Source organism: Panicum virgatum, chromosome 4N, assembly GCF_016808335.1.
Source record: "Panicum virgatum strain AP13 chromosome 4N, P.virgatum_v5, whole genome shotgun sequence".
Taxonomy (NCBI): domain Eukaryota; kingdom Viridiplantae; phylum Streptophyta; class Magnoliopsida; order Poales; family Poaceae; genus Panicum; species Panicum virgatum.
In genome coordinates this window covers 40,547,826-40,602,094 of record NC_053148.1, presented here as the reverse complement: position 1 = coordinate 40,602,094, position 54,269 = coordinate 40,547,826, and the positions used below count along the sequence as shown (strand labels likewise).

Genomic DNA, 54,269 nt, shown 5'->3' with positions numbered 1-54,269 from the left:
TACAGTAATGCTACAGTAATTATCTTCTAATCGTGTGGTCAAAGGTCTCATTAGATTCGTCTCGCGAAGTAGCGCAGGAGTTGTGGAGTTAGTTTTATAAACTGTCTTTATTTAGTATCCTTAATTATTTGTCAAAATTTGTGCTACGTGTGCTAGGGCCCGAACCAAACAGGCCCTCCGTTTGGTTTCCTCACGCTACTGTGCTACAAAAAGAATCTTGTATGCATGAAGTACTAAATGAAGTTTATTTGCAAAACTTTTTCACAGATGGGTGCAACCTTTTGCGACGAATCTAATGATGATAATTAATCGATGATTGGCTACAGTAATACTACAATAACCATTCTCTAATTATGCGGTCAAAGGCCTCGTTAGATTCGTATCACGAAGTAGCGCTGGGGTTGTGAAGTTAGTTTTATAAACTGACTTTATTTAATACCTTTAATTAATTGTCAAAGTTTACAACAATAGCTTGTGCTACAAACAGGGCAACACATGTGTCTTTCTTTTCTAGACAACAAAAAGTTCTCGAATTCTTTTTTCGCCATTTGAGTTTTGGAAGTCGGCCCAAACTGAATCACATTGTTCCACCAAATGAATAAATACATGTGTTGCCTAGAATTTAAAAATCTACAACTTTACTATATATCAAAGTTTTGTAGATTCAAATCGTTTTCGAAATTCGTTGAACATAACATCTTATTTTGCTAAAAATTATAATATTGTACCACCATTCGTCTGTGGCTTCTCATGCTACCTCCACAATAACACGTCATATTTTAATAAAATCATTACTTTCATAAAAAATAACATATCTATTAATTGCAATATAATTTCGCAAATACATTAAGTTTCCGACTAATTGTGCTCCGCCCTCTCTAATAAATTATTTGACCCCTTTTTCACCCTAATAAATATAGCAACAAATTTCATAGCTTCATTTCAATACCCAAAATAATATACTACCTAAACAATAGCGTCACGACAATAGAATGCTCAAAATATATACTAAGTGCAACAGTGGGCTGCAGAACATAATACCTATGCGAAAATAATGAACCGACATATTTATCTTCACTGCATTGCTTAAAAACTACTATATACATCAACTAAAGTTTACTTGAACTACAATACTACGACGAGGAATGCGGGCTTTGCCGCGGGCCTTTCTAGTACCTCTAAATCTCTATTCTCCCTCCTAATCACTATGATCACCACCCAATACGGCACCATGCTTAGCTCAACACTAACATCAGCATACCACTTCATCAACTTCCAAATCCATTACATTTTCACAATACCCTTAGACCTCCTTCCTCGTCTTCTATATGGCTAGCTTCTGCCACCACACAAACCCATGCCCCTCTCCATCACTACTTAGCTAGTTGTCAAATGCCTCCGATCCAGTGCTTGGTCACATCATTGCTGCCTTGCTACATCGCTCTGCATTTTGAACCTAATCCTAAAAAGCTCATCGGATATACATATACTGAAAATGGGATGGAAGGATGAGAAAAAATGGGGCTCACTTCTCCACAATGCCTTCCTTGGGTTGGGTAATGATATAGCCTTTTCCATTACTAACTATTTATAAAAACAGTCGCCATGTAGCACAAATCTTCATGACCCACTGTGCAACTACGAGCCAGAGAGAATCTCGTTGATGGCCACAATTGTAGGAAAACTACTAGTAACCAAATGACCCAGCCGGCGGGCAGTTGGAATGGAGAACCCAAGGCCACTAGAGATAATGTTGACAAGCCACCATGAGTCCACGACCATGGCATGAGTCACTACCGAAACGGTTTATATGCCGAGTGCAAGAGAGTTTGCCGAGTGTAATATATCGGGCACTCGGCAAACCTCCTATGTACCGAGTGCCCTGTAGAAAGCACTCGGCAACATAAAGACACTCGGCAAACCTTTTGTTTGCCGAGCGGGAGCAAATGCACTCGATAAACCAATGCTATAACCGAGTGCCTACTAAGCTGCACTCGGCAAAGAGGGGCACGTGCATGCCACATGCCACAGCCGTGCCGACGCCGTGTCGGGCGTTAGCGTTTGCCGAGTGCACGTCAGTGTTTCCGAGTGTCTTTAGAAGCACTCGGCAAATTTTTTTTAAAAAAACTTCTACAAAAAACTGCCAACGTTGTACAACAGCAGCACTAGCTGGGAAAAGGCCTACCAAGGGCACCGGAGGGATCTGATCACCCGTTCGCAGCGAAGGCTCATGGCTAAGCAAGAGGTCTACACGGAGGACTAAACCACGCAATTTGCTTGCCCAAGCACCCGTGTATGGAGAACGCAAACGTGGGGGCGGCTGGAACGTGACCGGAGGCGAGTATAGCCACGACAAGGCCGGCCCACGGCCAACGAGGGAACACATAATCTCGGCCAAGGAGGCGGCGGAGCACGCCGGTGACGAGCAGATCGCTGCCTACGGCGAACACACATCAAAACTGGTGAACAAAAATTACATCTAATTATAGCGAGTCTAACAGTGGACGGAGGTTTCTCCGTCGGCTGATGAATCGGCACCCGAGAAGCAGGGGCGAAGGGGGGCGTCTATCTATCGCGCACTGCGATTTGAAGTCAATACGTCGCAGAAACGAAGAGGGCGGTCGCGACGCGCGCGAGCCGGTGCGCTCGAGGCTGTTTGGTTGTTTAGCACAAGTAGCGCGTGCAATTTTCGAAAAAAGAATCTTACATGTATGGAGTACTAAACGAAGTTTATTTGCAAAACCTTTTCACGGATGTGTGCAATTTTTCACGACGAATCTAATGACAGTAATTAATCGATGATTGGCTACAGTGATGCTACAGTAACCATCATCTGATCGCGCGGTCAAAGGCCTCATTAGGTTCGTCTCGTGAAGTAGTGCAGGGTTGTGGAGTTAGTTTTATAAATTGCCTTTATTTAGTACCCCTAATTATTGGTCAAATTTTTTGTGCTACTTGTGCTACTACAACCAAACAGGGCCCGAACGGACGCGGAACTGGAGACCCATTAAACTAACTGGATGCAAATGTTAATTCCAGAATTGTTTATTTCTTTACGTTCCAGAACGGGCGTCGACGTTGCATGCGAACATTAATTGGAGGCCTGCCATTCTTTGTTTATTTCTGTCTTTCTTTGTTGTTTCTTTATTTCTGAACAAGCCAAAGGAAATTTCTTTGAGAACCAGTCAAAGTGTTCCCAATAAAATGGTAAACAAAATGCTCACAAAAAAGTGTTTTGCACTTTTTAAATATTAGCAAACATTCCAGAAAAATGTTTCAAAATGTTGCAGAATTATTTAAAACATTTTAGAGTGTTCTGAACAAAATGTTTACCCAAAAAGACCCCCAAAAAATTATCAGCCAAAAATTCATATTGTTTATAAAAAATTTCAAAAATTCCAAATTTGTTTGAGAATAATTGTAAGTGTTCCGAATAAATGTATAACCAAAATGTTCCGAAGAAATATTTTGCACTTAATAAAATGTTCCTAAACATTCCAGAATTGTTGTTTGGAAACATTTTAGAATGTTCCAAAAAAATGTTTACCCCAAAAAGTTCACAAAAAATGATCAGCCAACTATTCAAATTGTTTATAAAAAAGTTATAGAAACTCCATATTTATTTGAGAACAATTCAATCTGTTCCGAATAATAGAAACCAAAATGTTCCCAATAGATGTTTTGCACTTTTTGAAATGTTCCTAAACATTCTAGAATGTTTAAGCGACTTCAGACCATAGCATCGCACAAGCATCAGGCGTTAGTTTTTTCAAATGTTAAACACTTTACAATGTGACAAAGTTTTGAAAACATTTTCAAATTGGTTTGAAGAAATTAGTAACTAAAAAGTTTCCCAAAAATATTTTGGATTTATGTTCATTTCAAAATGTTCGAAACTTTCTAAACATTGCATATTTGTTTGGAAACAGTTCAGAGTGTTCTGAAACATTTAGATTTGTTCTGGAACATTTTGAGATATTCAGAAACATTAAGATTTGATTTGATTTTGGGAAACATTCAAGAGTGTTGTAAGGATCGATGGACCAAGAGGGGGGTGAATTGGGCCTTTTTCAAAATTCTAAAGCAATTAAAACAACCTTAACATATGCAATGCTAGTAAGGCTCAATTCACCAACCGGCTAACTAAGCAAACTACACAAGCTACTAAAGAAAAGAAACTAAACAAGGTAGAGCTAAGTTATGATCTCTAAGGTCAAGCACATGAAAAGTTGCATGAAAGTAAATGCTTGAAATGAAAAAGTGGGCAAGAGACAACCGGATTTTTTCCCGTGGTGTCGATGTGTTGGCACACACCCCTAATCCACGTTGTGACACTCACTAAGAGTCTTGTCACCTCCCATGTCACCGAGACTTGGGCGCTCACTAAGAGTCTTCGTTCACCATCCCGGCATGGTGGAGCTCAAGCCACGTACAACCTTCTTCGGGCTCCCACAATCCTTGGCAAGCTCCGGAAGAAACACCTTCAATCACCAAGATCGCCTAGGTGCTGCCAATCACCAAGAGTAACAAGCTAGGGCCTTCACTTGAGCAAGAACCGATCACCAAGAACGGATGCACACAAGCTTCTCTCTACTCAAGTCCTTAGTCTTGCTTCTTGATTGATTGAATGAACAAGTATGTGAAAGATGAAGCTCAAGGTGGCTCTCAACAATGTATGAGTGTATGAATGTGTCCAAGTGTTAAGAGAATGCAAAATGACCCATTGGAGGGGTATATATAGGCAGCTCACACGAATAGAGCCGTTGGAGAAAAGCTGCCAGAAAACTGCGTAGCGTCGGTTAATCCGACAATCCTCCAATAGCCAGCGTCGGTTTAACCGATGAATGTAAACTGTCCCTTCTGAAAACTAGCCGTTACAACTTGGGCAGATTAACCGACGTATCATCGGTTTAACCGGTGAGTGTAGTTGTCCACTGATCAACTGAAAAACCAAGTCTCTGGACAACTGCACCGACGTTAACTCAAAATCATCGTCGGTTTAACCGGTGAGTACAACTTCAGAAATCCCTGGAAAAACCATCTCACTGGTCAATTGCACCGACGTCTTAATTCAAACAGCGTCGGTTTAACCGGTGTATAGAACCTTAAAACACCCTGGAAAAACCAACTCTGGACTAATGCACCGACGTTAAATTTAAATACGTCGGTTTAACCGGTGTATTGACTTGTCCAGACTATGCTGACTTCGTTTAACCGACGTATAGAAAAATGAAAGCGTCGGTTAAACCGGTGTTAAAGACTTTTTCTGATTTTACCTTTTCTGATTTGAGTCTTGAATGAAATCCAAATATTCTTGGGATATAAGTTGAAAACCACTTATTTGAACTTCTAGGAACCTGAGTGACCATAGTGTGCATCCATTTTTGATTGACCATGTCCATGCTCAAGTTACTTGGCCTTAACCCCTCTTAATAGTGCGATCACTACAAAACTATAAAACATATACTAACCTAAGTGTCCTTCTCATCCTTATGACACTTAGGACTAGAAAGATCCTTAGTCTTGACATATAATTGAGTTGAAAACCGAGATCGCCTTTTTGAATAATGAAATTGAGGGGCCTCTTTTTACATATGACCAAATGAGCGATAATGATCTATTAAGCTGCACAAACTCATTAGTCACAATAATGGTTGTCATTAATCACCGAAACATACCTTGAGGGCCTAGATGCTTACAAGTGTTCGGGAACATTAAGACAGTTTTCAGAAATGTTCCGGAACATTAAGATGTTTTCAAAAGTGTTCTAGATTTGATTTGGTTTTGCGAACATTTTTAAAAGTTCCTAAAAATTCAAAATTTGTTTGGAAACATTTCAGATTGTTCCGTTGGGCTTGTTTATCAAAAAACTTTTAAAAAATGTGTACATCAAATATTCCAAATTTGTTCAATAACATTTCAGAGTGTTCATGAGCATTCCTAAAAATGTTGGAAAAAGAAAATTTTAGAACTTTCTAAAGTGTTCCTAAACAAAACTTTTTAAAATGCTCCTGAACATTCAAAAAGTTCCCAAACAAGTTTGTGAACATTTCAAAGTGTCAAGTGAAAAATGTTTGAAAACAACTCACAATGTTTTGGATAATAGCTAGAAATGATCGAAAAAAGTTTTGAACTTTTTAAAATGTTTTTAAAGAATTGGTTTGGAAACACTTCAGAATGTTCCATTAGAACTTTTCAAAATGTTCCTAAACATTCAAAAAGTTCACGAACAAGTTTGTAAACATTTCAAAATGTAGTGAAAATGTTTGAGAACAACTCACATTGTTCTGGATAATTGCTAGAAATGTTCGAAAATAGTTTGAACATTTTAAATTGTTCCTGAAGAATTTGTTTGGAAACATTTCAGAATGTTCCATTAGAGTGTGAATTGAAAAATGTATGAGAACAACTCACTATTGCCAGAAATGTTCAGAAAAAAGTTTTGAACTTTTTAAAATGTTCTTGAAGAATTTGTTTGCAAACATTTCAGAATGTTCCATTAGAATTTTTTAAAATGTTTCTAAACATTCAAAAAGTTCCCAAACAAGTTTGTAAACATTTCAAAGTGTAGTGAAAAATGTTTGAGAACAACTCACAATGTCTTGGGTAATTCCTTGAAATGTTTGAAAAAAGTTTTGAACATTTTAAAATGTTCCTGAAGAATCTGTTTGAAAACATTTCAAAATGTTCCATTAGATTGTGAAGTGAAAAATGTGTGAGAACAACTCATAATGTTCTGGATAATTGCCAGAAATGTTCAGAAAAAAGTTTTGAACTTTTTAAAATGTTCAGAAGACGCGCACATGTTCCAACAAAACAAAAGGTTCTTAGCAAAAATAGAAATTCTTCTTGGAACAAAACAAATGTTCCAATAACAAAATAAAATGGTCCTAGGAAAATAAACTTTTTTGGAACAAATAATGACATAGAAAAATATTATCGAAGTATAATTAAATGCAGTCTTGTTTTGAAGATCTTGTCATAAGAAATACAACGTTGTAATCAAAATTTGATTTGGACAATCATCTTTTGAACTATGTTTGCTTACTCAAATTTTATTTGCATAAGAATCAATGCAACACTTTCATTGGTCGATGGCTGCTAGCCAATGAGACAAAAGCAGAAAGAAAGAAAAAAAAAGAAAACAACCAATGAAGAAAAATAAACTTAAGAATAAATGAAAAGAATGAATATGATTCCAAGTATGAAATAAGAATATCCAACAAAAAATGTTCCAAGAACAAAAAAAAAATATTTTGATGGTTTATTGTAAACTAAAAAATCTGAATGCATAAAAAATCAAAATATATTCATGTATGATCTTGTTTTCTTGTATTAATTGTGCACGATAATATGGTGCAAACACTTTTCAAAAATAGATAAATTTTCTATAAGGATATTTGTGTTGAAGATTGGGATTCCAAACCATTTTCTGACCAACAAATGGTCACGTGTTCTCGCGCCCCCCTTGCGTTGGAGTAGCTGCACGCCGTACACTCCTCGACTCCTCGTGGGCCATTGTCCACAGGGGCTATCATCGAACCTGCACGCATAAAAGCTCGGAAGTGGCCAGAGTGGAATCGGGAAGTCTTCTGCGTCTGCGATAGGTCGAATTCAATTCGTGCGCGCGATATATAGAACTGGCCCCCACCTTGGGCTTGCCAAGTGCACGTGCACCAAGGAAAATATAAAGATTCAGTGATTAGCTTCTAAATTTCACCATACGTGCACTCCCTAAACCCCAATTAGGTGCTTCGCACTATGGCACTGTCCGGCCCAACAGGCACAGCCCACTGCCCATCAGGCCCCCTGAGTGCCAACGGATAAATTTGAGAAATTAAGGGACTGGGTTTATGGCCACAGAGTCTGCCACGCCTAACGTTCGGTAGCGCCCCACCACCGTGGCGATCGAAATAGCCACCACACGCCGGGTATTCTAATTTACGGGTGAGCGTGCGGAGACTTCGGTACGATCGATTTCCGACCAATAGTTTTTTTCTCTTTTTATTATATTTTTATCATTTTGTGACAAAAAATTTTGAAAGAAAATTTTCAAGAAAAATATTTTGAAGAGATATAAAGGAAAAATTTGATGAGAAATTGAGACAGAAAAATTTCAGAAAAATTCGAAATAATTAGAAGAAAAACTTTTACATCCAGATCTAAACTAAAAATAAGTTTAGGAAAAAATTTCAATAAAACATTTTGATGATAGAAAAAGGTAAAAATTTGATGAGAAAAAAATTGAAACAGAAAAGTTTGAGAAAATAATGAAAAAGGTTTTGAAGAAAAACTTTTACATCCAAATCTAAACTAAAAGAAGTTGGGGAAAAAGTTTTGTAAAAAATTTTTGCATCCAAAAAGAAAAAAGAAAAATACACTACACCTCACCGTTGACGCCATCGGGGGCGAGCGCTCAGGGCGCCACCGCGCCTCCCCCGCTGCGCCGCTCCTCTCCGCCGTGCCCCTCACTATACCACAACCCCACAATGCCATCAGACATCAGCCGTCAAACCGTCAGTTGGCATAAGTGTGCATCAGACCGTCTGTCGTTATTGCACGCTATACCGACTGCACATCTGTCGGTATAGAAATTTAGATATTCCATTGAACTGTCCGTCGGCATATGGTAACGATTCAATCCAACTATCCGTCGGCATAAAAGAATTGGGCCTCCTGCGCTTAGCCAGCCGGACTCAGCCCAGTCCGGCCCCAAAATTTTGGCATGACCCCACCGGTCAGCAAACTGTGGCCAGGAGATGAAAACCTAGAATCTCTCCTGCCGCTCCTCCCTCCCTCTCAGTCTCCCCCAATTCACGCCGCCGCCCAAAAATCGCTGCCCCCCGACGCGCGCCCTCCAAAAATCACCGCCGCCTGACGCGCGCCCTCCAGATCGCCCGACGGCCCTCCAGCAGCGCCACCCCGTCACCAGACTCCTACGCGCGCGGTGCCGAACCCCCGCCCTCCACCGCTGCATGCCGCGCTGCCCCGCCGCCGCTGTGCCGGGTTGCCCCGGCCTGCCCCCTCCACCGCCGCAGTACCACGCTGCCTTGCTCCCCCACCGACGCTACAATTCCAACCTCCGCCACCAGAAATCTCCCACCCCCGCCGCAATCCCCCATCTCGATCTGCAGCTTAGTTGCCCAGCTAGCTCTGCTCCTCACCCATCCAACACAGCGCCACCCCTCCAACGTACAGGCATCCGCCCTTCGAAGTCTCAGCTCCTACAGCATGCAGGCCCCCTCACTGACTCCGAGCTGAAGTCCTCTGCCTCCCCACCAATAGGCACCCGAACTCAACCGTGGCCAAGTAACCCTAGCCCACCGTCCGGCCACCGCTAGGAGATGTGGCTCTTGGAAATCAGTATTGTGAAGTGGTTGTGAATGTTGTGCTGAAAAGAGATACAGTTCTGCATCGTCCTTATGGTTATGTGGAGACTATGGCTGATGCACATAAGATGTCAATTGCATGGCCATACAAAAGAGTACTATACTTATCTTTGCTACATTTTTTTATGTGTCATGAGAGTGACCGCAGCCACTAATTAATTATTTATATTTCTGACAGTTGAAGGTTACCAAAGGATCACAATCTACCCAAGGTACAATAGGTATTTTCTGAATTTTTGCTTTCAGCAAACAGCCCACTCTTCTACTATTACTATTTGATCTCATTTTAGTTCCAGCTTTGGGCGTGTTAGAATTTGTGGTATTCCATTAAGAAAGTACACTTAGTTGTATGAATTGCACACTAATTAGCCAATTTTCCTAGGAGTAGGCAAGTCAGCTAGCTGTAGCAACATACAACAGTTTTGTAGATTAATTTTCACTCTTCCTTTTGTTCCTGAATTTAATTTTCAGCATACTTTTAACTTGTTCAGGTGGGAGGTCTTAGAGGTGGCATGATGGTTGATCATGTAAGCAACAAGGGGATCAGCGCTCATGGACACTTATTTTGGGTAGTGCTTATGGGCATTTTTATTTTGGGTAGTACTCATTTGGAATATCTAGGCTGGCTTATATTATTTTGTAAATGTGGGTATGTGGCTGCTGCTTCTAATGTGGTCTGTGACAAACCCAACAGACTATCTAACTAGCTTGACTTGAGCACTATGACATCACAAATGATGTCTATGATGAAGCTTTGCCAACCAATTATGTATTGTTGAATATATGTAGGATTCATATGAAAACTATGAGCTCTATTTTAGTCAATACTATGTTTGATATCTGTTGGATTCAAATGAAAAACATGATCTATATATCTTTAGCCAAGTGTGCTTGATATGTACTGTTTCAAAAGATTATTGGTGCTGTATGGTCAATGAGGGATTAATTATATTATTTTTTGTGGATGCATAGCGTTGGATTGTTGGTTGCTAAAGAAAATTAGCTACTCACTATCAGTCGGCATAAACATTGTAACGGATCATCTGTTGGGAATATATGTCAGTTGGTATATCTTTGTGTGGCAACAGACTATCTGTCGGTATATGTATGTCCGTCGGTATAAGTTATACCGACGCCACTTACAACGACAAATATGTGGTGTCGGTATACATCTATACCAACTAATAGTCCGTCGGTATAATGGCTTTTACCGATAGATCATCAGTTGGTGTATCGGGGCTGTGGTATAGTGCCTCCCCCGAGGGGCAGAGCCCGCAGCCGGCCGGCCTTCCACGCCGCTCACCCTAGAGAGGAGAATCCGGCTGTGGGGATCCGGATGAAAAAGAGAGATAAGAGATAGGGGAAGGGACGGGAAGACTAGAGAGAGAGAGAGAGGCGTGGGTTTAGATGTTTGCGGCCAACCGTAGAAACAATATTAAGCCACACGTCACAGCCTTGCCACGGAATAACGACAAGTATAGGCAGAAAAACAACAGCTGTGGTGGCCGTAGCTTAAGCTGGAACCCATGACGTGCAACCAAACAACCCCTAAGGCTCACAAGAGAAGGCAAAGAGGCGTTGCTTGTTCTGCTGCTGCGTGCTTCACGACTGACAGCCTGTTCGGTTGGTTGTAACCAGCTGAGCTAGAGGCTGGGCTGATCAGCCGCTGGTGCAGCCGCTGAATCAGCTGACCAGCAGCTGAATCAGCTGATCAGCCGCAGCCCCACCAGCCAATTCAAACCGGTTGGACATCTTAAAAAAAACCCAAGCAAACAACCAATTCATAGTTGGCGCCAAAACCACGAGCTAATTCTAGTTCACATCACAACCCATAATAATCGAGTCCGTTCACAAGTCCATACAATACACAAGCATACAACATACCAGTACAATAAGTATTGTCAAATGGCTAACGTGACCTATTACATAAATATGGAAAATGGAAAAAAAATTGAGGACTTCAATAATCCACTAACCAAACAACAGATACTACACATTCCAAGCTTCAATTCATGTAAACCTTCTTCATGACATGATCTTTCCTCCATCAACTTGACTCTGCCATCATTGTGCAGGCCGAACAGCAACAGATACCAACTCCCTACTGAGGTATGAGTTGTAGTATTCATTTGCACCCACTCTGACAGATCGTAGGTCAAACCATTTCCATATTTTCGCAGCCACAAATAATTCTTCATTGCAAAGCACGATATGATGATCATTGCTTGCTTTTCCCTCTTGAAGAATGGAACCCCTTCCAAGATATGCCATCGCTCTTTGAGATGACCAAACATCTGTTCAATGATATTGTGTAGCTTCGAGTGAATGTAGTTAAATTTCTCCTGTCGATCTAATGTACGAACATCGATGCCCTTAAAATGTTTCTTATGGTACCTAGTATCCCAAAACGGAGTCATGTAACCTTGCTGGTCCATGTATCCCGAGTCCGCAAGGTAGTAACATCCTACAACAATTGAACAATTTCCAATGTTAGTACAAAAACAATCGACAACAGACCGGGTACATAAGTGCTGCAAATGAACGCTTGATAAATCAGGACAAACCTGTGGGTGGATGCGGGAACCTTTGATCCGCCAGACAATCTTGTAGCACCGCCATGTCATGACATGCACCCGCCTTCCCAGCTCCCACATAGGTGAATCGGCCATGCATGTCCACTATGGCACAAACATTAATTAAAACTTCTCCGTTCCTATTAATGAAGTCAACTTTTGCTTCTTGATTCACCTCAACCGGTATGTGAGTGCCATCTATAGCACCTATGCATCCATCAAACCATGGTGCATATTCAGCAAGTTCGCTGCTCACTTGTCTATAGTGCCTATCAGCTGGAACTACCACCTCACCAGTTTTCGGGTCATGACCGAGCCCAGTGTGGGTGCAACCGTCGCGCCAATTGAAGAACTGCCTTCTGAGATCGGTGAACTTGTTCTGGATCTGTTTCTTGAGGTAGCCTAGTTTAGTGTATTTGTTGAACGAACGATGTACATTAGTCCAGCCGATAGAGGTAGGGCCTTTGTCCGACCAGTGACAAAGTTCATTCTGTTTACCCACTAGGTCAAGCAACACAGATGTGGTGTGGTCATCCCAGTTAGCACGATCATGAGACATCTATATGAAGGTTTGGCAAATGAACGTATGTAAACTGTGCAACAGCTACCAACATGGATTTGTGGAAGGAAAAGATGACTTGCCTTTGGACAACGACGCTGGCGTTTCTCCTGGAGGTTGCATTGACTCGCTTCAGGTGGAGACCACGACGATGTTGACGAGGCAGCCAGCTGGTACTGTATTTAGTGATACATGGAACCTGAAATACACAGTTACAAAAATATGGGACACAAAACTTTATTTGAACAAAATTAGGTTCGTACTATATTTGACATGTGTTTGGAATCATATTTCGAAAAAAATTCTTTCACCGACATTTAGCTTTTAAGATAGAAGTACGGTCGGACATACTATACTCTGTTTTGTTCCAAAGCATATCAGATTGATTACAAAGTAGTGTCAGTATCAGCACGCGATGGAAATTTAGTGCAAGGGGAAAAGGAAAAGAAAAGGAGCAGTTCAAATTATTCTTCTGAGGTACTACTAGACTACCAGAGTCAGACATACACTTGAACCTGCATGCAGGATTGCATGACTGGACATTGCTCATGCAACAAGATTAAGCAATATATCAAGGTCAGTTGGAAGTAAAGTCAAAACCAAACAACAAGCAATGAAAGCAATCCACCATGCCGCAAGTTTTGCTGATCACAGCTAGCATGATTCAGCATTGCTTGATGTGTTCATGAAAAAGCATGTTACATCAGAACACAAACAATAACAGTATACATCTTACCATGGAACCAGCTCTCACCACAAATTAAACTGGAAATAACATGCATCCAACATGCCAGCAAGAGCATAGATAATTTAAATGTCCATTATACGTGTTCAGGTGCAGGATAATACTAGATTCACAGCGCGAACCATGAAAGCACAAGAGGAGGGGGGAGGCGAGGTGAAGCTCACGTGGATATCACGGGAGAGAGGGTGGGACGCGACGACCCCGTGCCGGTGCGGTTGGAGAGCTTGAGGGACGCGACGACCCCACCTTGCCTCCCCTATTGGTAGCCGCGTCGTCCTCTCCTCCTTCGTGCTGGAGGCGCGCTGGCACTCGGGAGGGGAGCACGACGGCTGTCGGGGAGGGAAGGCGCGGCGGCGACGGGTGGGCGGTGGGGCCGGCGAGGGGAGCGGCGGCGTCGACGGGTTCGGTGGTGGAAGGGGCCGGAGAGCGGACGGGCAGTGGCTCGGGCTGGGGCGGATCTGGTGGGGGAGGGGCCGGCGAGGGGGCCAGCGACGGCGCGCGGCGGCTTGGACGGCGATTCAGCGGGCGCAACCCTAGCGGCGCCCGAGCTTGAGTGCAGCGGCCGTTCGGGGGGATGGGAAGGGGCTGAGGCTCGGAAGGGGCTAAGGCAGTGGCTTATTGGCCAGCTGTTTGGCTAGGCCTGTGCAGCCGAACGGCTGGGCTGATCAGCCCAGCCAGCCCAGCTCCAGCTCAGCCAAAAATAAGCATCCGAACAGGCTGTGACATGCCGCACGAGAAGGCAAAACGATGCCCGCAAAGACGTTCACTCACGGAAGCTAATGAGGCGGCAGCATCGCAGGTGTCTGCGGCACCACTGCATGACTTGTCGCAGCAGGTTTCAGTGCTCTTTGTCAACTCCTTTTTCTCTCTGCCGCTGCTGCACATGTTTCTAGCTTCTCACTTTGCTCCACTCCACTTTATCATTCATAATCCTCTAGAATTTTTTTGGCCAATCATTTTCTTTGAAGTATTAAGGCAGACAGGCAGTGTTTCGTTTTATTGGTTATAGGTTCTCCTTACTTCAATTGAACTGCAGGATTATTTGGATCTATAGTTGAGGCGGTTTATTTTTGCAAGGATTCGTTGAGATTGGAGACTCTGAAAATTGATCTAATATACAAAAACCATGTCAAGTAAGTTTTATAGTGCATGATCAATTGATTCTTTAATTTTCTTCCCTTGATTCTTGAACAGGAGCACATAGGAAGCATGTAGCTGAAATTTTTAACAAAGTGTTGCAGGTTCGTTTAAGGAAAGATGGTTGAAAAGGAAAGCACCAGATGTTGCTGCTAATAATGTTGGTAATTCTCATCAGCGAGATGCCAATAATGTTACTTTTCATCCAATGCCATCAGCTCCTGAGAATATCATTTGGGAGGAGGAGATCCAATTTGATCCAGGCAAAAGGAAGAAAATAATTGCTTATCATTCTAGTATTAGAGACATAGTAAGAAGAAAGTACCTGGTAAATGGGCCTGGCCAACCTCGCACTCTTAATTTTCCATCAACTCGGATTGGAGATAAAAAATAGAAGGTTTAATTATTATAGGCCCTGTTTAGTTCCCAAATTTTTTTTGCATAATACCCATCACATCGAATCTTAGACACATGCATGGAGCATTAAATGCAGTTGAAAAAAATAACTAATTGCACAGTGAAAGGACCGTGATGTCGCCTAGAGGGGGGGTGAATAGGTGCACCTACAAATTTTCACTCAAATGCAGCGGATAAAATTGACTGTCTGCCAAACCCGGAACTTCCGGATTTGGACTAGACAGTAGGTGGACTCGGAACTTCCGGGTTTGTTAATCCGGAACTTCCGAGTTCACTCAGAACAGAGTGAACACAATAAGAGTAGTGCTAATAAATGAATGTAAATTCAAACCCCAATTGTAGAGTCTGCTCAGAGAAGTTCCTTGAGCAGGTTCACGCAGATCCTGCACATACGAAACAACAATATCTCCAAGACACAAGTATATAATGGAGAGCTCCTCAAATCCACAAAACAAATGTAAATGCAATGAACACAAGGATTTGTTTTACCGAAGTTCAGATTCACCCCGTGCACCCACGTGTGAATCCTAGTCTCCGTTGAGGAAGCTTATATCGACTCCAAGATCAAGTTATTTCCTCCTTCCACTATATGATCATGCGCCCTTGTGGCACAAGATCGGTGCTGCAACAAACTTGCCACTGCTCACCACAATCCTTGGGAGCTAACTAGCGACGCCTAGCCGTCTAGGAGGCTTCACCTTCAAGAGTAACAAATGCGAATCACACAAATCACGGCTAATCTCAAGTGCTCAAAGTTTGCTGCGCTCTCTAGTGCTATCAAGCATTCACTCTCTCAACCCAACTCAAGGATATACACTAATCACACAATCTCACAAAGAGAGGTTGGGGAGAGCTCAACTATGACTACCAAGCTTCTTGGGACGACCAGCAATGAACAGAATAAAGTCTGGAACAGCAGCCCACCAAGGAGGGGGCTAAGGGGTATAAATAACCGGTCCCAACAAAACTAGCCGTTATGTGACAATTAGAAACCGGAACTTCTGGATTCTACAACCCAGAACCTCCGGGTTTTCAAACCAACTAGCCGTTAGTGTCACGTGTGTCAAATCCGGAACTTCCGGATTCCAAATCCGGAATGTTAAAATGTATACGTGAGGCTTTTGTGTCTCTCTCAACTCACATGGGTTACTTGAGCACTGAGACTAAACCAAAGACCATTGTGATGCATCCCTCTTGATAGTACGACATACCTAAACTTAAGATCAAAGATAAATTACATTTCAACTTCTTGAGCTTCTCTTTTTCATCATATGCCGTGTGTTGATCAATCACAATCTGAGGTGTGCATCCAACTTGGCTTCTTTATTTTGAGCACATCTTCCTTGAGTTAGTGACCTTGAACCTTTATCCTTGAATGAAATCCACTTCTAGTTTAAGTCACCGTCTTCACAATAAGATTCTAGAAAAATTGATACTTGCCAACATGACCACCACACATGACCAAGATTCTTCAAGTTGAATCCAAAGAACATTTCGTCACCCTAGCATTGGTTCCTCGGCACAACCACAATTGCCCTTCTCCAAGCTTAGTACCTAGAAACCCATTCCCGAATTCCAACTCTTCATCCTTGCATCACATATAGCTTCATGTTGGCTTGTATCACATTTAACTTACAATGAAATCCATTTTGATCCTCAAGCTATTTTTCTTCTTCTAATGAATAATGCTTCTCAATGTGAAATTCTCCTTGTCTCTTAGAATTCTTTGATGTGAAGTTATGCTCTGATACCAATTGAAAGGACCGTGATGTCGCCTAGAGGGGGTGAATAGGCACACCTACAAATTTTCACTCAAACGTAGCGGATAAAATTGACTGTCTGCCAAATCCGGAACTTTCGGGTTTCAAATCCGGAATTTCCGGATTTGGACTAGACAGTAGGTGAACTCGGAACTTCCGGGTTTGTCAATCCGGAACTTCCGAGTTCACTCAGAACAGAGTGAACACAATAAGAGTAGTGCTAATAAATGAATGTAAATTCAAACCCCAATTGTAGAGTCTGCTTAGAGAAGTTCCTTGAGCAGGTTCACGCAGATCCTGCACATACGAAACAACAATATCTCCAAGACACAAGTGTCTAATGGAGAGCTCCTTAAATCTACAAAACAAATGTAAATGCAATGAACACAAGGATTTGTTTTACCGAAGTTCAGATTCACCCCGTGCACCCACGTGTGAATCCTAGTCTCCGTTGAGGAAGCTTATATCGACTCCAAGGTCAAGCTATTTCCTCCTTCCACTATATGATCATGCGCCCTCGTGGCACAAGATCGGTGTTGCAACAAACTTGCCGCTGCTCACCACAATCCTTGGGAGCTAACCGGCGACGCCTAGCCGTCTAGGAGTCTTCACCTCCAAGAGTAACAAATGCGAATCACACAAATCACGGCTAATCTCAAGTGCTCAAGGTTTGCTGTGCTCTCTAGTGCTCTCAAGCATTCACTCTCTCAACCCAACTCAAGAATATACACTAATCACACAATATCACAAAGAGAGGTTGGGGAGAGCTCAACTATGGCCACCAAGTTTCTTGGGACGATCAGCAATGAACAGAATAAAGCCTGGAACAGCAGCCCACCAAGGAGGGGGCTAAGGGGTATAAATAGCCGGTCCCAACAAAACTAGCCGTTATGTGACAGTTAGAACCCGAAACTTCCGGATTCTACAACCAGCACCTCCGGGTTTTCAAACCAACTAGCCGTTAGTGCCACGTGTGCCAAATCCGGAACTTCCGGATTTGCTCTGGCAGCAATGTTAAAATGTGTACGTGAGGCTTTTGTGTCTCTCTCAACTCACATGGGTTATTTGAGCACTGAGACTAAACCAAAGACCATTTTGATGCATCCCTCTTGATAGTACGGCATACCTAAACTCAAGATCAAAGATAAATTACATTTCAACTTTTTGAGCTTCTCTTTTTCATCCTATGCCGTGTGTTGATCAATCACAATCTGAGGTGTGCATCCAACTTGGCTTCTTTACTTTGATCACATCTTCTTTGAGCTAGTGACCTTGAACCTTTATCCTTGAATGCAATCCACTTCTAGTTTCGTCACCCTAGCATTGGTTCCTCGGCACAACCCCAATTGCCCTTCTCCAAGCTTAGTACCTAGAAACTCATTCCCGAATTCTAACTCTTCATCCTTGCATCACATATAGCTTTATGTAGGCTTGTATCACATTTAACTTACAATGAAATCCATTTTGATCCTCAAGCTATTTTTCTTCTTCTAATGAATAATGCTTCTCAATGTGAAATACTCCTTATCTCTTAGAACTCTTGGACTTGATCATTATCGATTTCCTTGCTCATGCCAAGCCTTTGCTTACATAGCCTCTAGAAACTCGCCTTTCGATCCCATCCATTTATTCTCAAGAGCCCTCTTGAACTCACATTGATTTTTACATTATAATGAAAACCATTTCTTTCATACTTGCTTGATCATCAAATATCACTTGCAATTCTTATGACAATTTTTCCAACATATGAGACTATGCATAAGCATACAACCTTGTCTCATTCTCAATACATTGACTTGTCATTTTGAGTACCACATACTTCAACAAGCTTCATTTAGATATGGGAGTGAATTCTTCACCAATAACACATCCCAATTAACACAATACTCATTGTTTGTTATCATTCTCATACTAGATCATGTTGTGGCATTCATCTTGTCATATGAGTTTTGTCTTGAACATTGATACATTTCATCGCATATATAACAAATATGATAATCAATTTCTGCTCATATCCTTAACAAGATGGTTAGTCCTTTAATCGTGGTGTCAATCAATCCACCAAAACACACTAGGGGTCTAGATGCACTTTCAATCTCCCCCTTTTGGTGATTGATGACAACACCGATTAAAGCTTACAAAAAGATATAATCAATTGAAGTTTTGAATTTTCAGATTTAGTAGGAGCTCTCCCTTACAATGTGCATTGAATGGAATTCAAATAATTTGGCCTCAAATGCCATTTTTCACATGTTCACAAGAAAACAAAGAGCTCCCCCTAAATCTCATCATCCATGGAGTGCAAAATACATGTGTGAACATATAATACGTGATGCATATGACAGAAATCTCACACAATAGCAAAATGAAATAAACTGATCAGTTCTGTCCACACAAACCCGGAACTTCCGGGTTCCAAATCCGGAACCTCCGGATTTGCCAGCAGAACTGGCCTAAAGCAACAAATCATCATTTCATCATATTTTATCACACTAACAAGTATCACATCTTAATTTAAAGCATCTAAATATGGTTCACCACACAATGTCACACATTACAAATTGTTCTCAAGTCCACATGGGCTAAAAAGAATTTATTACATGGCATGTGGCATACCACACCCAAATCCGGAACTTTCAGATTTGGAAACCCGGAACCTCCGGGTTTGCCAGACCAGAACCACTGAAATCTGAATAGAAGCTTTAATCTTTAACAATTTCTCCCCCTTTGTCATCCATCACCAAGAAGGGTCTATGGGGAGTTCTTCTGGAGCTTCTACTGCTGATCATCATCCTCTGGTGGTGGAAACTGAGGAGCCTGAGGCATGAAAGGAGCGGTCGAGGGGTCAACAAAAGCAGGGTTAACATAGAATGTGGTGCCACTACCATAGAGCTGCCCCCAATAATCTTCTTGCTGATATCTAGCATTCATTTGTTCCATAGTTTCAGGCTCACTTTGCTGTCCTTCTGAGCTAATGGGTGAGGGAGGATCTTTGGGCAACATGGATTCTTGCAATTTCTTTAGCCTCAAAGTGTCTTTCTTCCTCCTTTCCCTCTCCTTGTGCACCACATCATTTGTGGACTTGCACATCCCAAAAATCATGTTGAACATCTTTCTAATTGGAGAGGGAGGCTTTTCCCAATTTAGAGATATAGAGCCACCACGCCTAGAATAGGAGCGAGTAGGGACATGTGGTGCACTAGGAGCATGTGTAGGAGCATGTTGGGCTGTATCACCATCACCTGGAGCTGCAGCTTGCTCTCTAGATGCAATAATTTCAGCAAGAGTGGGTCCGGGGTGTGAGTCCATCTTGACATCAACATGAGGATGTTTGTAATCAAACTCTAATCTTTTGTTGGTCTTTTGATCAATCATGAACATGAGATAAGCTCCAAAATGACAACACTTTTGAGGTGATTCAGATATGGACTTGATTTCCTCCCATATGTAATCAAACACACTGAACTCTGGCTCACTAGGAGTTAAAGCATATAGCAAATTCTTTCCATATGACGATATATTGTGAGCATCACCCTCTATAGGAGCAAGTGTCTTCCTAAAAAACTTGTTAAGATATGCATAAAATGGAACTAGTCCTTTAGGCCCCCCAAACTCTGACTCCCTGCCAGGTAAGTACATGCATTTCATTTCTTCTTTGGGGAGAGGAGAGCTAAGGTGAAGTCTAACTCTTTCTGCATCAGCTCTCCCAAATCAAAACATGGCTGCAAACTCAACATAATTAATTTTATACCATTTTCCCTCTGTCATCCAATGGACCCATCTCATATCATCATATGTTTCAAAATAGCAAGTGGCATAAAATTGGACAATCACTTCAATGTTCCAATCATATTAAAATGCCATGATTTTGTATATGTGCTTAGCCTTGCATGTACTAATGATCTCATTAAATATTGGATCTCCCATGCTCTCAAGTTTTGGCCAATTCATAAATTGAGAGCGTGCCACTTTGTATTTCTTGCTAAGAATTTCACTCACATAGAAGTCTTGATGGAACTTGGTTTGAAATCTATAATAAACACTTCTTCCTTTCTTAGCACGCAAAGGATTCTTCAATCTTTCTTTCCTTACTTTGTCTGTCATTCCCCTCTTCATGTAATTAGTCATGATATAGTCATGGGGAACACTTGGCTTTCTCAACATGACTCCAGTCACAAAGAGTGGCTGACCGGACTGCTGTACATGTTCTTCTTCCTCCTCCTCCTCCTCATCATCATCGAGTCGAGCACCACCACTGCTAATCCCATGGCCACCACTGCTGCTGCTACCCCTCATTTGCCTACCACTCCTGTTTGTCCCATGGGGAGGTGATTCCTAATAGTTTGGATCACTTTCCTCCCCATCATCACTAGAGGTGTTGTTTTCCTCCTGAATCTCTGGCTCATCTGCAATGTGCAAGGTGCCTCTGGAAAGTTGCCTCATGGATCTCCTTGTCCCAATAGGAACATTAGGATTTTTGCTCCTCCTCCTCAAAACAAACCTTTCATCATCTGAATTATCTGTGGAAACAATGAAGGAACCTTGGATTTAGGACAGGAATGATTTTGAGCAAACGACACTGAGAATGATAGAACTGGTTTTTAGCTCTCTGGGTAAATCTGGAACTTCTGGGTTTGAAATCCGGAACTTCCGGGTTTGCCCAGAAAACCCTAGAATGGGACAACGCTTAGATCGACCAAGGAAACTTGATTCTTTTGCTAGGGATAACATCTATGGTCTAAATGTAGGTGTCCTACCAAAGGAATCGAACAGATCAATCCTAGGTAAAGAGATCAGGCAAAAAGATTGATTTTGTACCGTTGCTCATGGTGGGAAGGATTTGAAATTGATTCCGGAGGATGGATCCGGAACCTCTGGATTGTAATCACCAAGAGCCGCCCTTTAATCCTTGAAATCCTTGATCAAATGGCTGAATCGCCCCAAAATCGCCTCTCCCGAACAGTGTTTGTGTCTGGCAGTGAGTGGGAGAGAGAATGAGAGGTGAAAGGGTAAGTCACGGGCTGAATAGTGATATACCTGTTGAAATCCGGAACTTCCGGGTTTAGAAAACCGGAACTTCCGGGTTTCACATTACCCCTCGGTCAAGACTTGATTTTGGAGAATTTGTCCGAGATAAATGTGAGTTCCAACTTCTTAGATATCCATAAAAATTTTGGAACAAATATATCCATGGAAATTTCTCAGAACTTTAGTGGTGAATATTTTTACCCACTAAATCCGGAACTTCTGGGTTACAAACTCGGAACTTCCGGATTTACTGCTGTACCTGGGTAAACTTCAGAGAATCCGGGAGAAAAGCTAGAGTATCCGGGCCGCCCCAGAGTATCCGGGCTGAAACCCAGAGAATCCGGGAGAAAAGCCATAGTATCCGGGCCACCCCTGAGAATTCGGGCTGAAACCCAGAGAATCCGGACTATTCTCAGAATTGGGCAAAATATCTCAAAAGTGTTGATAGAGTTTGATTTCTAGATGAGAGGGCCTTGACAAGAGAAAGATTTTGGTATTTTCGTTCCTTTGTCTTAGATATCCATTTGAAATAGGAATCTAGGCTTGAATTTGATGAGAGAGAGCATTTCCAAAGAATATAGCCCTTGAGATGAGATTGGAATAGATCCTATGGACTTGAGAGAGTCTTGTTGTTTTGTGGTTAGCCAATAATCAAACAAGTGTAACTATAACCACAAGACAACTTGACATGGTCACAAAGACCAAGAACCAAAAGTTTCCAAAAAACACACACCTAGCATACTAGTTGGTTTTCGAAAAATCTATCCTATAACACTCATGTATCTAGTAACTCAAGTCAAGCACCGTCCTTAGCATATTTGGCTCATACCTCACAACACTTTTAAATCTTTTGACACTGAGTCAATCTTAAAAGAAGGTATCAACCAAATATCTAAAGATACAAAATGACTTGGAATTACTTGATACAAAACATGCACACACTAGCATGTAGAGGGTCTAGATGCACAACTTAAATACTTGACCCAAATAAAAACATACCTTGGTCCTTTAGATTTCATGTCCTTCACAAAAGAAGGATATCTCACACATGGTTTGCGCATGATTATCATAAATACAACTTGAACCCTTTTTGTTTGAATGAGTCATGATAAGCTCAAAAGTCCAAGTAAATCATATTAGTAGCACAAACCCTAGCTTTGTGCTTGATGACTCTTGAAGTGTGGAGGACAATGAGTCGTCAAGCAATAAAGCCTCATAACATGGACTAAGTTTCTCAAGAGTGAATAATGCACACATGTATATGGAGGCAAGTATATGTGCATCTTTTGATCGATTAAGACCAAATGAGAAACTTAAGCCATATTATGGAGAGCAGCCACACAAAGTGATAATCAATCCAATTTTGAGTTTAGATACACCTTTTTCAAGTTGGATTGGTGTCCTTGAAGTCAAGTGGCATACTCGTAGTGAAGCATATTACCCTTGTGATCATGTATATGTTTTCTACACACATGAAGCCTTGAAAGCGAGGTTAGTAGCAAGGCACAAAATATGAAATAAGCTCCCCCTAAATAAGTGCATCAAGGATAGGATTCTTGAGATATGCACTTGTGATCAATAAAGACACTTGAGGAGACTCATTTCATATCTTGGTCGGATTTAATCAAAGATTGTATCTAAAACATTGAGTAAGTCAAGAATGAGCTCACAGTCCTAAGAGTCAGGTCAAGACCACTGTCTTTCTGCAGATATTCCTCGACTGTGATTTCTTTGGAAATCCGGAACTTCCGGGTTGCGAAATCTGAAACTTCCGGATTTACCAGACTTTCTTGACGTAGTGTAATCCATGAATTCTTAACATTTCTTCATTCTTCAACACTTGTAGATGCTCCTGTAATGTTACTAAAGCACTAGCTCCACCACAGAGCTTGTTAAGAGCATCACAATTGATATTTGCATAGATAACTCAAATTTACAAAGGATGCTAAACAATTCTTCTACTTGAAACCACACTATGCAATTTCAGATATTAGAACTTGATTAGCTAAGAAGAAAATACTTGTTATCAGAGATGCATTGGATTGATGGATCGGTTTGAGTTGAACTTGGCGATTTTCTAGATGATCTTTTGGACAATGATGTTGAAGTGAAGCTTTTCTTAAGTTTGCCAAGTCCACAATGCATCTCTGAGTACCTGCTAATTCTTTTAAGCACATTTTGGTACCCAAGCCAAGTTGGGTCCACGAAGGTTAGTCAACAAAGATTTGGGAACCCAAATGTCTCTTGGGCGAGTAGTTGATGAACTCACCATCCTACCGGCACCAACACCATTTGAAGGTCTCCTATAGCATAAATGTACATTGTTGATCAAGTTTGGCTTAGGAGAGTTACCATTTGGACAATCCTTACCAAGATGTCCTTTTTCTCGATATGTATAGCAAACTTTGTGCTTAATGTTGCTTGATTGATTGTTCTTATTGTCCTTAACTGCTTTCTTCTCCAAGTATTTTTCTTGAGTCTTCTTGAAGCCTTTGTTTAGCCTGAAATGCCATTGTGATTTGAAAACCGGAACTTCTGGGTTGTACACTCCGGAACTTCCGGGTTTGCTTGACTTGTCTGGGCAAGTTGCAATTCTGTGTCCCATTTTGTAGCAGTCAAAACATCTTCTTTTGGCAAGGCTTCTTTGTCTCTTGGAGAGAGTTTGCTGGCCTTTTTGCTTGAATGAGCACATTGAAGCATAATGTCCCATGTTGGAGCACTTGAAGCATTTGACATGAGCTAAATTCTTTTTTTTTGTTTGAGACTTGCTCTCCTTTGACTTGTGTATAAGATTGCGTGAGTTTTGCACGGTGGACCCCTTCTCAAGCTTCTTCACCATGGTCTCATGGTTATCTTGAGAAGGTTGTACAACACTCTTGCCTTTCAATTTTGACAAGTCTTGTGAGAGTCTCTCAACCGCTTGCTTGAGCACTTCATTTTCTAGGGCGAGATCATCATTGCAATATTCCACGATCACTTGCTCATACCAAGATTGTTTCTCTTTGTTCTCATTTTATGAGCAAGTGTTGTCAATTTGCTTGTATGATTTCACCATTGTAAATATGACCTCATGAGCAACTTCTAGATTGACAAATGAATCCACAAGTTGGTCATTGGAGCACTTGAGTTTCTGATGCAGATTTTGAAGGTCCATATACTTGCTAGTAAGCTCATCCAATTCAGTCTTGAGAGCATGATTTCTCTCTTCTACTAGAGCAAGATATTTGATTTCATCATCCCTTTTGTTGAGAACCTTCTTTTATTTCTTTATTTCTTGATCTTGCTTCATCACCTTTTTCATCAGCCCAAGGATTGTTTCTCTGCTCTTCTTGCTTATTTTTCTAAGTTCAAGCATTAGCTCCTCGTCATCATCATCACTATCACAATCACTACCACTATCAATATCTGAATCTGAATTGTCTTCAGCTGTGTCCATAAAGCACTGATGATGACCATAATGTGATTGAGCAGAACAAATTAGAGACTGATTCATCATTTGATTGATATATTTCAGCATTATTCTCCAATCCGGAACTTCCGGGTTCTGAATCCGGAACTTTCGGGTTTGCTGAAATTTTTGGAGTTGAGTCAATGCCTTTTGAATCTTTGTCTTCCTGACTCTTGTCTGCGGCACCACTGCATGACTTGTCGCAGCAGGTTTCAGTGCTCTTTGTCAACTCCTTTTTCTCTCTGCCGCTGCTGCACATGTTTCTAGCTTCTCACTTTGCTCCACTCCACTTTATCATTCGTAATCCTCTAGAATTTTTTTGGCCAATCATTTTCTTTGAAGTATTAAGGCAGACAGGCAGTGTTTCGTTTTATTGGTTATAGGTTCTCTTTACTTCAATTGAACTGCAGGATTATTTGGATCTATAGTTGAGGCGGTTTATTTTTGCAAGGATTCGTTGAGATTGGAGACTCTGAAAATTGATCTAATATACAAAAACCATGTCAAGTAAGTTTTATAGTGCATGATCAATTGATTCTTTAATTTTCTTCCCTTGATTCTTGAACAGGAGCACATAGGAAGCATGTAGCTGAAATTTTTAACAAAGTGTTGCAGGTTCGTTTAAGGAAAGATGGTTGAAAAGGAAAGCACCAGATGTTGCTGCTAATAATGTTGGTAATTCTCATCAGCGAGATGCCAATAATGTTACTTTTCATCCAATGCCATCAGCTCCTGAGAATATCATTTGGGAGGAGGAGATCCAATTTGATCCAGGCAAAAGGAAGAAAATAATTGCTTATCATTCTAGTATTAGAGACATAGTAAGAAGAAAGTACCTGGTAAATGGGCCTGGCCAACCTCGCACTCTTAATTTTCCATCAACTCGGATTGGAGATAAAAAATAGAAGGTTTAATTATTATAGGCCCTGTTTAGTTCCCAAATTTTTTTTGCATAATACCCATCACATCGAATCTTAGACACATGCATGGAGCATTAAATGCAGTTGAAAAAATTAACTAATTGCACAGTGAAAGGACCGTGATGTCGCCTAGAGGGGGGTGAATAGGTGCACCTACAAATTTTCACTCAAATGCAGCGGATAAAATTGACTGTCTGCCAAACCCGGAACTTCCGGATTTGGACTAGACAGTAGGTGGACTCGGAACTTCCGGGTTTGTTAATCCGGAACTTCCGAGTTCACTCAGAACAGAGTGAACACAATAAGAGTAGTGCTAATAAATGAATGTAAATTCAAACCCCAATTGTAGAGTCTGCTCAGAGAAGTTCCTTGAGCAGGTTCACGCAGATCCTGCACATACGAAACAACAATATCTCCAAGACACAAGTATCTAATGGAGAGCTCCTCAAATCCACAAAACAAATGTAAATGCAATGAACACAAGGATTTGTTTTACCGAAGTTCAGATTCACCCCGTGCACCCACGTGTGAATCCTAGTCTCCGTTGAGGAAGCTTATATCGACTCCAAGATCAAGTTATTTCCTCCTTCCACTATATGATCATGCACCCTTGTGGCACAAGATCGGTGCTGCAACAAACTTGCCACTGCTCACCACAATCCTTGGGAGCTAACTAGCGACGCCTAGCCGTCTAGGAGGCTTCACCTTCAAGAGTAACAAATGCGAATCACACAAATCACGGCTAATCTCAAGTGCTCAAAGTTTGCTGCGCTCTCTAGTGCTCTCAAGCATTCACTCTCTCAACCCAACTCAAGGATATACACTAATCACACAATCTCACAAAGAGAGGTTGGGGAGAGCTCAACTATGACTACCAAGCTTCTTGGGACGACCAGCAATGAACAGAATAAAGTCTGGAACAGCAGCCCACCAAGGAGGGGGCTAAGGGGTATAAATAACCGGTCCCAACAAAACTAGCCGTTATGTGACAATTAGAAACCGGAACTTCTGGATTCTACAACCCAGAACCTCCGGGTTTTCAAACCAACTAGCCGTTAGTGTCACGTGTGTCAAATCCGGAACTTCCGGATTCCAAATCCGGAATGTTAAAATGTATACGTGAGGCTTTTGTGTCTCTCTCAACTCACATGGGTTACTTGAGCACTGAGACTAAACCAAAGACCATTGTGATGCATCCCTCTTGATAGTACGACATACCTAAACTTAAGATCAAAGATAAATTACATTTCAACTTCTTGAGCTTCTCTTTTTCATCATATGCCGTGTGTTGATCAATCACAATCTGAGGTGTGCATCCAACTTGGCTTCTTTATTTTGAGCACATCTTCCTTGAGTTAGTGACCTTGAACCTTTATCCTTGAATGAAATCCACTTCTAGTTTAAGTCACCGTCTTCACAATAAGATTCTAGAAAAATTGATACTTGCCAACATGACCACCACACATGACCAAGATTCTTCAAGTTGAATCCAAAGAACATTTCGTCACCCTAGCATTGGTTCCTCGGCACAACCACAATTGCCCTTCTCCAAGCTTAGTACCTAGAAACCCATTCCCGAATTCCAACTCTTCATCCTTGCATCACATATAGCTTCATGTTGGCTTGTATCACATTTAACTTACAATGAAATCCATTTTGATCCTCAAGCTATTTTTCTTCTTCTAATGAATAATGCTTCTCAATGTGAAATTCTCCTTGTCTCTTAGAATTCTTTGATGTGAAGTTATGCTCTGATACCAATTGAAAGGACCGTGATGTCGCCTAGAGGGGGTGAATAGGCACACCTACAAATTTTCACTCAAACGTAGCGGATAAAATTGACTGTCTGCCAAATCCGGAACTTTCGGGTTTCAAATCCGGAATTTCCGGATTTGGACTAGACAGTAGGTGAACTCGGAACTTCCGGGTTTGTCAATCCGGAACTTCCGAGTTCACTCTGAACAGAGTGAACACAATAAGAGTAGTGCTAATAAATGAATGTAAATTCAAACCCCAATTGTAGAGTCTGCTTAGAGAAGTTCCTTGAGCAGGTTCACGCAGATCCTGCACATACGAAACAACAATATCTCCAAGACACAAGTGTCTAATGGAGAGCTCCTTAAATCTACAAAACAAATGTAAATGCAATGAACACAAGGATTTGTTTTACCGAAGTTCAGATTCACCCCGTGCACCCACGTGTGAATCCTAGTCTCCGTTGAGGAAGCTTATATCGACTCCAAGGTCAAGCTATTTCCTCCTTCCACTATATGATCATGCGCCCTCGTGGCACAAGATCGGTGTTGCAACAAACTTGCCGCTGCTCACCACAATCCTTGGGAGCTAACCGGCGACGCCTAGCCGTCTAGGAGTCTTCACCTCCAAGAGTAACAAATGCGAATCACACAAATCACGGCTAATCTCAAGTGCTCAAGGTTTGCTGTGCTCTCTAGTGCTCTCAAGCATTCACTCTCTCAACCCAACTCAAGAATATACACTAATCACACAATATCACAAAGAGAGGTTGGGGAGAGCTCAACTATGGCCACCAAGTTTCTTGGGACGATCAGCAATGAACAGAATAAAGCCTGGAACAGCAGCCCACCAAGGAGGGGGCTAAGGGGTATAAATAGCCGGTCCCAACAAAACTAGTCGTTATGTGACAGTTAGAACCCGAAACTTCCGGATTCTACAACCAGCACCTCCGGGTTTTCAAACCAACTAGCCGTTAGTGCCACGTGTGCCAAATCCGGAACTTCCGGATTTGCTCTGGCAGCAATGTTAAAATGTGTACGTGAGGCTTTTGTGTCTCTCTCAACTCACATGGGTTATTTGAGCACTGAGACTAAACCAAAGACCATTTTGATGCATCCCTCTTGATAGTACGGCATACCTAAACTCAAGATCAAAGATAAATTACATTTCAACTTTTTGAGCTTCTCTTTTTCATCCTATGCCGTGTGTTGATCAATCACAATCTGAGGTGTGCATCCAACTTGGCTTCTTTACTTTGATCACATCTTCTTTGAGCTAGTGACCTTGAACCTTTATCCTTGAATGCAATCCACTTCTAGTTTCGTCACCCTAGCATTGGTTCCTCGGCACAACCCCAATTGCCCTTCTCCAAGCTTAGTACCTAGAAACTCATTCCCGAATTCTAACTCTTCATCCTTGCATCACATATAGCTTTATGTAGGCTTGTATCACATTTAACTTACAATGAAATCCATTTTGATCCTCAAGCTATTTTTCTTCTTCTAATGAATAATGCTTCTCAATGTGAAATACTCCTTATCTCTTAGAACTCTTGGACTTGATCATTATCGATTTCCTTGCTCATGCCAAGCCTTTGCTTACATAGCCTCTAGAAACTCGCCTTTCGATCCCATCCATTTATTCTCAAGTGCCCTCTTGAACTCACATTGATTTTTACATTATAATGAAAATTATTTCTTTCATACTTGCTTGATCATCAAATATCACTTGCAATTTTTATGACAATTTTTCCAATATATGAGACTATACATAAGCATACAACCTTGTCTCATTCTCAATACCTTGACTTGTCATTTTGAGTACCACATACTTCAACAAGCTTCATTTAGATATGAGAGTGAATTCTTCACCAATAACACATATCCCAATTCACACAATACTCATTGTTTGTTATCATTCTCATACTAGATCATGTTGTGGCATTCATCTTGTCATATGAGTTTTGTCTTGAATATTGATATATTTCATCGCATATATAACAAATATGATAATCAATTTCTACTCATATACTTAATAAGATGGTTAGTCCTTTAATCGTGGTGTCAATCAATCCACCAAAACACACTAGGAGCCTAGATGCACTTTCATACAATCTAACTGATTAGCACGAGCTGAATCTTTTAAGCCTAATGTTGGGGACGCCACCTTCGCCCGATGGCGAAGCCCGTCGTCGAAGGCGTTCGGCTCCGAGCGAGGAAGCGGACGAACGACGATGTGTACCACGAAGGCAAAGAGGGTGGACCCGAGGGGCTCGGAGCGAAGCCTACCAAACGAAGGCTTGAGTTGCTCGAAGCCGCCCGAAGAGGAGCGAAGAGGCGGCGCCCGCAGCGTGGGGGAGCGTGCGTGCCGAAGAGGCAGACGGCGAGGCGAAAGCCCCGTTGTGCGGAGTAGCGAAGACCCACAGTCGCTTAGAGACGCGAAGTGGAGCGGCCCCACTATCAGAATTCTGTACGAGATGTACAGTTGTAATTCCACTAAGTTATGTCGAGTGTTGTAACATTATGTTTTTGCCCAAGGAATATTCCAAGATGCTGGCAGTTAGGGGGTAGAAAGGGAATTTTGGGTGGGGAGTAGTTGAGTTTCTGAGCTATAAATACTCCTCCTGTAACTATTGAAGAGATTTGAAATACAGAGCAAATTGCTGTTGCTTTGATTTTCGTGTCATAATCATGTCCGCTGCTATTTATTTAATGACTTCGCCCTCCACTTCTCTAGCTGTTGTGACCTCTTCGCCCCGAAGAGTGTCTTACACCGACACCTAATTAGTCTGTAATTGGATATTATTTGTCAAATAACAACGAAATGTACTACAGTACCAAAACCCAAACATTTTCACCAACTAAACACACACTAAAACTAGCCCGGGTCGAACCATACAAAGATCAGATGCTAGGCCTTTTAACACGGATCAACACATAGGGCCTGTTTAGTTCATTTTGCAAAATAATTTTGCAAAGGAATCTTGGTTTTTGAAGTACTAAATGAAGTCTATTTGTAAAACTTTTTGCATAGATGGGTTGTAAATCGCGAGACGAATCTAATGATGCTAATTAATCCATGATTAATTAATAATTAGCGGATGGTACTGTAGCATCACTATTGTAAATCATGAATTAAGTAGACTCATTAGAATCGTCTCGCGATTTACAGCCCATCCATACAAAAAGTTTTGTAAATAGACTTCATTTAGTACTTCAAATTAGCAAGATTCCTTTTCACTTTAATGTGTTTACGATTTTTTTGCGTTTACCTGTAAAGAACTAAACAGGGTCATAATCCTTTAGACCTCGCATAACAGCTGTTTGGCGTTGGCCCAATAATAAAATGAATGCCGGGGCCCAATAATAAAATGAATGCCGTCGCATCCACGTTCCACCTACCAACCTGCTGCTGCCTCCAGACAGCTGCGGAGAGCCCGGGGAGATCTCATCTTGGCTTGGGCTTCTCCGCCGCCGTCGCCGCCATGCCTCCGTCCCCATCCTCCGCCGGCGCGGGCGCCGCCTCGCCGTCCCCCTCCGCCTCCGCATCAGCCTCAGCCTCGGACCCGACCCCGTCATGGTGGGAGTCGGTCTCGCAGGCGCGGTCCCGCATCCAGGCGCTCTCCTCCATCCTGCCCCCGGCCGCGTCCCAGGACGTCGCGGCGCTGGCGGACTCCGATCGCCCCGCGCGCGCGCTCCTCCGGTCGCCCGCCGCCTACGCGGCGCTCTCCGACGCGCTCCGCGCGGGCGGGGGTGCCGACGACCCCGCCTGCCACTGGCTCTACGACACGCTCCTCTCCGCTGACCCCGACCTCCGCCTCGCCGCGCTCGCGTTCCTGCCCCTACTGGCGGCGCTCTACCTCCGCCGCCTCCCGCCCGAGCTACCCTCGTCGCTCTCCGGCTTCGAGGCGGTGCTCCTCGCCGTCTACTCCTCTGAGGCCAAGAATCGTCAGGGGAAGCCCGTCCTCGTCCAGGTCCCGGACCTCTCCGTCCCCTCGCTCTACCACACGCCGGCGTCCAGCCCCAGCTCCAAGTCCCCTCGCCGGCCGCAGCCCCCGCCGATCCCCCCTCCACAGGCAACTCCCGTGGTGGGTGTGCTCTCACCACCGTTGGAGCCGCAGGCTGCTGTGAAGTCCACGAAGCGCGCTGGGATAATTGGGGTCGCGTTCGAAGCTTACTATTCCAAGATTCTGCAGATGCCTGCTGCATCGAAGGTGGATGCCTGCAATGCTGTGGCGGCGTGGGCGGGGCAGTACTGCAAATGCCGTTTTGAGCTTGATGACAAGGAGCTGGAGGAAGAGGAAGGAGACTCTCTGGGGTCTGTGTCACCAATGTCATCAGAGGCTGAGAATGGGAAGGAATTGGAGGAGGAACTGGCAGGGATGCACATCAATGGAGATACCAGTGGGCGGAATTGCCGTGAGGATTATGACAAGGAGGCAAGGGTGCCGCTACCCTGGGAGCTGCTCCAGCCGGTGATGAGGGTTCTTGGGCACTGCTTGCTTGCACCGCTGAACCCAGTCGAGGTGCGGGATGCAGCTGCAGGCGCTGTGAGGGTTGTCTATGCTCGTGCATGTCACGACCTTGTGCCACAGGCGATCTTAGCAGCCCGGAGCTTGATTGAGCTTGACAAGAGTGCACGGAAGGCTGCAAAGGCAGCAGCTGCGGCGGCTTCTGGGACAATTGTGGCTGCTGGCACTGCTGGAAGCACTGCGTCGAGCTCGAGGCCAAGTTCAAAGCCAAACACACCCAGCAAGCAGCGCAAGCCTGACACACTACTCGTGTCCAAATGAACTCAACTGTATCCAGGGAGTGTTTGCATGGTGGTAACGTGTTTCTTTCAGATGATTATTGCCTATGTGTGCAACTTGAATATCTGTGAAAGTTAAGTAGACCTTGCAATGTGGGAAAACTGTAATATGGCTGGATGACAATTGGCTGAAGTTTCCAACTTGCCGTTGTATTTTTTTTTTTTTTTGGTTAGCATTTATATGAAACTAGAGAAAGCAACTAGGGTTAAATATTTTACCACTTTACCAGTTACTACTGGATCTTGTGCTATACTACCATTGCACATTGCCATGTTGTATGCATTTTCTGTGTCTATCTGCAGAAGCAGATTTATCCTGCAGTTACAGAGATGATTAGCATCCAATAATATGTCATTTCTGTAACTATCAATATACAAAGGTCCTTAGTTTTTTTGGCGTTGTTGAATCACGAATATGACACACCATCATCTTGTTTCTTTTCTCATGGAAAAACATTGTAATTACTGTAAACAACTGTATGCGCCAGTCATTCATCACTCAGGATGATTCCGACCGTGACTACATGGTTAGACAAATGAAGAAGTATGGCATCCCTGTTCTGAACTATGCTGGTGAACGTACAAGGACATGGCCGCTAAACATTACTCCAGAGTTAAGCAGATTGGACCAAGCATTTGTCCCTATTTTTTCCATCCTCTTTTCTAACTTTTATTCATGCACGCTAACCATCTTCCCTTGTTCCTGATTATTATGGTCACTCCTTTTTGTGATATCACCAATCCTAATGTTTTCTTGATATTCACACTTAAAGCATGCCTGGGAACTGCGCGATAGTAATATTGACTGTTCTGTTTATTCTCCTATGGCAGATGAAGCAACTTGGGATTTACTCCCGACTTGATCAAGAATTTAATGCCCCTGATGCTGTAAAAGAGGTTTTGATTAGTCAGGCGATTTTGGATGATTCGGTATAACTACATTTGTTGTGTTCATAAATCTGTACCATATTATTACTCCCTCCAGTTACAACAGATTGTCTTTTTGGACATTGGCATGGTCCTTAGAAATAACTTTCACTACTAATTTCTTCTAGAATATATCTCCAAATCACAGCAAATTATATGATTATGAGACCTTTGTTGTTACAAATTTACCCGTACCATTATCAGATGTTCGATTTCAGTGCACAAATTGTAATTCGTGATCACAGTTTTGATAAGCTAAACAGTTTACTGAATGGAATAAATGAACCTTGCACTCAAAATGTTGTTTTTTTTAATCTCATTGACGCCCTTTATATGTTTATTTAGTACAAGATACAGATGAAACTCATCGCAGAGAAAATGAGGTATCAAAGATAGCTATTTCGGACTTTTGGACTCCGGATAACCATTACCGTTGGTCCAAATCGAGATATGGTGGCCATATTTCAGGATTCGTTGATGCAGTCCATCCTTGACTTTTTGTGTCCAGTATGTGCTATAATCTCTGCCTTGATAAATTTGTCATTTATATAATTCACCTGTCATTTGTTATTCTTGTCAGTCTTACACGCAGATCTTGATGTAAGCGACATCGAAAATCTTCAACTTCAGAAAGAACAACACAAAAAGAATATTGAAGGAATGAATGAAGCTATAACAAAGTTTCGGAAGAAACAGAGGCATTTAGAAGATGAAGAGGCAAATATACTCAAGCAAAAGGTTCTATTTATTTTAATCTATTCCCTTCCATTTTTTATTTTTTAGTTGTTTCTGGTGATTCTTACCTTTTGATGATTACATTTTCTAGGAAGAAATTATTAACATGATGAGGTTCCAAAAGAAGACACGAGAAGAAAGACAAAGTCGTGTTGGTACGAGACTTTCTCGGTTTCTCCTGTGAAATTTTCTCCTTTCCTTCTCCATGTACAGTCTATAACAGTTGGTTTTCTTTTTAGATATGAGAAGGAGACTGCTTGAAGACTTATTCCAAGAGGATGATGTGGAATCCAGCACAAGAAAAGCTGGTTGATCAGGTGGCTAAGTTAAATGACAAGAGGTTTCAAGCAATGATAAAACTTAAGGTTAGCGGGGCCCTTATGCTAATTACCAATATCTGTAGCTGTTTATCTTGAGAAACATCAAGTTACTTTGTACTTCAGTTCCATTTCAATTGCCTTAGGATTTGCTTACTGAAACTGTTGCTCTCAAATGGAGTCACACAGAAAAGCACATGGCTTCCATTGAACTCGATGCAAAGGTATGTCCTCAATTACATTTGCAAAAGTAGAATTCTTAGAAGGGATTTCCTTTGCATACTACATTTCAAAATATAAGGCATGGTTTGGCTTGTGGCTGGTGACAACAAAATTATAATACTTGTAACATGAATCTGGCGGTACTACTTCCGTGTCACAAAACCAACAAATTGTTATGCTTGTTTGTAAAAAGCCATAAAGTTTGAATCTTGAATAACATGCACGAAATGAACAGTCAATAAGTTGTGAAGTGTGTACATGAACAGTTGGATGTGAATATTGGAGAGAATCACCGGGCAGTTTTTATTTTCATTCTATTTTTATAATCATGCAGAAAACTGTGCAGATGCACATGAAAGAACTGGAACCAAAAAAGGAGAGCCCCAAAGAGTACAAAATACAGAAACAGTTTAGACAGACAAACATTTGTGTGCATTGAAGTTCTATTTCAGCTTGCAGTCTTCTTTCTTTCAGTGCAGGAGATTGTCTCTTCCCATATTTTTCTTGCCGTGTTCTTCCATAGCATCTACGTTTCAAAGCAGTTTTGTTTGATAACTTGTTCTGGTATGGTGATCCCACAAAAAGTCCTCCTGTTCCTTGCTAACCTAATACTATATTCCAAGCTATCACTATGTCTCTATGGGTCAGTGCTCGGCTTGGAGATGACAATGGGTCAGTGCTCGGCTTGGAGATGACAATGCAGTATTCGTACCAATTTGTGGGATCGTTGACAATTGTAATCGTGTCCAGAATTGAGATGCATGCGGGCATCTGAATAACATGCGGTTTATCTTTCTGACATTGTCCACGCTGGTGTTGGCTTATTCACTTTATGCCCAAGACGTTTACCATCGACATACATTGTTGTATTGTCCATCTTACCCAACGGAAGTTTGGTTGTGTGCCAATCTTGTGTAAAAACTTTTAAGAGCAAACTGATGTTTTGCTGCTCTATATTTTTTATCGCCCAATAACCACCTTCAGTTAACGCCGGTCACACGCAGTTTTCCCATGCTACCATGCAGATACAGAAAATCCCAAGATACTATGTCAAAAGCTGTCGTAAAGTCCAGTTTTTTTTTTTCTTTTGAGACAAAGGCAGGAGATCTGCCCCTCAAATAAGATGAAAAAGAGTTTAGGTACAAGAAAGGATAGCTCAGTGAGGGGCCAAACAAAGACGAAAGGATAGCTCAGTGAGGGGCCAAACAAAGACTTCTGAGGGGCTAACCAGTAACCAACCCACACAATATGATTAAGCACAAACATGACACACTGCAATAAGTCATCATTGCCGAGTTGCCAGCAGCTCCAACTTCCCATGGCAGCCAGTAGCTCCAACTTTCCATAGTAGGTCGGTCACGAACTATGCACCGAGGGTCACGAAAAAAGCGGCCACAACCGGTTATTGATGCGGAAAGCAGCTCTGACTTTCGATCATGGACCCACGCCTCGTCTCCGGTGGATGTAGACCCCAGCAAAGTCTATCCACTCCGATTTCATCTGCTAATGACGCCATCCAAATGCGACGCCTTTAAGGGAGTGACGCTAATGATGCCACCATAGCATGACCATGTTTTCACCCTTGGATGTCAACGCTAATGACACCACTGCTGCCATCGCTATCGAGACCTGCGCCCTCCTGAAGAGCAACCTCCGTTCTCGCTGCCCGCCCAGGCCCCGGAGGCTGCCTCGGAGGCGCCCGCACCGCGAGCCGCTTACCTGCCAACTGTTACCCCCGGCCGATCCGCAAGGGCTAGGCCCAATCATCGTAGATGAGGACGGCAGGCGTCAGATCAGCGACCACCATCGCCATATCTACGCCCCACCGGCGAAGGACGGCGGCGGCGGTCTCCAGCCAGCAAACCAACTCCGGTGAGAAGATGAAGGGCGAAGGAATCCACAAGGGGGGGGGGGGGGGGGCGGTGCCTGCCGCCACCCTCATTGCGGCCCGGTGGGCTTCCACCGGCGAGGCGAGGCAAGGCGGAGGGGAGGAAGGAGCAGGGTGCTCTGAGGGAGGGGGGCGGCTGTGCAATTACCAAGCAAAATAATCCACTTTAGCTTTCAAAATGCAATCTATGCAACCAACAAGCTTAGTGTAGTGCTCAGCATTATGCAGTGACTTAAAGTGAGCTGAACGCGCTCTCACCAAAAATAAGAAGTGTGATTGCATAAGTAACATAAAACTTATTGTTCTGGAACACTTTGGCAGTGCAGTGCAGTGCAGACTAGTCTCAACCCTCCACCTCAGCTAGTGTTCATTGAATTAACTACACTGCCATGTAAGTAAAAATCTGATGTGGCAAATAAATTAAGGATTGCCTGGCTGCTTTCAAACATAGTAAAGTACACATCAATTGGTACCAAATGATGCATTAGCTCGATGCTGTACTTGAAGTTAGTTTTCATGATAATAACTTTTTATCAGGTTTACCATGGCTCTTAGTGGTGTGTGTGTGGGGGGGGGTTGATGCATGTTCTTATGGAGCCTTATCCATACCACCTGGGCCAATGCTTTACAGACTTGCATCCTATTGAAGATCTACAATCTGATGAAAATACGGCATGAAGTCAGGCACATATTTGGCTTCTCACCTGCCAATTTACGTGGGGGATTTTGTGATTCTCTATAATAACAGGTCATCATTTGTTTGCATATTCCAGTTCATGTTTAAAGTACTTAATTACATGAAGGCCAGTTGAAGCCACCAGAAACTGAAAGCAAGATATTGGCGGCTTTCATTTGTTTGCACATTGTAACTCTAATCTGGACTAATTTTCCAAGCAGGGGCGGACCCAGAATTCACCAAAGACTAAGACTATGATCAATTGATCATAGCCCTAGTGGCCCTAGTGCTAGGTCCGCCACTGTTTCGAAGTATATATTTTGACTGTAACTATAATGACCGTAATAAAGTTACTATTAGAATGGTTAGATGATACTGTAACCGGAAACTATGAATTGGAAACAATTGGTACAAAGCTGGAATCAGTTGTAACTATATTGTACCAGTTTTTATACCAACGGTCATTGTTTAACTGTTTGCCATGACTTCCAAGCACATTAATTTATTCTTATGGTTATGATAGGTCACGCAAAGTACTGAATGTTCTAGTTCTACTGATTGAGAGGTATCCACTCCAGCTCCAGATCCACCTCCCCGGACTCCACGTTCTGTAGCTTCAACGAGACCTCCTGCTTCACCTTACCATTGACGACATTGACGGGGCTGTCCCTGGCAAGCGCATTGTCCGGGGACTTGAGCCACTTGCCGATCTGCATGTCCGCGAGCAGGTCAGCATCACCGAACGCAGTCGCTGCACTGATCATCGGCTGCAGGTCAATCTCAGCCTCGCCCATTTTGTCGTCCTTCGATAGCATGTCATAGTCAAACACTTGCTGGTTGCAAAAGGGATAAAAGGAGTTTATTAGATGTCTTTATCAATGTAATTTTGAATCCAAAGTTTATGGTTAAGAAGTTTGTGCCAAGGAGTCTAACAAGCTTGAGAGGTCCATATTGCTGAGGAACTGACAGCTTAAGTTCTTCATTCCAAACAGGATTTAGGTTACGTTTAATCACTGATGTCTTTGCTTTCTGCAGAGAGCAATACTGTTATCAATTAACATGAATACATGATCTGAAAGAGATGAGGGTAAACAATCAGGAATCTATCTGACGAGGATTGCTCAAGTTGGTGAAATGCAATACCTGCTGCCCTAGAGTCAGTACAACATAGGGGTCACTACTTATCAGGTCTCTTACAGCTAATTTAGTCCCTCTTATTACTTTAACTTTTAGTATTCCAATAAACTCAACCATGCCAGCCTGCAAAATATATAAACCAAAGAATACTAAAATAGCATTATGTAACTAAAGGTAAAATTGGCAATATCATATGGTTAAATTTGTAATTCCGGATCAAGTCAGACTGTCAGACTTACCTCACTGTTGAAACTTGCAGAATGTGAAGCATTGCTGTCCATATGTTTTCGAGAGTAGGTAGCCTCCAAAGAGCTATTACTAGAAACTATCCTTAGACTTGGCTTCAGAAATTCTTGAGACTCATACTTGGACCTGAGAGGTTTCAAAAACTAACAGTGTTCGGCGGTCCCATTACCGTATATCAGGTAAAGGTTCTAATGGCATAGGAAGTCTCTAATTTATACTTTCTTTGGATGGCAAGATCTTTAATGAAGTGTAAATTAGCTACTCCATATTTGAAACTGAATGACTGGGTAATGTCGGCAGGTACAGTGGTTGAGATAAAGGACATTTCTTCTCATATTTCAAACTGAATACTAACAAGGTATTGTTGTCAAAAATTAAACTTTGTAATTCATTGCTAGAATCCTAATTTTTTACAAGACTCGTGTGCCATTTACCTGATGAAATCAGCTCTCTCTTCCTGGGTAGAATCTGGATGCGGTTTGTGATAGCCCTCTGGAAGAAATGCTTCATATATAGCATTTGCGTAAGAGTTTCCACCAACTTCTATCATTGAGTTAATTTCATCATCAGTCCATTGATCTAGAGTGACTGACAGAACCTGTCTAAGCAGATGTTTGTTTCAGTCAGAATTCCTTCATGCTGCTATAATGCATAACAATTATGGAAAAGGAGTGATGCATTTCCTGTTGTGATTTTAAATGCGCAGCAATCATCTTGCAGTTTAAAATGTTCTGCTTCTATTAATAAGCCTGCTGCAAAACTTACTTCATTCGAAAACATCACTAACATACTACTACTGAAACAATTAACATTATTCTAGTTGCAATCAAATGACCTTTGAAACATGTGTCCCAAGGCTTCTGTGAACACCAGAGCATTTTAGGCATATGAATACTCCAATATTAGCGGATCTGCAGGTGCAAAGAAAGTTATCATGCAAGCAGTCAAGTAGTCAACAAATCAAAGATGTCGGTATAGGATTGACTAATAACTGTGCAGAACACTGGGTAATGCAGAATTACCCCCAAAAAAGTGACAATCAGGCTAACTCTAATATTCAGATTTATGTCCCGGTACTACATATGAAGCCTTGACATGTGAGAAAGCAGCAGCAATTTGAAGTCGAGATTACTTACGCCCATTTGGGATCAGGTGCACTGCAGTCAGCACATATGCGGTTGTCGCTCTTGTGCAGCAACTCTCTGAGCTTCCTCATCCCATCTGAATTGGGGAAAGAAAACATGAGCCTATGGCTATGAATTAGTACAGTACAATGTGGGACAAGCCCACAATGGATCTGAACAAATTGTCAGAACATGTAGCAAGTTGCTCGGAAACAGTAAGAATTTGTGTCCGGTTAGCAATTGATGTTTAGTAACGCACGCAGGTAAGCATCACTGAGCAAGTGAATATTCCTCAGTTCAGCTCTGCTTCATCCAAGATATTGCTTTCAGGGGCAGCAAGGGAGAACAGTGCAACTCTGAAGGCTGGTAAGAAAGTCAAAATGCAGCTCCGCCTCCGCATCACCTGAGGCAGCCCTCCTGCTGTTAGCACCGTCTCCGCTGCTCATCTTCGCCGGCGCCGCCGCGAAGCTCTGTCCTCCAGCTCCACAAATGTCACTCGACACTGCAGAAACGATTGGAAACAAGTAAGCAACCACGAGGCTATCTTCGCGCAGAATAAAGAGGACACTGACCAAGAAATCAAGGTGCGACTGGAAGAAGAATTCCCCAATTCCTGAAGCGGCAAGAAGTGGATTTGATGGCGACCTGTAGCTCCCGGTTCCCCTGGCTGCGTGCCGGGGTTTAGATCTCCAGAATTTCTCCCCCGCGTCTTCCCAGGCGATGGTCTGCCATGAGTAGAGCAGAGCACGGCAAGGGGGCCTCTGTTGGTCGCCTACCAGCCTTCGGAATTTAGGCTTTTTGGGGAACTTCGGAATTTACGCTTTAGACTTGAAGGTTAGCCATATACAATACGTGGACCAGAAAGACCGGTATGAATGCGCTGCCGACACGGGAATGGATTTTTTGAAAGAGAAAAAACTGTTGAAGCGGACATGAGAATGTTTTTTTTTTGCGGGTATGAGAATGTTTCCTTCTTCTTTTTTCAATAAGTTTAGTATGCATTACATGGTGTTTATGTGTTTTGCTGAAATTTGTGAAGTCAATTAAATCTACAGCCCGATCACTGCCAAGTTCTTCGTCTTCGTCATGCTGAAAAGCATCTAGATAAAATAATTAAGTTAAAATATTTGGTCATTCTCCAACGAGGCGTTTACGGAGAAAAAGCTTAGACGACATACTTTTCCGACTTTTTACAAAAATGTAATACGACACCTAAAAACAAACGGAGGGAGTATGAGCCTGATTTCTAAAGGCGCAGTTAAGGCATAACTCGAAGTATACCCATCTCGTGGTAAAAAAAAAACAGAAATAGGATTCTCTTTGTGCTAAAGTGTTAAAAGGCAGGTACTATCACGACGGTGAATTCCTAGAAGCTACAAGGAAAGAAGCATGTCAAAGATGGGAATGGGTCGGCTCGGACCGGACCGGGTCTTGAACTTGGCCCTATGGCCTCATGGCCAATTTGTGAGGCTATAGGCCAACTCAATCTATAATCTGCATGTGGCCTCGTTGGCCCAACGGGTATAACGAGTCGATCCATCCAGATATACCGTTTATGCTGAATATTGCAACATCCAATGAAATGTAACCGATACCTAATAATATTTAGTTCAGTTGTTAATCATCATCAACAAACACTGTTACAACAACAATCATACATGAGATTGATGATCACTTAACTAAATATATCTACAGTATATATAGTGCATTAGCTCAGTGGGTACAGAACAAATGAGTGGTAAATTAAAAGAGAATTTCTATGGAAATATGCAACGATAATTTTCTGCCGTGGGAAAAAAGAACAGCATAGGCCTCAAGATCATGAGAATATCTTGTGTTTAACGAGATATCCCAGCCACAAAAGGTTGCAAGCTTGCAGGCAGGCACATGCCACAAATAAGTCAATGAACCCCAAGCTAAATGTAGCCTCCATTCATCGTCAATCCTTATTAAGACTAAGAAAGTAGAGTAGTCAATGGACACTGTCACACACGCACCGAGACTAAGAAAGGGTGCGTTTGGTTGGAGAGCGAGGTAGGATGGAGCGGTTCCATTCTTATTTTTCGGGATGGAGCGGTTCTTATAGAGTTGTTTGGTTAGAGGGACGGAGTGGCTCCATTTATTGTTTGGTTAGAGGGATAGGATGACAGAATTTTTAGATCTGTTAGCCTCCGTTTGTGGGGCCCGCTCGCAGGTCATCTTCCTCCTCGAGCTTCTGTTCGCGCGCCACACATGTCGCCGCCCATCCTCGCCACCGGGAGCGGCTCCGTCCGTCGCGCCACCACGCTGCCGTTGCTCAGGCCCTCCACCCCGGTCGTCGCGCAGCCATCGCCCTCTGCTCAGGGTCCGTCCCACCGCCGCCGCTCCGGACCTCATCCCCAAGTCCGTCGCGCCGGCGCCGCCGAGGCCCTCCGCCCCGGTCCACCGCGCCGCCATCGCCCCAATCCGCCACCTCCAACCTCAGCGGCCGGGCCCTCCGTCCCACCGCCACCGCTCCGGACCTCATCCCCATGTCCGTTACGCCGCCGCCGCCGAGGCCCTCCGCCCTAGTCCACTGCGCCGCCGTCACCCCAATCCGCCGCCTCCAACCTCGGCGGCTGGGCCCTCCGTCCTCCGTGTGCCATGAGACTCGAACCGCTTGAGCCCACATTTTTCCTTGTTCGCTAAAGGCAAGGGCTTCTTGGTAGATAGATCTATATGAGGCCCCCGAAATCTTTCCCATCAAAGCAAGCGCAGCCTCTGTGGGGAGTGGCAGAAGCCGAAAGAAGCATACCTACACTGGCAGACCCAGGGCCCGGCTACCTTGGGCACCGGCCCGGGCTCCCGTGAGTCTGGCAATTGGTGCGCACATTTAAGTCTGGCAACCAATAGCAGTTGGGCAAGGCACAATAAACATCATGTCTCCATCGCTCGTATCATCTAAGCAACAACAGATAGATCAATTGATTTGCTAGTTATAAAATCTCATGGAGCCAAGCAGCTTATTGAAAATTTGTTTAGTTTTTGCTTTTATTTTTTATGAACAGTCATATTTAATTGATAAGATTGTCAGAAAATAACTAAAGTAGACCAACACCGTCAAGTTTGCTTAGATTAGTAGTCGATGTATTTGTGTAAACTTTTTCTCGACTGCTATCTTGGCCCAGGCTCTATAAAATTTCTGGGTCCGCCACTGCATACCTATATGGCAGTTATTCCTTGATTCGTCTCCACCACTGCACGTCTTGGTTCTAGTGAGCACCGCAGGCGACAGGCGTCGGCCATGGTTGTTTTCGTGTGGATTTGCCTGGCTAAGGTTCCTCAATATCATCGGTTTCAGGGGGTTGTCAACTCTTGGATCCTTAGAGGCGCCCTCAATCAAGTAGACCAAGAAGATTTTGCATCTCAAGTCCGCATCGGACACAAACTGGTGCTACATTGTGTAGGTTTTTTCTCTCCATGCTCATATTTTGTCTAGATTTCTCTAGGTATGCAAAAATATTTAGGTTTCTATTAGGCAGTCGTATCTTCTGGTTTTGTTGATATAGGACATGAATGAAATTGTCTTTTGCCATGGATTACATTTTAAAAGTATAATTAGCCATGTGCTACAGAAGGCGTGTCTTCTTATTCTCATGATAAGCACACATTTGCCATGGATATATTGTATTTTACATGTTAAGTTATGATTTGCTAATTTGGAAAATGCTATGTTCATTATTACAGTAGTCAATCTGTTTTTATAAACCGGAATTTAAAAGGGCATAGTGTAGGCATGACTGCGAATTGTTCTAATCAAGTGATCAACATAGCGAGGAGGAAAAAACTATCTCTTGAGATGCTTATGTAGAACCTGTGGCAAATATGAACATAACTAAAAAGTAAACAACTTTCATTTTAAAACTTAAATAACAAATGTAGGGCTTCTAAAATTGTTATTCATGACAAAATAATGCAGGATGTAACATGAAAAAAATAATACAGGATGTAACTTGAGCTAACTTAGTCACATGTGTGCTGGCACAGGGTTATGTAAATGTTGAGCTGAATTACGATGAGGCCAACCCATTTTTTGCTCGCATTGTCTCGGAGGCTTCGGAGAAAAGTGTTGGAGGTGCATGCAGGGCGGGGAAGGAGCTAGCGAGTACTTAGAAGATAGCAACAATGGAGCAGATTTAGATCCGGGAATCAAGGTGGTGACGCTCGACAGAGGAAGGCGAAGGGGCAGAACAGTAAAAGTGAAAGTGAAAGTGTAGGACTTACCTTAAGCCACCGCACATATGGGTGGGCAAAATACCCGAAACCCGAAGACCGAACCCGAAAAACCCGAGCCCGAACCCGAAATACCCGAGTCCGAAAAACCCGAACCCTAATTCGGGTTCCAACCCATGTTACCCGAAATTATTACGGGTAATTCGGGTACCAGGCAACGGTACCCGAATAACCCAAAAAACAGCCCAGCCCAACTAATTTTCAATCAGCCTAGCCCACCAAACGTCATCCTTTCCTTCCCACTAACCCTAGCCCCCATGTTGCCTGCCACGCCCCCCACCTCCAAACCCCGAGTCCCCGAGCGAGACCCAACGGACCGACCGCCGCCCGCCACCTCACCCGCCCTCGCCGGTCTCCCCGTCGGCGCGTCGCCTCCCCCACACGAGCAGCGGCTCCCCGCCGCCGTCCATCGCGCCGACGAGGCGAGGCGCGGCCGGCAGCCCGGCGCCGGAACTCGCGGTAGGGTCACAGGAGGCCGGGAGGACGAGCATGGCGGCGGAGGATGGGGAGGGGAGGAGGCGAGATCTGGGCGGGGACGGGGGAGAGGAGGGGGCCACTGCCCACCGCCCCCTCGCCATGGAGCTCGACACCGGCGACGCCCTCTACGCGCTCCTCTCCACGTGCCTCGCCCTCCTCCCATGCCTCGACTTCCTCTCGCGCCGCCTCACCCCGCACCCCGTCGCCAACGCCTTCCTCAGCGTGCTCCCGCCCGCATCCCGCCTCTACCTCTTCTCTGCGATTCGGGTTGGTCGGGTAAACCCAAACCCGAATCCGAAATGTCGGGTACCCGAATTTTCAGATTTTGATTATTTCCAGCGAATTTTGGGTTGCAGTTTTCAGAACCCGAAATTTTGAAAACCCGAAAAACCCGACCCAAAATTTTTGGGTAACCCGAAGGCACAGCCATAACCACACAGTTAAATAATCAACGGAAGGGTAAAGGGGTTATCCTATGGAAGCTAAAATGTTTTTCTCGGATAAGATTTGTTCTGAGCGACAATTTAGGGTTTCGTTTCAGGAAGTTATTTGTTTAACCATTTTTTGGGAATTTTATCCTGAAAAAGGGGTTTTAACATTTTTGAACGAATAAGCCATTTGAACCATCAACTCTATTTCTTACAAATATTCTACACCGCATGCCATGATGTCCTAGATCTTTTTTCCAAATCCGGAATTTGGATTTAAAGCTTGGGGTTGCAGGATACCTGTTGTCAGCGACTTGTTTTTCAAATCTATTTGAAGGCAAAAAAAATTCAAACTCAAATTAGACCCTCAACCTGATTCTTCGATTCAGCCTAAGACTCGGGGTCTACTCCATAAATGGAGTGCGATTTATCGCACCCCATATATGAAAATAATTTTTGAAAATTATTTCTGAAGATTTAAAATCTACTCGGGAAAGAGAACCACACAGTCTCAGAGCAGCCAAGAAGATAGTCGGACAAATTCTAGACGAAGTTCAGAAGAACTTGAAGATGCCATCAGAAGTACTCAGAAGCCTGCACTATCGTCTACGAAAAACTCGGGGGATTGTCAGATCCGGAGCCACGGGATAACTTGCGTGGCACAGATCTATACGGAATAAGGGATGAGGCATGTCCCATACTCTGACATTATGTAGTGTACTCGTATTAGCATAGGACTAGTCTGAGGAGGATTCCTAGGCTTGTATCAGGTTAGATTTCCTTGTAACCCTGTCCCCAGACTATATAAGGGTGGGCGGAGACCACTCCGAACTATAACTTATAATCTATACTCTTAGGCAATACAAACTACCAAACAAAACATAGTGTATTACTATGTAACACGGATTACGTCCAAAAGATGCCGTATTGCATATCGGATACATATCCTGCGAGTATCCGATTTTTATTTGATTTTGGGAATATTGAGTATGCGGTCTGATATGTATCCGACCTGTGGATACAGCCCAGCCCAGGGGAGCTCGCCCCCGTCGCGCCGCCCGGGGGAGCTCGCCCCCGCCGGCAGGGGGGAGCTCCGGCTGCGTCGCCAGGGGAGGGAGCTGTGGCCGCCGGCGAGCCCAGGGGAGCCCCCCCCCCCCCCCCCCCCCGCCGAGCCCCGGCCGCGCGCCCAGGGGAGCTCGTCCTCCTCCCCGCCCCCTCGAGCTGCATCCTGCGCATGCGCGCCGCCTCCCGCGCAGGAGATGCGGCAGCGCCACTCCACCCCCTCTGTGCCACCAATCGAGAGAGAGAGAAGACGAGGCCATGAGGGGCAGGCTGGGGACGAACAGAGCAGCAGCCACTCGATAAGGATCAGTTCTTTTTCATTTTACCCCTTCTACTTTTCAGTTATTATAGAACATATGAATATATGAAGTTGTGATGCATTCTAGTCCCTGAAACTTCTTTTTTCTCTCATTATAGTCCCTGTAACTTCAATTTTCTCACAATCTAGTCCCTGAAACTTATATTCACTCACATTTTAGTTCCTAGAATTTCTATTTTCTCACTACTTTCACAAATTTAATATGTATCATTATTTATTTATTTAAAAAATAGTAAAACATATCTGCGTATCAGGTTTTTTAGAAAATCGCCGTTTCCGCGTATCCGTATCCTTCCGATACCGATACGCGTATCCGTATCAGTGCTGCATATGTGTATTACGCAACTCGCGGTCCGAATCTGTCTAAACTCATGCTGAGAATCTCGGTGACACTTACCTACAAAATCTTCTTCCTCACGGTATGAAACACCGACACTATAGTTCGTAGCCCGTTAGGAGAAAAGCTCGTGAAACCAATTCCAAGAATCTGAATTTTGAACCACTGACATAAGTTGGACCTAGTAAAACACACTGGATCAATTCAAATCTTTTGCGCTGTGTTATTCAACCAGTGGTTAAATTCAAATCCATGCCACATTTTATCCTCTCCTAGTGATCAAAAAGCCACTACCTACCTTCTGCTTTCTCTCCACTAGCTAGATTCCTAGTTCAATCTACCGAGTGATAAAATGTCCAGGTCATTCATTCTCCATGATCTTCACGACCAGTGGACTTCTCACCTGATGGCTCCCATCAGACCAGACCATGGCGCCAAACGTGTAGCCCGTGACCGGGGCAGGGTTCCTGACCGTGAAGCTGACGTCGAACTCCTTTTCCTCGCCGGCTTCCCTGAACACCAGCATCGCCGGCTTCCCTGAACACCAGCATCGCCGGCGTCACTGCCACCTGCACTCCTTCCGGCTCCCTGACGACGGTGGCCGTGTACGTCCCCGGCATGCCGACGTTCTTGACCTTGCGCCGCACCATCGTGGTGGTGCCGGCGTGGAGGCCGTGCGCGGTGATGGACGGGTAGTTGAGGTCCTGGAGGCTCATGGCGGCGGTGGGGCACACGAACGACCCCCTGTTGAAGGTCTCCATGGCCGTCGCGTTGTAACCGAGCGCGCAGAGGAAGTCGAGGTAGTCGACGATGGACATGTCGTAGACGAGCCCCGGGTCCAGCGCCCGGTTCGGGTAGACGTGCCCGGCGCCGTAGCTGAACGGCGTCGCCGCCGCGTGGGATGAGTTCTTGATCGGGTTCCGTTCGGCGTCCAGATCCGTGGCTGCGGCGACAACACAAACATACAGCTCGATTCGTTAGATAGATGGTCGGCAGCGGGCGGCGGCGGCGGCGGCGACGCCGGCGACGAACGGGGAGCTTTGATTATTACCGCTCGTCATGATCGCCGACTTGATGGCGGCGGGGCTCCAGTCCCGGTGCAGGGTCTTGATCAGGCCGGCGACGCCGGACACGTGCGGGCACGACATGGACGTGCCGGACAGGACGTTGAACGGCACGCGGCGCAGGTCGTACGGCCGGTTCGTGGGCGCCGCCGCGCCGGTCCATGCGGCGATCACGCTCACCCCCGGCGCCGTGATGTCCGGCTGCGAACGAACGTTTCAGTCCAGAGTGACATCATGCTCAAGGTAGATCATGAACAAGATATGAGTTCGATCGCGGCATCCAAACAAAAAAAAATCACCTTCAGGATCTGGGGGTTCACTGTGTTCGGCCCCTGAGACGAGAAATCCGCCATGACCGGCGCCGGCCTGATGCCGATGATCGTCTTCCCCTTGATGACGAAGCCGGACGGGACCCTTGCACAAACACACCACCCTTGCACAAACACACCCGGTTCAGATCAACAGCACTTTTCTTTTCTGATCAAGTTTTGCGCGACTAGCTAGTGGCTTACTTGCTGTTCTTGATGTAGTCCGAGAGCGTGAGCCCGTCGGCGTACGAGATGTGCACCGCCGGGAGCACGTGGGGGTCGGCGTGGAGGTCGTTCCCGGAGACCTCGTCGTTGACGAGGATCATGGCGGCGCCGCCGGCGCGGCGCACGGCCTCGCCCTTCTCCACCCTCGTGATGGCCCCTCTCACGCACACCACGATCTTTCCCTTGGCCTTCTCCGGGTCCAGCGACCCCAGCAAGCACGCCTGGCTGCAATAACACACGTTGTAAATAAAAGGGAAAAATTCTTGCGTTCCAGATAGCAGCATGATGATTTGTTCTTACGCGTCTTTCTGCGTGCTGCCAGGAGCTGTGGCTTCAGCGCCATTGATGATGATGTAGAAGCCTTTCCCGTGCAGCCACCTCTCCGAGAGGCTCCGACCCTGGAACATGAGACGATCCATGGAAGAAATCAAGAACTTGCAGTGGCTTCAGGAGCGCATGGTGGCGGGGCCGTGCAGCCAGAAAGACCTGGATCCGCGTGCGGTTGAAGACGGCGAAGGCCGGGAACTCCCTGTCGGTGGAGCTCGCGGCGACGGTGAGGATCCACGGCGCGACGTTGGTGACGGTGCCGGGGTCCGGGCCGGAGTTGCTGGCGGACGGTGACGCCGGCCTTGACGGCGTGGAGCGACCCGATGGCGACGGCGTCGTCGAGGTAGTCGGTGGCGTCGCCGCCGACGGAGGCCGAGATGACGTGCACGCCGTCGGCGATGGCGGCCTCGAAGCCCGCGAGCACGTCGGCGTCGAAGCACTCGCTGCCGTTGATGGGGCGGAAGCAGACGCGGTAGGCCGCGACGCGCGCGCGCGGGGCGCCGCCGCGCGCCGTGCCGCCGCCGTACCCGAACGCGGCCGCGCCGCGCACCGCCCCCCACCCCCCCCCCCCCCCCCCCCCCCCCCCGACGCGGACAGCGTGTGCGTGCCGTGCCCGTTCTCGTCACGCGGCGTCCTGAGCGCGTCGTCCGCGGGCTTGCCGGCGGCCGCCTCGTACCCCTTGTTGAAGTAGCGCGCACCGATGCGCTTGCTGGTGAAACAAAAACACAATTGGATCAATTACCATCCCAGCACGATCAGACACCACCTGCGTTGCTCGTCGATCTGATCTGACTGCAAAAATCTCCCAGGCCGACCTGTGAGCTAGCTGAACCGACCTGTTGCAATGGAAGTTGGGGTCGTGCTCGTTCTGGCAGATGCCCTTCCAGTCGTCCGGGATCGGCCCCATTTCGCCCTCGCCGAATCTCTTGGACTCCGGCCACACGCCTGAGTCGAGGTTCCCGATGATGGTGTCCTCGCTGTACCTGGCCGTCTCCCAGGCCGACCACGGCGGGACGTCGCCGTCCCTCTCGAGCCTCATGAACTGCCACGACCTCGTCGTCTGCAGCTTGCGGCCCCGGTTCGGGAACACCGACACCACGTGGGGTACAGCTAATTTACGGTCAACCGCACGGAGGGGTTCCGTGCGGTCGATCTCCCGACCGTTTTTTTTCAATTTTTAATATTTTTTTTGTCGTTTTCCGATTTTGGAATTTTTTTAAGAGAAATTTTGGAGAGAGAAATTTTTTTGACGAAAAATTTTGGAGACCAAAAAAAATTTCAAGCAAAAAAAGGAGAGCAGAAAAAAATTTCAAAAGGAAAAAAATAGAGAGCAGAAAAAAAATTCATTTTTTTATCATTAAAAAAATATTCATCCGAAAAAATAAAAAATAATTCAAAAAAAATGTTGAAAAAAAAAACTAAAACCTAGGGAGCTCTGCCTCCCCGCCGCCGCTGGGCCGCCCCGCCAGCTCCCCGCCGCCGGAGCCGCCGCGCCGCGCCTCCCCGCCGCATCCAGGGGCGGATCTGGCCGCGGCGGCGCCGGAGCGCGGATCCAGCGGCGCGCCAACGGGGAAAGCTCTCCGTCGCCGGATCGGCGGCCCAGTCCGCCTGCCGCTCCTCAAGGTGCTCCGCCGCGGCCTCCCGCACCAGCACCGACGGCTCCCGCATCGCCCGCCGCCCGCCCCAGCCACGCCGGAAGCAGCGCCGAGTCGAGGTGCGCGTCGGCGCGGGGGCTTGGGGAGCGGGGCGTCGCCATCGAGGGGAACCCGTGGGAGATCAGGAGGAGAAGGGAGTGCTTCCAGGGAAAGGGAATGGGGCACGGATTTGGGGACGAAAAAAAAAGAAAGGGAAGGGCGCGCGTGGACATCGACCGTGAGCGTCGGCACGGTTGGTCAGTGAGCTCCACAATGGAAGCGGGGGCGGCGGCGCACTTACTCCCCCAGGACGGCGCCGAGGAGGTCGCGGTGCGCGTCGGCGGCCCTCCGGGACGCCTCCTCCGGCAACAACACGCCGTCGCGCCGCGGGTGTCCGCCGAGGTACACCACGTAGGCCGCCGCCGCCGCCGCCTTCCCGGAGCCGCCTGTCACCGCAAACGCCGCCGCCGCCGGGGCCAGCAGCTGCGAGCACAACAGGACGAGGAGGACGGCGTGGCGCGTGGATCCGCTGGCCTCCATGTCCGCACGACAGAGTTAGACTACTGGAGGGCGAGCTAGCTAGAATGCTAGATCGGCCGCCGATGCGGGCGCGGCCGAGTCCAAAGAGCATAGTGGTCGGTGAGCCACTGAGCCCCGGCCCCCCGAGCTCGATCGTGCTATAAAGGAGGGAGGGGGGAGGTGGGGCGAGTGGGGATCGGGGGAGGAGGAGGCGGACTCCGTCGTGGCCGCGACGGCGGTTACGGCCCCGTCGTGGCATGGGTGGCTGCGAGGATCGGTCGGGAGGGGCGGCGCCGCGCCGCGCGACGGAGGATGCGTCAAGCTAGACACGTCGCGCGCGTAGGGACGACCCGATCCCTCGTGTTGGTGGACGACGTGTGGCAGATGGACTCGTGGACTCTGGGCGTGTTTGGTTCGCTGCCTAAGGCGCCACAGCCTAACCTTAGGTGCGCCATAGCATTAGAGGCATGCGTTTGGTGAAAAGCTAAAGTTAGTCGGCCATACTATTTTAGATGCGGTTCCATCAACATGCCACACAATTTTCACGCCGCACCTGCGGCGGTCGATTTGAGCGCCGCACCTGCGGCAGCATGCTAACCTTAGACGTGGCGCCTTAGGTAGCAAACCAAACATGCCCTCTGTCACTCTGTGCTGGTTGAGTAGCACAAGCTCCTTTAGATAATTTTGACTATTAATTAAAGGTATTAAATAAAGGTAGTTTACAAAATTAACTCTACAATCCCTGCGCTACTTCACGAGACGAATCTAATGAGATTTTTGACCGCATGATTAGAGTATGGTTACTGTAGAATTACTGTAGCAATCATGGTGAAATTTATCTAATTAGATTCGTCTCGAAATGTTGTACCTATCTGTAAAAAGATTTTGCAAATAATTTCATTTAGTATTTCATGCATGAAAGATTTCTTTTATAGTGCAAGTTGCGCTAGTGAAACAAACATGGCCCTGATAGCTCAGGCGGCTTCGAGTCCGCCGACCCGTTGTGTCCATGTCCACGTGTAAGTCCTAGCAACCGGACCAGGGACCTGCGCGTCGCGCCGGTAAGAAGAAGGCCGCCATGGACGCGGTCAGGGAGAGGGAGGAGGGGAGGCTTTCTACCGATACTGGCACGAGCTCGCCGTCGACGCGAACCGACTCAACCGCGGCGAGAGCGGCCGCCCTGGAGCAAGAAGAGAGATCGAGGAGGAGGAGGAGAGGCAAGGTCCTGTGTGCAGCCCTGAACGGGCCAAGCTGATGAGTGACACCATGATTTGGTGATTTGTCCATTATTTGTAAATATAAATTTTGAGGAATTATGGAAGTTCCAATGGCTGTGTTTGGTTTCCATTCTATATTCTAGAATACGCCTCTCGAGAAAAGAGTTTTGCATGTATGGAGTACTAAATGAAGTCTATTTGCGAAACCACTTCAGGAATGGATGTAATTTTTCGCGACGAAACTAATAATGGTAATTAATTGATGATTGGCTATAGTGATGCTACAGTAAGCGGTCAAAGGCCTCATTAGATTCTTCAGTGTTCCTAGCGCGGGGTTCTGAAGTTGGTTTTGTAAATTGTCTTTATTTGACACCCCTAATTAGCGGTCAAAGTACGTTCTAGCCTATTCTAAGAAAAATCAAACAAGGCCACTGTGTCCTGTTCAGATTTTTTTTTCACATTTTGACAGCTGCTCTCTAACAAATGAGTAAAATTTGTTGCGGCGGTTTCAGCGTGTTACTTCCTTATCTTCAATACATGCATCATCTAAAATCACCACAAATAAACTAGAACGGAAGGTGTAGATCATGTTGGCATTTCCTTATTACCTAGCTATAGGTCGTTTTCATTTTCTTGTTATCTCTTCCAATGAAACACATATAACAAAAGGCGTCTCAGTAGACTAACGACTACAACCATTGCCATGCGCATCCATGGTAATTTGACAAAACAACAAAGCCCGGAGACAGCGTAAGTATGCGTTTGATGAATATAATTGTCGTCACAGAGTTCATTACCCATGGCTAAATGCACGCCATAACATTTAGATCATGACCATGCTGAAATATGCAAAAGGGTATACGTTAACTTTTAGCATCCAATTGCAATATGATTTGAAGGCTCATTTTGAAGGCTCCATTTGAAAACACCTAGAATCCTAAGTGGACCTAGAAAAAGAGAGAAATTCTAGAAATTCTTTGAAAAGGCAAAAATTTCTAATCATCAATCAATATATGATAGTCATCATTGAAAATAATAGCCTAAATTACCTACATATGCCATTTTGAAGAATTAGCCTAAAATAACCCCTATATCTATATCTTAATTATCCACATCTGCCATTATATAAAAATTAGATCCAAACAAATTTAGATCCTATATTTATATCTTAATTACCCACATCTGCCATTATATTTTAATTACTCACATATGCCATATAGAAACAATTAGATCCAACCTAATTTAGATCTTTCGAAATGTTGAGTCTATAAAATAGCATCGGTCACATCTACCATAACTATCCTTCTTAATCTTTTCTCCTCATTTAAATTAGATAGTCTATCCTAATGGGACGTGCACATCCATCTATGATAAAGAGAGCTGATGTTCATTCCAAAAATAAATACTTTTGTGATGAGCAACATGTCGTGGTGTTTGACCTAGATGACTGATATTATGATAGAGCTGAGCTTACAATCGCATTAGTCATGATTGTGATATATACAAGTTAAATTGTATTTACTCACAAAAGAGTTAAAACATATTCAAATTCTATGTATTATGGTGTATAAGAAAACTCCATTTTCCTAGTCCCTTCATTCCAAACTATAAGTCATTTTAGTTTTGTTCTAAGTTAAACTTCTTTATATTTAATCAAATTTATAGAAAAATTCATGAATATTGATAATATTAAATAAGATTCACTAAATAGACTAAAACATGCCTCCACCCTTATTTACCATAAATTTAGTCAAAATTAGATGATTTTTCTTTAAAATAAAGATAAACAAACTATAATTTAAAATAGAGGGAGTGTTAACTAGGGACATATAATTTGTTGGCGAAAAAATTTGTCTCACGTGCAACATACTGTCTGGGAGATCTGCTTAGCTCTAGTGTAGGTATAGAATCTTGAGGTTCGCAACATGACAGTCAGTTTAATCTAGCAGATGGATATACTGTTGATCAAAGAACCGATTGGTCAAAAGACCAATGTAGCGATATCAACCAATGTCAGATAGAATTTTAAATAATTGACTATTTGTCTGATGTAAGATTCTGATGAATAAATAATGATATAAATCAATCATCCGATATTGATACAGTATATTAAATCTAGGCTCAATATTTAAATCATACCTGGTTGGGAAGATGTAAAAATAACTTCTTTTCTAGTTCTTGATAAAAGCTATCGACTGGCAGTCCAATGAGGATGGAGCGATCACTAAATATCAATCTCATCGCAAAAAGAAAACCGCCAAACCGCCAAAGATCAAGGTGATGCAACCC

The 54,269-nt window shown here is 44.3% G+C and overlaps 2 protein-coding genes, 1 long non-coding RNA gene and 1 pseudogene across 12 annotated transcripts; 2 read left to right on the top strand and 2 right to left on the bottom strand.

Annotated features, from left to right (window-relative positions):
• Nucleotides 1-9,402: 9,402 nt before the first annotated feature.
• LOC120669713 lies at nucleotides 9,403-9,990 on the top strand. Of its 2 annotated transcripts, none has more exons than XR_005672761.1 (3): nucleotides 9,403-9,484; nucleotides 9,568-9,601; nucleotides 9,881-9,990. It is a non-coding gene; the product is annotated as an uncharacterized LOC120669713 (long non-coding RNA). The 2 variants fall into 2 exon arrangements; XR_005672760.1 differs by having other exon boundaries at nucleotides 9,411-9,484; nucleotides 9,568-9,610; nucleotides 9,881-9,948.
• Nucleotides 9,991-31,081: 21,091 nt separating this feature from the next.
• On the top strand, nucleotides 31,082-35,047 carry LOC120669712. Of its 7 annotated transcripts, none has more exons than XM_039949547.1 (5): nucleotides 31,082-33,470; nucleotides 33,813-34,205; nucleotides 34,294-34,357; nucleotides 34,442-34,567; nucleotides 34,666-35,047. In XM_039949547.1, the coding sequence occupies exon 1, from the start codon at nucleotides 31,102-31,104 to the stop codon at nucleotides 32,521-32,523; it is 1,422 nt and encodes a 473-aa protein (XP_039805481.1). In that variant the 5' UTR covers nucleotides 31,082-31,101; the 3' UTR covers nucleotides 32,524-33,470; nucleotides 33,813-34,205; nucleotides 34,294-34,357; nucleotides 34,442-34,567; nucleotides 34,666-35,047. The 7 variants fall into 7 exon arrangements, with proteins under 7 accessions (XP_039805481.1, XP_039805482.1, XP_039805480.1 ...); XM_039949548.1 differs by having other exon boundaries at nucleotides 31,082-33,974; nucleotides 34,060-34,205; XM_039949546.1 differs by having other exon boundaries at nucleotides 31,082-33,974; nucleotides 34,048-34,205.
• A 2,628-nt stretch (nucleotides 35,048-37,675) lies between these two features.
• LOC120669711 (ADP-ribosylation factor GTPase-activating protein AGD12-like) lies at nucleotides 37,676-40,727 on the bottom strand. Of its 3 annotated transcripts, none has more exons than XM_039949542.1 (9): nucleotides 40,385-40,727; nucleotides 40,216-40,314; nucleotides 39,825-39,909; nucleotides 39,524-39,599; nucleotides 39,123-39,286; nucleotides 38,682-38,814; nucleotides 38,449-38,565; nucleotides 38,239-38,334; nucleotides 37,676-38,138 (listed from the first exon to the last, which is right to left on the bottom strand). In XM_039949542.1, the coding sequence occupies exons 2-9, from the start codon at nucleotides 40,256-40,258 to the stop codon at nucleotides 37,857-37,859; spliced, it is 996 nt and encodes a 331-aa protein (XP_039805476.1). In that variant the 5' UTR covers nucleotides 40,259-40,314; nucleotides 40,385-40,727; the 3' UTR covers nucleotides 37,676-37,856. The 3 variants fall into 3 exon arrangements, with proteins under 3 accessions (XP_039805476.1, XP_039805477.1, XP_039805478.1); XM_039949543.1 differs by having other exon boundaries at nucleotides 40,458-40,654; XM_039949544.1 differs by having other exon boundaries at nucleotides 40,072-40,314; nucleotides 40,385-40,638.
• Nucleotides 40,728-46,934: 6,207 nt separating this feature from the next.
• LOC120669399 lies at nucleotides 46,935-50,366 on the bottom strand (annotated as a pseudogene).
• Between the last annotated feature and the right edge of the window lie 3,903 nt (nucleotides 50,367-54,269).

Coding starts and splice junctions, on each gene's coding strand:
- LOC120669711 (XM_039949542.1), bottom strand. CDS start 40,258: ATGAGCAGCGGAGACGGTGCTAACAGCAGGAGGGCTGCCTCAG. Junction 38,335..38,448: donor TACTGACTCTAGGGCAGCAG/GTATTGCATTTC, acceptor TGCTCTCTGCAG/AAAGCAAAGACATCAGTGAT. Junction 38,139..38,238: donor AATATGGACCTCTCAAGCTT/GTTAGACTCCTT, acceptor TTTTGCAACCAG/CAAGTGTTTGACTATGACAT.
- LOC120669712 (XM_039949547.1), top strand. CDS start 31,102: ATGAATGCCGTCGCATCCACGTTCCACCTACCAACCTGCTGCTGCCTC.